The sequence below is a fragment of the Protopterus annectens genome, chromosome 1.part2 (genome assembly GCF_019279795.1).
Source record: "Protopterus annectens isolate FY-2018-M chromosome 1.part2, PAN1.0, whole genome shotgun sequence".
NCBI lineage: Eukaryota > Metazoa > Chordata > Ceratodontiformes > Protopteridae > Protopterus > Protopterus annectens.
The window spans coordinates 74,986,972-75,059,060 of record NC_056727.1 but is presented as its reverse complement, the minus strand read 5'-3'; positions in this window follow the sequence as shown (position 1 = coordinate 75,059,060).

The following is a 72,089-nucleotide window of genomic DNA, read 5'->3' as shown; positions in this document are numbered from 1 at the left end:
TTCCTGTGCATGTCAAGGGTGCGGCCGCACACCCTCATACATATTCATATGGCATTGCTGCACCATCTGTAGTGAGGATGCTCAGCGCAAGGCTAAAACCATCCTTGTGCCAAGCTTCTTGAATCCCGGGGTCTATCTCAGAGATGAAAGCACTGAATAAATACTTTTTGTGGTGGATTCCAGGCTTTGGCTTCTGTTTTTGAGTTTCATATCTAGCGATATATATTACAATGATACATAGATGAAATGATGGGAGTTCAGAAAGAAGTATTAGAGATGACATTCAGGCATAGGATCTTGTCCCATGCTGGGGTTAGTAAGTTAATTACATAAAAAGAGAATGCTGTTGGTATTGCTTGTCAGTAGTGTTGGTAAGCAAATAACTTGTAAGGAAATACTACAAGCACACAGGGAATTCCACAGGTGAGTAATTTCAAGACAAGAGTAAGATTGTTTACATGGAAGTTTAAATAGCAGATAGTGGGATGAGTGTAGGATGCAGTCCTTTAGGTAAGACATTTCTAGATAGTTTTTACATGGAAATAAATTGCAGAGAACGAGATGAGGGTTGAAATGCAGTCCTACAGGTAATAATATAAGGGTAGAAATACAGTTTAGTAGTGATTGTAAAGTTGGTAACACAGGAGAAAGGTCAAATGGTGGTATTAAGCAGATTTCAGGAGTTGAAATGGAGTGTCAAATGGGAAGGCTAAAGGGTTCAAGTAGGGAAGGAGCAGGAACAAGTCCAGTTAGAGGACAGGTAGGAGTGTAGGAGGGTTTCGAAGTTGGGGAGGTGTGGAGTAGTTCAAAGGGGGGAGGGGAGGGGAGTGAGTTCCAAAGTTTGGCTAGAGAGTATGAAAGCAGAAAGTGGCCTGCGGGTCGGGAAGGTTTGTGGACTTGTAGGAGGTTTTGGCTTTCAGATCGCAATGGACAGTTTCAAATATAGGGGATTAAGGTGGTGGAGAGAGCAGGGCAGCTGAATGGCCTGAAGATAAATTTGTGGGCTGTGGTTATTTTTAGGAAAAGGTAGTTAGGCAGTTCTAGCCATTGTAGGGCTTGGAGGGAGAGACAGTGATGGGAAGAAGGTTTGGAGTGTGTTGTGAATTTACTTATTTCATTGTAGCAGGATTTTAGATTGGACTGTAATCCAAGTTGAATGTTGGTGAGCAAAGGAGCACCATATAAGAGAGAGGGGGGGGTAGGAGGAGGCTAGGGATTTTCTGGTGGAGGGGTGAGGAAGTGATTGTGTTGGTACAGGAGACCTAGTTTTTGATGTTTTTTTTAATAGCGGTTTGAATATTGATGTCGAATTTTGTGTGCTCATCAATGATGACACCAAGCAACTTTGTATGGGATGGAATTTCAATGGGGGTGTTATCCTGACTTAGTATAGTGAAGGAGCCTTTGTCAATGGTGGTGGCTCTAGAGGGGGTGAAGATCATCAGTTTAGTTTTGATTGCATTTAGGGCAAGGTAGTGGTTGTGCATCCAGGTTTCTGTTTTAGTAAAAGATGACTGTGTTTTTAACTGTAGGTCGGAGGGGGAGTCAGTAGTGCAGATGATTGTAGAATCTTCTGCATACTGAATTAGACTGGTGTTTGGGATGGAGTGGCGGTAGTTGTTTATGAATATGTTAAAGAGTAGGGGGCCTAGAACAGATCCCTGGGTGATGACGGTGGGGGTGGGTAGGAAGGCAGAGATAGAAGATTTCCATTTTACAGCTTGATGTCTGTTGGAGAGGTAGCTGGAGAACCAGGCTAAGGAAGAGGGAGATAGGTTGAGAGAGGATAACTGAGATAGGAGAATAAGGTGGGAGACAGTGTCAAAAGCTTTGGATAGGTCAAGAAATAGGGTAGATACTAATTTTCCTGAGTCACGGGCATGGTTGATGCATTCCAGGAAGGATAGAAGGGCAGTGATTCTGCTATGGCCAGGATGGAAACCATGTTGAGTGGGGGTAAGGAGGTTATTGTGTGTTAGATAAGACATCAATTGTGTATGTATACATTTCTCCAGTATTTTTGATAGTGGGGAGAGGATAGTGATAGGTTCATAGGTTCATAGGTAGGTACTAGGCTATCAGCCCTGGGGCCTATACAAGCCCAGCCAAAAAGGTACCCTGGCTTTTGCCACCCAAAAAAATTATTTTCCTGTGCCATTGTCGAGAAGAGCCACAGAGGTGATCCCAGGGGTGAATTTTCTATTTCCCATCCGATCATCAAGATTTTTCTTGAAGAGTGCTAATGAGGAGCTTTGTTTGATATAGATAGGTAGTTTATTGATGGGTCTGAAATTGGTGGTGTCATAGTTTTTACCACCTTTGGGGAGGGGAATGATGAATGCATGTTTCCTTATAGAAGGGACATAGGTTTCTTGGATACACCTGTTGATTAGTATGGAGACTGGCAGGGCTACACTGTTGGCAGATAGTTTGAGGTAGAGAGGGGGTAGATTGTCTGGGGCAGTACAGCAGGGTTTTAGCTGGAGGAGTATTTTTTTATTGTGCTTGTGGGGATGGGGTTGAGTTTGAAGATGGGTAGATGTTGTGTGCTGGCAGAAAGGAGGGGTGGGGGGAGTTAGGAGGGGGATGAGGTAAGGAGGTAGCTAATATGGCTAGGCAGTCCATGAAGAAGGTGTTAAAAGAGGTGGCCCTTTCTAGGTCAGTGAGGCTGGGGTTAGGGCAAAGGTTAACTTTGTTACCAGGGTTGAGGAGAGAGGAGATGGTGTTCCAGAACTTTTTTGGGTTGGTAGAGTGCTCAGACTGGAGGTTGGTATAGTATGATTTGCGATATCTAGTTATTATTTTTTTTCACGGTATTATAGGTTCATAGGTTCATAGGTTCATACTAGGCTATCTGCCCTAGGGCATTTATAAGCCTAGCCAGAGTGTGTTTGGCTATCGCCACCCATTTTAAATGAATTTTGCTATGCCCTTTTTCGAGGTTAGTATAATGTGCCTCTGTCTAACAGTGACACAGAAGTGATACCCGGGGTAAACCTACTATCTCCCATCCACTCATCAAGATTCCTCATGAAGAGAGTCAATGAGGGACTCTGCCTAACCTTTACTGGAATTTTATTCCAGAGTGAAGGGAGCCTCTGGGTTATGAATCTGTCCCTCCAGCATGTCCTGTTTATTTCAGTGCTGAGGTTCAAGTCTCTCGAGCGTGTAGCTCAATGGGATTTGGATTTTCTGAGGTGCAGCATGTCCATTAATTCTGGGTTGGACATGGCTTTATACGTCAGGCACAGATCGCCTCTGAGCAGGCGGTATGCCACTGAGTAGAGCTGGAGTTTCTTTAACCGGGCAGCATATGGCATCTGTTTGAGCCCTTTGATCCTCTTGGTGAGGTACTTTTGGGATCTTTCCAGTTGCTGCAGGTGTCTGGTAAGGTACATCCCAAAAGGGGCATTGTACTCAATTATGGGCCTGATGAGGGATGAGTAAAGAGGCACGATGACTTCCCCTGATCTAGATGTGAATCCCTTCATGATTAAGTGGGCTATATAAAGTGATTTTCTAACCACTTTGGCCACGTGGTTGTCAAATGAGAGATTGCTATCAACTTGGGTCCCCAGGTCCCTAATTACTTCTTCCGTACTTAATGGATTACCACCTATGTGGTAATTTGTGGGCACTTTTTGCCAAAGGGGATGACTATACACTTTTTGGCGTTTAGCTTGAGGCCATGGCTCTGGCACCAGTTGTCTGTTTCTATGAGGCCCTTTTGTAGGATGCTTGTGTCGGCTGGAGAATCATTTATGGCGCCCAGTTTACAGTCATCTGCGAACTTGGTCAGCCACAGTCTTTCCGTGTTAGCCTGTACCTCCAAGAAATATATACTGAACAAGAGAGGTCCAGGACTGAGCCTTGTGGGACACCACTTGTAACTGTTTTGGTGTCTGACATGGCTCCAGTAATTCTAACCATGTGGGTTCTGTCCTTGAGCCAGTTTGCAACCCATCTAGTGACATCGGGGTTTATATTTAAGCTGGTGAGCTTATCTATAATGCCCGAGTGGGGTATTGTATCGAAGGCTTTTGCAAGGTCCAGGTAGGCTGTATGGACCACCTTCCCCTCGTCAATGGCCTTGGTGACTGTTTCAAAGAAATCAACCAGGTTTAAGAGGCAGGATCTGCCCTTAACAAAGCCGAACTGGGTAGGATCCAGTGTCTGTAGGTCCCCAATATCTTTATTTATGAGGTCCATGATGATCCTTTCCATAGCTTTGCAGACGAAGCTAGTCAAGCTTATATATTATATATCTTATATAAGTATATAAGATAGTTTCCAGGATCCGTTGAGGCACCACCTTTGTGGAGAGGGACCACTGTTGCTGTACGCCACTCTTTGGGTACATATCCTGTAGTAAGGCTGAGATTGAACAGTAGTTTTATGTTTGGGTTTAGTTCTTCTTGGAGTTCATGTAGGATGCAGCCCGGGACACTGTCTGGTCCCACTGATGCTGTGTTTTTTGTTTTGGAGAGGGCGGCTCTTACCTGAGCATCTGAGATGTCAGGGGGGCAGCACTCTGCTGGGATAGATATTTGCCCTTTTGGTGGGGAAGGGGGGGGGTTTGCACTGAACCTGTCAGCTAGGATGTTGGCAATGTCTGTGGGTTCGGTGTACTTTTTGTCATTTTGGACTAATTCTGAGCATATCTGGGAATTCCCAACCAGGTTACTAACAAAACTAAAGAAAGCCTTGTGATTATCCTTGGTGTCTTGTGCAATTTTTCTCTCGAAGCTGACCTTAGACAATTTTATGAGTGCCCATAGTTTTTTGCTAATACTGATCAGTGATGCCTTCTCTTTTTGCGATTTTGCTCTATCATGTAGTAACTTCCTCCTTCTATTGTATAGTTTGTTTATGGCTGGGGTCCACCAGACAGGACGCCTAACTTTGGAGGATTGGGTCATGGTTTTATTTGGGATTGCATGATCCATGCATTCCTGAAGGCATTCATAGAATGCGTTTATAAAGGATTCTGCGGTCTGCACCATATTTTCCACAGTCCCGGGAGCTTTGAAGGATTCCACCTCGGTTTTGAGGAGTGTGAAATTTGCTTTAGAGAAGTTTTTCACTGTGGTTTTTTGGGCAGGGTCTGGGATCGGGATGTGAATATCTAGTGAGATTAGTTTATGGTCTGATCTTACCAGTGAGGGATACACTTCTGGTCTGGAGCATAGAGTCCCCATGTTGGTGATGATCAGGTCCAGTATGTTTTTCCCTCTTGTGGGAGTGGCAACAAATTGTTCCATAGCATTTGAGTTTATAAATTCTAGGAACCTTTGGGCTAGGGTGTTGGAGCTAGACTAATGCTCCCAGTCTACATTAGGGTAGTTGAAGTCACCCAGTATAATCGTGTTTGGAGAGACCTTCATATTTTCCAGTGTTCTCAGGAAGGCCCAGTGGGGTTCCTGGGTTTGGCCGGGTGGTCTGTAGCAGGCTATAAACTGGAAGGCAGTTTTACCCACTGTTAGTTGCACATGGATAATCTCTGATGCTTCGTGCTGTGCCACCAACCTGGAGGTGTGGGTATCTTTGACGAATATTGATACTCCCCCTCCTTTTGTGGTTCGGTCCAAGTTTTGAGGCTGAAAAACATGGTATGAGTTATAACCTGGTAGTGCTGGGGTGCTCTCGGGAACCTTGAACCAGGTTTCTGTTACTGCACAGATATCGATGTTCTCCATGCTAAGGAGAGTTTTGAATGTGTGCATCTTGAGGTTTAGACTTCTGGCGTTGAGTAGCATTACTCTTAGTTTCTTATCCCTTGTGATACCTATGGAGGTGGTTTGTCTTTTGAGCCTTGCCTAAAAAAGGCACTATGGGGGTGGCAAGAGCCTTTGCCAATATCCGAAAGCCCAGAGGTGACAGGTGCCAGCCGTCCCTAGCTAAGCATCGTGGCTTGTCGAGCATGTCATCCCAGGCAGACAGGCATTGGATCCCCTTTGAATGACACCAATACTTAAGCCAATTGATGAAATTGATCATCTTGTCTTCATATTGTGGCATCATTCTTGGTGAGGGTAAGATGCTACTCAAGGTCAGGGTCATACCGGCCTGGGCTACATGCTCAGAGAGCTCCTCTATGTCTCTTTTCATGTAGTCCATGGAGGTACGTTTCAGGTCATTCACACCAGCATGGACAATGACTGAGTCATATTTGTACTTGCCTTGGAGTGACCTGAGTGCTTGTGTTATGTGGCGGATCCTAGCGCCTGACAGGCAGCTCACTGTGACCTTCTCCTTGTTCAGCCTGGTGAGCGGGACGTCAGTGTGCCTGACGATAGAGTCACCTATTACAAGTGTATCAGGTGTGTTGTTTAGCCTTAAGGGCTGTGACTGTTCGGCACATTAGCTTTGTGAGCTATGTGTTGCATGTGTTTTGTTTTGGGGTAGCTGTTGCTTGGGTGTCTGCTTTGGAGGTCTCTGCTGCTTAGGCAGATTTTTATATAGAGCCTCCGAGTATGTTTTTGTGTGTTTATGTGTTTGGCTTGCTGTCGTGGTAGGTCTATGTGAGACTGGAATTGTAGTGAGTGTGGTTTCCTTCTCCTCCTGACTGGTTATGCCAGTACTGAGTTGAGAGAGCTTAGCCTCCAGTTTGGCTATATGGTTGCATCTCTCACATGTGTTGGAATTTGTTGGGAGGAGGAGAGGGTTGTCTGTGTATATGAGGCAGTTGTAACATTGCCTCAAGATTCCCAGATTCACCAGCTGGACCAGAGAGGAGATTGACAACTGACCTTTGGACATGCTAAAATAGTATTGGGAATTCCTTTATAATTGAAAAAAAGGGCCAATGGGTTACAAAGTACGCAAGGGGAGTTTGTGCAGGTGTAGTGCTTTTAATTTTTTAGTGCTGACTTATATAATTGCTTTAGTGAGCAAGTGCCAGGCTTTAGAGTGGGAATAGGGTGTTTATTATGAGAACTAGATCAGTTCTAAGGGAAAAAGTGAAGAGCAGACTTTGTGGAGCCGAGAATGGTTTAAACCCAATTAAGCGGCGATGCCCGATGCTAGCTATCATAAAATCGAGCAAAGCCGCGCTAAAGCGGGTTTTATACAGGGGGACTTGAAAGAGCTAGAAATTGGCCCAAAACAGCCAATAGACTACCAGATTATTGTGCTGGGAACACTCCTCCAGGGATAGATAGGCTGCTCCAAGCTCCCCACTGCCACTGGTGAACAAAGAAGCCTCCCTTTATCCAAGAAAGGAAAAGGGCAACACAGGAACTTTCCAAAAGTCCAGAATACAGCAAAGCCTGTATTTGGACTACTCTAGGTCAGGAGTTGCTTGAATTCGAATAGGGTATTGGGCAGTTTAGTTTTATAGTATTGTTTCCATTTTTGTCTCGTTGGAGCATAGTTTGTTTGGTTTCTTTTGATAGCCAGGGACAGATGATGGATTTCACCCTTTTGGTTCTGAGTGGGGCAAGGCTGTTTTGTAGATTCAGAAAGGTTTCATTAAAATGGCAGATAGTGTTGCCAAGGGATAGGGTTTTTAGGGGGAACCAGTCAATTTGGTTTAGACAGTCAGTGAATATTTGCGTATTGAAATTAGAAAGGTTATGGGTTTGAATGTAGTGATGCTGCTTATGGAGTGGAGATGGGTGGCAGATAGCGAAGGCTGGCAGGTGGTCACTGATAGGGTCGGGGAGGATACCTGAAGAAGAAATGTGGCTAGGGTGGCATACTAACATGCAGTCGAGGATGGTTCCTGAATCACCATTTTTGTTAGGCCTAGTAGGAGACTGAATGATCTGGCTGAAATTGAAGAGGTTGATTGCTTGAGAAGGGGGTTAAGAAATTATATTGACCCAGTTAATATTTACGTTGCTGAGGATAAAGGTTTCATTTTTGATATTTGATGAGAACTGGGAGAGGATGTCTTCTAGTATTGGAATGTTGTTGCTTGCGGGAATATATATATGGCTGCTATGCATATTGATGTATGATTGTTGATTTTTAGGTGGGCTATGGTTAATTCTGACATGGAAAACTTTGGAATGGAGTTGGTAAAAGGTGTTACTGTGTAGGAGGTGGAATAGATGATGACTATGCCACCTCATTTTTTACTGGGTCTATCATTGCAGATTATTTGGTAGCTAGGAGGCAATATTTCATTGTCTTTTATGCAAGGCTTGAGCCAGGTTTCTGAGATGGCTACATTATTAGGGTGATTATGTGAGAGCAGGAATGGAGGGTGGGAATTTTGTTACATAAGCTTTGTGCATTAATTGTGATGAAGAAAATAGAATTTGGGGTGCTGACATGAGGGGAGGCATGGTTGGATGGGGAGTTGTTGGGGCCAGGGTTGGGATGTATATCACCAGACAGAAAGAGGGAGACTAAGAATAGAAGGTGTTTTATGTGATCTACAGTAGAATGGGGTTTAAGGTATGGGTAGAGGGTGTATTTGTTGGGGGTGAGTGGTGAAGATGGTTGGGTGAGGGTAAGATTGGAAGATTTCGGGCCTTTAGAGTAGGGTGATGTAGGTGGGATAGAGTTCTGGAGGTATAGAGGAGAAGGGGGGAAGGGGCAACTGTTGGATGATGGATGTGTAGTGTAAAGGTAGGTGATGTAAGGGGTGTGGGAGCTGTGTAAGGTAGGAGAAGGTGGCTAGTAATGCTAGTAATACTAGGCAGTGCAGGTGTTGGATGGAGTAGGTCATATTGTAGCTGCTTGTGTGTGTGAGGTGGTTGTGATTGATGGGTGGGGCACATGATTATTGGATTATGGGTGTTGTGGGAGGAGTTAGGGATAGATAAATGTACAAGTAGTGGGGGGTTGGGATTTGAGGGCAGGGTAGGGGAGCGGAATGAGCCCAAAGGGCGATCAGAGCGGGCAGAAAACCCTCAGCAGAAGTGAGTGGAAAAAGTATCAGTGAGTGCAGGAAAGGCCAGAACACAGTTGCGTGGGTGACAGTAGATAGGATTGAAATGTATAGAGTGGACAGGGAGGGAAGGGGTAGTGGCACGAAGGTTTAATTTATTCCACAAAGTGGAGGAGTTGACAGATGTTTACAAGGGAAACAGGTTAGCTATCAGTAGAATTCCTTGAACAGGCTTAGTTGCTAGGTATGAGGGGGAGCAATGGATCTTTGCTGTCCCCTAGTGGGGAAGTTGTAATGATGCAGCAGACTGGCCACGAGAGGGGGGATAGCCCCTGTGAGTGTGCACGCTATTGGAGGGCCCTAATGCAAGGCTAGAAAATAAATTTCGAATAGAGGAGCACAAAAAAACCCACAGGAGCTTACAAGCACTTAGGGGAAGACACTTTTCTCCTGGGGCCAACTTGGTCCAAATGTAATGTTCAGTGATACTGTGGTTCTTGCTTGGATTCCTGGGCAGGAGAGAATACAGACCATGTGGCCTGGAAAAAAAAAAGCACAAGATGGGGTTGCATTATTACCTGTGAGTGAGTGTGGAAAAGTAAGGGTATGGAGGGTTTAGAGGGAAAGCATGGGTGAGTGTAGGTTAGTGAGAGAGATGAATGGGGTGGAAGGTATGAGAGGAGGTGTGACACAAATGACTGGAATACTGTGTGTGGTGGATGAGGATAAGGGTATGTAATAGAAAATAGCAGAAGTGCAGAGCAGACAGCTGTAATAACAACACTGTCAGTACGCAATATGGTTTAAAATTCAGTTAAGTTCAAACTTAGCAAATAGCAAGGAGAATATATATATAAAAAAATCAATATCCCCATGCAGCAATATGGATAAAACAAACATCAAAACAGTTGCCCACAGGGACCAAACCAAGACCGCAACAGTACATAATCCACTCACCCACAGTCCCTTGTGCCTGTGGAATGTCACCTTGTAGACAGACACAGGTGAGCAGGTGTTATACTGTACAATGGTTCAAAGCATGCCTTGGACAGGCCATATTGTTCCTGGCCTCTTCTTTGCCTATCTAATTGCAACCACCCACATATGGCCATACTGCTAACTGTACACACATAGCAGGGATAGTGACAGGTATCCCAGTCCTGAAGCACTAGATACAAAAACAGTACCAAACAATATCATTCTGCAGGCCACACATGCTGTCTAACACAAGGCTACTTTGCGTACTCCACAAGTACACTGCCTGTAGTCATGTATACAACAGATGTAAGCCATGGAGCATGTGATAAGTACTGTGTGCTATAGTGTGTATTAGTAGATAGGTAGGGGTTCTAATCTCACATCAGTCAAGGTGTGTGTGTGTGTGTGTGTGTGTGTGTGTGTGTGTGTGTGTGTGTGTGTGTGTGTGTGTGTGTGTGTGTGTGTATGTGGTGTGTGTGTGTGTATGTGTGTGTGTAAATATATTCCCATGCAGCACCATGGTCAAGCCCATATTGGCTATTTCTGTGCAAAGGTTATGCGTTTTATGGCCCTGTGACTAACTGCTGACATCTACATTGCCCTCCTCTACAAGGCTTGCTGATGTCATCCACCTTAAGAGCACTGGCTGACAATCTAATATCAGATAAACTCTGTGGTGCATGTGATAAGTACTGTGAGCTATAGTGTGTAATAGTAGATAGGTAGGGGTTCTAACCTCACAGCAGCCAACTGTTTGTGTGTAAATATATCCCTGTGCAGTGCTACACACATGCCCTTATGGGCCATCCCTGGGCAATGGTTATGCACTTTTTAGCCCTGTGATTAGCTGCTATCCCTAAATTGCCCTCCTAAACATAATAATAACTGATTAGTACCACCAATGACTAGGTTGATGGTACTAAATAATCATAACTAATGTCTGCCACCTATCTGACCCGGACACAGGATACTTGTAGATGTGTCAACTCCATCACCACACCTTCTATATTTCTAAGTTCAGATAACCCAGGTGACATTTAGCAAGGGTAGTAGACCTTATGACAAAGCATGAATGCATGAATATGCTGACTTTCCTCAGTGTCCTTGATAGACTGTTCTACACATATGCATCTAGGGAGCCATGCACATATACTGCCATACCTTGCTGATGTTATATTTCTGATGTGCTGCCATGCCATCCTGTGTGGCTGTATTGCTGCCATGTGTCCATAGAGTATCCCCCTCAGACTCCTGGAACAGAAACATACACAGGTCTGTAACACAACTGTTATTCTGTAACACTACTGCCAGTCCAACATCATGCAACAAAGATACACAAAGTGTGATGTGTAGCCATGACACATGCCAGCTTACAGTACCTGTTGTGGTTCACAACAAGTGGCATGAAAAAACAATACTGTGCTACACAAGTACATGTCAAGTGATATAGACACCCTGTGCATCAGACACATAGTAGCATTTCTGTGCATCGATGGCACAGATAGCAGGGATGTGGCACAGGTATCATCACATGCACAGGGTGTGGTGTAGGGTGCCTGAGACCTAACTTGTGCCAAACAGTTGACAGCATGTGTGTGAGTCAGGAGAGATGCGGGTAAAATAGGCCATGGAGAGGTATCATGTGTGTCTGTGGGTGATCTGCATGTGACAATGGTGTTCGAGTGTGTGCGTGTACACAGTCCTGCCCAGTGCTAGCCCTATGTTGGACAGCTGTGGACTGTACATGGTAGAGCAGACAGTTCACCATCTCTGGCCATGAACATGGGAACTGGCTCTGCTAGGAGTAGCAATGACACCACCATGCCCAAGGTCAAGTGTGGAGCTAGTAACTGATGGTTACTGCAGAATGCTTGTGCTGTGTCCACCATGGGACCACCCAGGACCATGTCCTCATGGCCTGCCACATTGTAGAGTGGACAGCACAGTTCCTTCTGTAGCACTGGAGGTACTGTCACTATGGGAGTGTGACTGTGCATGGCCACGTAGACTCTCAGCAGATGGTGTTGCTGATCTATGTCCATGTGTCCAATGCTCAACCCCAACCAGATGTTTCAGAACAATGTGCTGTCCAAGACAGGCACTGTCTCAGCCCACCTTCTGTCTACTGCATCAGTGACCCAATCCAGGCTGTCCCCACTGTGGTAGAGGCAGTCATGGATGTCAGACTGTACAGCATCCATAACCCTAAGCATCATTCTGGTGTTGTGTTCAGAATGTGCCTGTGCCTCCATGATGGCCTGAAACATGTGTCGAGTGACCCATGATATGACACCTGCAACAGGTGTGGATGGACAGCAGTCCTTCTATGAGCACTCCTGTCAATCTGCCTGTGTGGAACCTAGCCAGGTCTCTGGCTATGGCCAGTGTCACACGGTCCTGTTCAATGTCGCCACCCTCTGACTGTCCAATATCTGTGGCCTCTTTGGACTGGGTATGTGTGGGCATACTGACTGCAGTGACAATGGGGGCAAAAGAGGGATATCAACCTCTGGGACAGATTCAGCTGACAACCCCACTTGTGCCTCACTATTGCCACCATCATCATCAGAGTCCAATGAGACACTGACATCAGGTTGTGAGGAGGACAGTCTCCAACCCCCCTGGTCATCTGTGAAAACCAAGACAAAAGCAGTACATTACTATCTGCACTTTTATGTATGGTAATTCACACAGACTCATACAAATGAGGATCCACAACTGTATAACCAGTCATGAACAACAGACAACCTCACACCAACATAGACAGATAAGTCAAGCCCATTATAACATGCACTTCAGCCACATTCAGGTAATGTTGACAGAACAATCTGTCTGTAAGGTATGCAATATGACACTATAAGTGATAGCACTAAAGGTTAGGAGGGTGGCCTAATGGTTACTGTGTTTCTCTTGCAAGCACAAGGTGCAGGGTTTGAGTCTCGCAAGGGATAATTGGCTAAGCTTAAAATGGCTCGGAAGGGCAGTTAGCTTAGTACTAATCTATGAACCTATAATAATAATAATAATATAATGTAAAACCCAGTACACCTATCTCGAGAATGATATGCCAGTACTAGTGTTTGTTAGAGAGAGTGAATTATAAGTCTAACAAACTAATCAAGGGAATGAACAAATGTGGTTGTTGCCCTTATTGTAGATTCATCTCAGTTGTTTCAAGGGTAAGCCTGGCAGGGACAGAATATAAAATCAACGGCAGTTTTAATTGTAACTCGAAAGGAGTGGTCTATGTGACAACATGCAGGCGCTGTCCTGCCTTTTACATCAGAAAAACCGATAGGGCTTTCAAGAAAAGAATTTATGAACATGTTCATGCCATCAGCACTAACGACATGAATAATGCACTGGCAAAACATGTCATTTCACACCCTGACCACTCCTTTTTGTTCTCAGTTATTCAGCAAATACAGCCGTCCCTTAGAGGAGGCCCTTGGCAATTACAACTAGAGGAGCAGGAGGTATTTTGGCAAATCCGGACTTCATCATACATCTTTCCGGGACTTAATGAGGTAGTCTCCATAAAGTGCATTTTGAAACTAAAGGCCCTGATGAGATAGGACAGGGTTAGGTTAAATTGATGACAAGGGTTAGTTTGACGTTGTGTTGTATGAGTTTTTTGAAATGACTCTTGAAAATATGCTTTCACAAAAAACACAGTTTCATTTAGGTTTAAATAAGTTCTTGGAAAGAAAAAATTCCCCTTGGTTTCCCCCAAAAAAGTTGTTCATAATAAGAGCTCTTTGGAAGGCGTTTTATAAAAAAGCCTTCCTAAAAAGCTCTTCTAAAAAGGCTTTTTAATGGAAGCCTTTTTATACACACAAAAAAAGCATGCTGTTTTAACATGGCCAACATATTTATAGATCTTCAGTTTTTTACAGTCTTTTACATGTTTTTATATGTGGTCTTTTATGCATATGTTTTTACATGGTCTTCATATATCTTTTTTCACGTGTGGTCATATAAAGGCACGAGTTTTTTAGTATAAAAAGATCATAACAAGAGACAATGTTTTTTATTGCTACTATATATCTTTTAAAATTGTTCATTGTATAGGAATGTTTCAGACAACATAGTGGATCATTACGTAATTCATCATTGCATTAACAACTATGTTAATTGATGCACTAATTGAATGGGACGGATATATAAGAACATGTGGTTTTTCAAAATAAAATTGTGATCTGATGAAGGTGGGGAGATTGCTCTCTACCGAAAGCGCTTATCCTTAATAAACATTATCGTGGTATTTTACTGGTGTGGAAGAAATTGTGTTCCAGGTTTCCAGTTCCAGTTTGCTCGTTTTTGCCACTTTAAACTTTTTCATTAGTTCGTTTACTTTTTGTAACTAGTGTCACTGCCTCAGATATGTAGCATCTCCCTTTTGTGTATGAACAGGCATCTTAGAGTAATTGCCTCATGTTTACAAGGCTGTGTAGCCACTCATAACTATAAGTGCAGATATCATGGCCATTCATGTGCACACCTGTTACTTACTAGTCTATGAACCGTAGTTAACTGTCCCAGGATGGACCATACAAATATTCTACTTTGGCTAAACACAACATTTGTACATATGGCAAAATGGCAGCCCTTAACTTTCATAGGGTACATATGATCCATAAAAAAAAAGTATCACTCTCACAAGGTACAGGACGATGGACTTGGGCCACACCTGATAGACCTATGAAAAGGTGAGGGAGAGGTACTGTCAGCACCACCAAAGTTTGCAGCACTACAAGGTAATATATGCATATATCCACATGTATAGTAGTTGCTGTGATACTGGCTATATTGCTGACATTCTGAGTATATGTGCACAAATGAGCTCAAGCCCTAACTCCACCCCCAATGCAGATAGACCTAACACCCATGTGCAGCTATGTGCAGCTTGCCGCAATGACTGATACAGTAGTACACTGGTGAACACAGTATGCTTACCTGGATACTCCTTTGTTGTGGACACTGTGGCACCCACCTGCATGATGTATTCTCTAATGGATGCCTGGGAACTGTCATGTGTTCCTAGATTCACCAGGAATTCCTCTGTGGCCGAGAGTGGTTGTTTTGTTGCAGGCCCTCCACCAGTGGTGTCATGATCCCTGACAACAGCAGCTGCCCTTCGTTGTGCAGCATTCATGTCTCTGCCCTGGTGTCAGATCTGCTCATAGGGCCTGCCCTGTTGGCCAATATGATTGACATCCCTCACAAGGTCTGCCCACAATGCTGCCTGCTGCTCCCGATTATGTCTCCGTCTGGACAACAAGATGTGATGGTGACATCTCAGGCCATCCACTATTATGTCAATCTCCACATCTGTGAAGGAGCATGTCTCCTGCAGTGCATGGTTCCTGAAAGACAACAAAAGGGGAGCACACTACAGGAACAGATATGTGGACGTCTACTATGTATAGGTCTAACACACCCATAATGGCCTACACTATCCACTGCTCCCAAACATATCACACCCCACAGTCTGACAACACTCTACATGTGTGGATGCCACCAAGATAGAACCAACACTGCAGTATGTCCCTGTGTGGTGTGACAGATTCTGCTGTATGTTTCAACACCCAGTACTGCAGTCTACTGTGGCATGTCCCCGATGGGCAAACTCCCACTGATGTGTCATATGGCCACTGCCAGACAATTAACAGTGTGCTATTACAAGAACTATATGGTGACAGTCCAGCAACATCTCTGTGCCACAATGACAGAAAACAGTACAAAACTGCTGTAGTATATGTCCCCTGAAGGCATCATAATTCTTAACTATACAGATGTATGCAGAATGTCAGGATGTTTGCCTCATAGTTTTGGTCAGTTTCACAAAAAACTTGTGGATCTCTGACAAATATTTAAACACCGTCGCTGTGTTTGGGCCTTGTCCCCCCCCCCCCATAAATGATTGATTTGTCCTGCTTTCATGCTGTAAGTATTGACAGGTATATTAGGCATAGCCATCAACCAAACAGGGAAATATGGCAATAGAAATGTGGACTTACCCATAGTACATCAGGGACATTCAGGGACACTTTTAAAATGTTAGAACTATGTATATGAGACAGTGACTGAATGAGAGAGGTGAATTACAGTACATTGTTTGATGTTACAGGAGTGTACACCCTTACTCATTGTCACAATGTATTATGTGTATTAACTTTCCTACGGCAGACAACCAGTGTAGGAGGGATTGAAAGGGACAGAGCTGTGATATGCTTAAAAATCAGGGATAGTTGATGCCTGTAGGTGTAGGACAGCAGAGTATCACTGACATTTCATTACTATAGATCTAAGACAGGCTTATTGTTGTAATCTCTATTCCCCATACTGAGGGGATACCTATACTGATACTGAGGTGTGGAGAGTACAGCATCAAAGAGGGTAGGTACCATAACTGTCAACTGTAGAAATTTATGGAGGATGTCTGAAGTTTCACCTCATACATGTGGTCAGTGTCCCATAACATTGTGGTCATCTGGCAGTTCTCTGGCACACATTATGGGTCGAGGTTGGTAAGGTAAGAGAGACTCACTTCAGTGTCAGACTTCAAAACCATCAGAATATGCATGCTAATGCAATAGCTGTTAGTCTATCAACCGACTATCTTTGTAGGGCCTTAGCCCCTCCATTTCATATGGCTGTGTCTGAATCCCTTGTTCTAGGGGGTTGGGAGGTATGGTAGGTCTGTAGCAGCTACCTTTACATACAGCTGTGTATCCTACAGGATAAGCAATAGCACACATAGTGGGGAGTGTGGACACTTTTGAGGACAGCAAACTGTATGTGTAACTGTGGCAGCTGTATCAGTCCTGTCATAATGACAGAGCCAGTGTAAGGGTACCCTGTACAGTCCTATAGAGGCCTGTGATTATGGTACATCTGTTATACAATGGTGCCAATAACAGAGTAGAAGGCACCATATAGTTAGGCTATACGGATATGTGCAGTGTGTCTTGACCTGCAGGCCTCTGACTTGCAAAACTGTGTAGCAGCTTATTAACTAGCAGAAGTCTGTGTGGAATTGGATTGCATGACTCAGTCATTACTTGCTGTCTTCAAAATAATGTAATTGAACTGCAACACAAAACTCGATTGGAACCCAGGACTGTGTGTGGCAAAATGTACTGCATGCAAGGCATTTAACAGACTGCACTACTAAGTCACTTCAAACACATGTATATTTGCAAGATATATGTGCACATATATAGGCTGTGACAAATATTTCTACATCCATCAATATGTGCATGGCTTTATATGGCTGTATGTCTGCACCAGGGTCCCAGTTGTACATGTACTTTGCCATTGCTGCCTTAACAGGTGTCTTTTCAGAAGTTGCTGATAAAAGAGCACATATGGATACAATATTTTGAGAATGGACCGCTTAAAACGTAAGGGTGGGGGCGTAGCGCTTCTATTTAAAAATGTATTAAATATCTCTTCACAACCTGCCATCCTGTTAAATGATGATAAAGCTGAGATTCTTACTTCTAAACTTCAACTAAACACTAAAAAATCGTTGTATATTATCTGTATCTACCTTCCTCCAGGCAATAATAACACTAAAATTGAAACTATCCTAAGTTGTATATCTTCCTCTTACCCACAAGAAACTATCATTCTAGGTGACTTTAATTGTGATTGGTCTTCTGTCAACACAAATAACCCCTCATCCCACATAAATCTTCATGGCTTTACTCAGACAATTAATAATCCCACAAGAATCAATAAACCCAATAACAAAGAAAGTATTTTAGACTGGATCCTAGTTAACAAACTGCAACAAACTTACAAAGTAGGAACTTTGCCTGATGATGCAAGTGATCATTACTTAACTTATATCATAAGACAAAAAAATGACACAAATTTTACTCCTACCTACAGAGTCTCACGCAGCAACAAATACTTTAACCCATTACTATTCCAAAATGAACTAAAAGCTTGTAACTGGAATCTTCTAAAAACCCTAACTCTTGAAGATGCTACTAATTACTTCAACAGCAAATTCCTAGCTATCCTCGACCAACATGCTCCAATACGATCCATCAGAGTTAAATCTAAACCTGCTCCCTGGCTGTCCAAAGAGACAAGACAACAAATACTACTTAGAAATAAATCTTGGGCTAAATGGAGAACTACAAAGACTATTTCTGACCATCAAACCTTTAGACAGTTAAGAAATAGCACAAAAAAAGCTGTATTTTCGGATAAAAAGAATTATTACTGTAAACTACAACAAACTCACTACAACAACCCCAAGAGGTTCTGGTCAACCCTAAATTCTCTCCTACACCCAGGCCACTCTGGTACACCCTTACCATCAGGGGCTGAAATGAATACCTCAGACCAAACTGCCAATGCCTTTAACTCCTTTTTCACAGACACCATTAAGTCATTAGCAAACAAACCTACTATAGACAAATCTCACACCCCCACCAGTTTACCTGCAAATCTCCCCATATTTCAATTACAACCTGTCTCTACTTCCTACATCTTGAAACTCATCCAAAAACTCAAACCCTGTACCCCATCCGCAGATCAGTTACCATCAGAATACCTTCAAAAAGCAGCTGAAGCAATAGCTTATCCTATATCCCTCCTTATAAATAGAACCATAACAGAAGGAACTATCCCTGCTATCTGGAAAGTTTCCCACATAATCCCTTTACACAAAGGAGGCAGCTCAAAAGAGTATTCTAACTTCAGACCTATAGCTCTCTTATCTCCCCTAGCAAAAATAATGGAGAAATGTATTCATCATCAGCTAATGCACCATTTAACTCAATTCAATTTACTAGCTAAATGCCAGCATGGCTTTAGGCCATTTCATAGTACTACCACAGCTCTCTTATCATTTACCAAGTGTATCAATAAAAACCGCAATAATAGTATCCTAACATCTGCTCTCTTCTTAGACCTGTCAAAAGCCTTTGACATGGTAAACCACCATCTGCTCCTAAAAACCCTTGAATCTCTCTCTCTAGATACCAAAGCAGTTCAATGGTTTACCTCCTACCTTAGTTACAGGCAACAGGCTGTTCTCTGGGATAACACACTTTCATCTCTTCTGCCAGTCACGCTTGGAGTACCACAAGGTTCCATCCTAGGTCCACTCCTTTTCTCCTTATTCATAAATGACTTACATGTAGCTATACCTCAAGCCACATGCATTCAATATGCAGACGACTCAACTCTCATCTGCTCTGCCAATACCTCCTCTGACCTACAAACCCTAACACAGAACATATTTACCACAGTTGAGGCATGGTTCTTGAAACGCTGCCTACTTTTAAATGCCAATAAAACCAAACTCCTCCTTTTCACACCCAATAGGAAGTCCCCCCTCACTGACTTCTCCATTACCTCTAATAATGGCACACACATAGTCCCTGACTCCACCACTAAACTGTTAGGCATCACTATAGACAATAAACTCACTTTTGAAAACCACATTAATAACACTATCAAAACCGTAAATAGAAAACTTGGCTCCTTATTTAGAATTAAAACTTTCTATCTCCACAGGCTAAAGTTACACTTGCTCAATCTCATCTTATTTCCACTCTCCTTTATGCCTCTCCCATATACACTAACTTAAAGAAAAAAAACCTTACTAAACTAACAAATGCATACAATAGCATCGCTAGATTTGCTACTGGAAATCCATTTAGAACTCATCACTGTCTTAATCTATTACAACTAAACTGGCTAGAATTGAACAATACCCTACTTGTCTCCCAACTTACCTTTATACACAGGTTATTTTACCAACCAGAAAATACCCCCATACTTTCTGATCTTATATCTCCCTACTCTAATCTAAACTCACTGCGCTCCTCTAATAAACCTCTTGTGAAGCTAACTAAGTCTAATAACTCTGCAGGTGATTCACTTTTTTCTAACACCATAGGTAAACACTGGAACTCACTACCTACCACTCTAAGTACTATGACATCACCTTTCCTCTTTAAACAAAAACTCAAACAACACCTAAAGACTCTCTGGCTATGCCCATGCATCAATCCTGACTAATCTATGACTCTACTCCCCCTCCTACTCTCTCCCATCTGTACAACTAGCTCTAACTTCCTTTGTCAATTAGTCTCTGTTTTCAATTTAATTAACAATTCCAGATGGTTGTATTTTTTCTTTGCTTATATTTTTTTTACTCTCTTTGAATTCCTACTAAGTTTAACTCCCCTACTCCTATACTGTAAATAGAAGTAATATGTCCTCACTAGCACAAACTTTCTCATATATTTTTTTGTTAGCACCTTAAATCTGTATGTACTTTTTTTGTTTTTTTTCCTTCTAACCATTGCTAATTTTTTGCCTTCTTTTATTGAATCACTTATTGTAATAACCCTAATGTGGAGCTTTTCTCCCCGGGCCTCTACTGAAAATGGAAATATATCCAGTTGGACTAGCCCGGTAAACAAATGTAAAATAAAATAAATAAATAAATAAATAAAATAAATATGCCTGCTTTCACAGGCCTTACTAACATCCATTATTATGTCTTTGGCTGTCTACTGGTGCATTAGTGCACCAAAGTCCAAAGTACATTCACATTATTCCCAGTAGTTTTTATTTCAGTTACATGCCTAATAACTGTAAGTGGCAATCAGTGTGTTTTGCTGGAAACAGCTGTTTTAATTCAGATCTCTGTGATGTGGTGGTTTACTGTAGTGGGCCGTAGATGAGATAGGCCTAGGTTTGAAACTTGGCAGAGATGTTTCTTTTGTACATATGTCTAACAATGTCATAAACACATTTAATCATTAATGCTCATTTAAGCTTAGCTGAGCGAAGCAGCATGGCGTGCCGCACCATATCGCTCCACTTAGCCCCTCGCAAATCCGAGCTAAAAAAATGCAAAGAAAAGAAAAAGGGGGGGATAGGAAAGTGGTGAAATGGAGGCAAGCAGTGGGAAAAATACAGTGAAAGGCAGTTAGGGAGTTGTAGAAATGGTGTAGGAAAGAAACATACCTATCCATATCTTGTACAGCAGCAGTTGTTCATTTTGGCAGATTTTGTAAATCAATTTGGACTCTCAAACACAAGAGAGAGGTGAGGACAACATAACTGTGTTGTCATGCCACTTAGACCAGATTAGTGGTGTCCAGTGGATACATGTTTGACATGGAGAGCTATGATGGGACGATATTTTTTTGAGGGGACAGGTGCCCTTTTTTATGATGAGAGTGGAATGTAGGCAAAGGGACATTGGTACGTGGGAAGGTGCATTGGGTAGGAGAGGATGCATTTGTAGACAGACAAGACAGACAAGGCAGCAAATAAGGGTTGGGTGTGACACATGAGTGGGGTAAACACCTTGGATGGGGAGGGTGTTGTGGAGTCCAAGTCATATTTGCCTCCAGACAGCAGCAATGTAACTCATGTCCCCACCCATGGGACAGTTGACACTGCTCCTTCATTGCCCTGAGGGTGGCTATGCTGGAGGCTGGGCTCCAGGGTGAGCCTGCCCTACTAGGTCAGCCAGCATACTCTCAATCTGGTGCAGGCAGTGTTCATAGCTCCAGTGAACAATCCTGTGCACCATGAATGGCAGTTCATCCTGGGTGATTGCAGCCAATCTGACACCACTTCCAGGGGTAGGCTGGACCCCATCCCCTGAGGTGGATCCACCTGATGCCGCAGGTGGTGCAGGGGCAGTAGAGGAGGCACCACCGGCCTGAGTCCCAGATGTGCTAGGACCCGGTGCCATGGCCAGTTGAGCCAACATAGGTAGATTACCAGGAACTCGCCCACCCTGACATGCTGTGGTAATGGAGGTATAGCAATACATATAAGTTAGTTATTAACAAAACACTGTTGATAATAACAGCATGGCAGTTCATTGGAAATAACACAATTACATACCAATGCATATTATTTGAAACACAACAGAAACTAACAGAACAGTCTGTATAATAGCATGCCAGTAACAGTTACAGCATAAGGCCAACAAAATAGGTAATTTAACAAAATGTGTTAATATGCATCCATTACAATAAATAACTATAATAAATCGCATGTCCCAAAAACAGTAAATGTAACAACATATGTTAATAGTAAACTATAAGCAATGAATAACAGTAATAAATAAATGAAGATAAGATATGGGAAGAGAGAGAAAATCAGTCCATTAGTAACACTGCTGCTTACTTCCTTGACAACAGTACTACTATCTACTCTACAGGTCTGTATTTTCTTTATGTATACAGTGAGTACATGTCTCCTGTAGCTGATGTAGCAAGTGCATCCCTCTCAAGCTATATGCATGGGACACTGTGGGTCAAATGGTAACAACTGCAAGTACACACCTACACAGAACATTTACACATCAGGTGGACCTATATAACTATCAAGGTGTTCTGTGGGATGAATTGGTGATACTTTGCAATCTAAGTACTCATTGACATGGTATTCTTGTAACAGATAGGTTATGCAGTATTAATTGCATAACATGAAATTGTGACACTTGAGAGACCTGCATGTGTACAGTACAAACACTGAACAGCAGTCATGCCTTGGTTGGCAGGCATGGGTTTAGAACCCAATAGCAGAGGCTGCAGGGGATATCTGCATGGAATGTATTAATCGACTGCAGCAACTTTTAACAGACCCTCTAGGCATGCAGAAATAACAGTATTACACATATTATTTCTGACTGCACATTGCTGATTTTTCACTTTCTTACTAATGATTTTAATTAACAGTCTGGGAAATCTAAACGCACAGTTATCGACCCATAATAATGGGTTACCTAATCCATTTACCTGTAGTTCCTGTAGAGAGAGAATATATGGGTATTACTTAACTACTACTGTAATATGTAGTGCTACCAAGCACTGGATTTGTACCCTGGTCTGTGTGAGGCAAAATGTACTATATACAGAGCATTTAACAAACTGAGCTACTGAGTCATTGGTGATTACTGACTGTCTGATATTTGTCTAGAGCTTACCTGGAACCAAAATATGACCTGGCAGTACTGCTACAGTGTTCTATTAGACTGTAGTGATAGCAGAGCACACATGCATGAAATACAAGCATAATGCATATAGTAGGTATGCTATATATAAGTATAAACAATGCTGATGCACACAATTTATTATTAGTGGGTTGAAATATCTGTGAAGTCAACATGCAATATCAATTCATGGAGTGGGCTACCTCACCCATATACCTTGATTACCTGATGTTTGTGGATGACAGAGCATTATGTGAACAATATTGGCCTAGAGACAGCCTTGAGAGGTACTATATGCATTAAACAAAACAATTGACAGCCATTAGATTTGCATTATACAGCTATTCCAATGTTATACTTGATTGCAGCACCTTACCTTACAGTCTGCATGCATACAGCTCTACTACAATGGTTACAACACAATCCTAATGTACACCATTTCCCTTTGTGGTATTGGTATTGTTTCATGTTTTATTGCAGAACAGTTGTCATTATTTATTTCTTGCAATACAGCTCTAATTCCATATGTATTGCACTACCAACTTTATTGTATTTACTTTAATGCAGTTACTAGTATTGTTTCCTGTTTTTTTTTTGCACAAAAAATGGCATTATTCATTTCTTGCAAAACAGCTCTAAGTCCACATGTATTGCACTACAGCCTTTATTCTATATACTTTCCTACAGTTAATGTTTTACCCTTTTTTACTTATTTCACTACAGTTAGCATAATACATCCGTACTCACCACACTCACAGCGCAACCTGGCCAGGCACCTGGTGTGCGACTCGACATTGCGAGCCTTCTCTTCTGCAGCTGTTGGGAGAGAAGCTCACCATTATTTATACCACTTTTGCAGACATTTAGATTAGATAGTGGTGAAATTATTTACATAGTTGTGGGACATTCCCTGACCGAGCTTCTTGGACCCAGGTGTCCAAGAATATCCCCTTTTTTTCATTTCAGGTTGTCATGGTGGTGATGACACCATTCACCTGTGTGGAGGATACCAGTAACACTGGTGAGTTCTCTGGCCAGCCAGTCCCAGGCCTCCGCCTTATACTCTGAGCCCTGGAAACCTCCCTGCAGTATCCCAGTCATCATGGTTTTTAACTAGGAGTCCAACCATGACCCTGGATTCCAGAATGCCACAGCGCTGCACCTGAAAGTGCGAACCTTCACCAACACCAGCCATAGCGTCCACCAGAGGAAGAACTCCAACAGATTCTGCTATATTCCTGCCTGTTAGGCTTAATATAGGCTGCTTTCCCACTTTTACACTTCATTGGACAACATTCAAAAAAGTGCTGCTTTGTGTAGCACCAGGCAAGCAAACACAGCTGAGCTAAAAAGCATGAAAATTTGCAGAACCATAGTCCTAGCAGAGCTTAGTAGTGGGCAAACCATCCAAGCAGAACTGAGCAGTGCATAAACATTGGCAGCTTTTATAATGTTTATGTCACATTTAATAGGTCTTAGCAGGTCTTTGCAGAGCTTAGCAGAGCCATATATTACATTAGTTTGCAAAATTTGTATATTAAAATAAAATACTAATTTCCCTTCCATGTATTCAAATCCTGGACCTAGTGCACATGACGCTGCCACTCTACCCATTTAGCCATGGGGATATTAAGAAACCTGCTATACCTTCACATAAACCACTGAATTACATATAAGCAGTACTGAGCACTGTGCCATTCAAACATGCTTAGATACACTTAAACATCCCATTTAAATAAATAATTAATGACATACAGTTTCTATTTTTAGGTGCCTGGCAGGTGTCTGCTGTCTTATCTGTGGGCACTGCTTAGCATTGCTGTGCTCCATGCCATGCTGCACAAACATGCTTAAAATAAATAAATAATAACACACTACCACAGTGCAGGGAGTCTCTTACTTCTCTGTGGTCACGACTATCACTACACCGCTCCCTGTGCTGATTCAATAATCGTGTTCCTCAGATCTCCCTCAGCAACATGCCATCATTAATATGCATGGTGCACTGCTGAGGGGGAACTGTCTAAACAGACATGGTAACATTCCATGTAGGCTCTACACTGTGCCTACATAGATTTTATTAAATCCTGGGGAATGTCATTTTTGTATTTCTCTTACTTTATTGCTTCCTTCTTCCATTCCTTTCTCAACACCATTTTTAATAATCCACTTTACTTATTTTATATGCTTGTCTCTGTTTCCAAAAGGTATTTTCATAAATTTCTCTACAAACAACCCATCATTTTGTTTAATTTTCATAAACTATTCCATTTATCATATGTTACTTCCATAGTATATTGCCTTTTTCTTTAATTTATTTCTTTCTTTTTTCTCCAATCCACTGGCAACTGTTTTATTCATTTACATTGTTTAATGATTTTTTCATTATTACTTAACACAACTCATATTCCTCTATGATCTGAAAAATATATCCCTTCTATCCTATGTTCCATTTTCTTCAACTCAACTGAATGCATAACATAATCTATCTCTGTTTTAAAAAGCTCCTGTTTATATATCCACTGTCTTTTTCCTAGCTTCTAGTTAGTTCACAGTCATTACTATTGACATGTTTACTGTCAGATTTTTTTTTTTTGGTTCTTAAAACATTTTTTCATTCTTTCTTTCTGACATGCATATATAAGTATGTAGTACTTTTACCCTCACAAAATGTCCATTTTTTCTCGTCACATATCATCACCCTTCCTGGTATCACAATTGTTACATTTTCTCCTATTAACACCCCTAACCCAGATAATGTTCCATCCCACTGACTAAATAACCAGAGGCGGATTTAGGCATGGGCGCAGAGGCGCGTGCCGGCCCCTTTTTCAACTTTCTTTTTTTTTTTTTGGAAATCACGCCAGCCACTTTTCCATCTTTTTCTTTCTTTTTTTTTTTTTTTGTTCAGGTGCATCTTTCCCAAAGAATCCTGTCACCGATGTGCCAAATACATTGATTGGAGATGTGATTGGAGGTTACAGTCAGATGATTATTTTTTTTTAATCAACATTTATAACGGTCCTCCTCCAACTGTATCTCCCTTTGTAATTTAGGTGCGTTGTTGAGACCTGTTAGTGTTGTTGTGTAAGCTGTTGTCGGAAGACAAACAATCTTGTTCAATTTTGAAAATACTTGCTGGACAAATTGTCATTTGAAACAACTTTATAATTACTGCTACTGGAGTGATCTGCTTTGAGGTAATGTAAAATTCTTTTGACACCAATTTTCAAGGTGCCAAAGAAGCTTGGTACGAATAGCACTCCATATGTGCTAGAAGAATGGAATCAGACCCATTCTCACAAATTGAGACTATTTAATTTCCAAAGTTATTTTAATACCCAGCATGTAAAGTTGGCATGCCCCCATATGTTACAAGCGTGCTAGACTGTCCCACATCCCTTGAACTCAAAAGTTAAGTCCGGTGGTTATGTTCTCACCATGTTGTTACTGCTACAAGGGAATATAAGTTAACCTTTGAGATGGCTGACATTGACACTACCCTCATTCCCCAACAGTTTCTAGAACAGAGTTTGCAGTCTGCCCCTGAGTCTTTCCTGGGAGGGGGCAGGGGGAGGGAAAAGGATACTGAATGAGGACCAAGAGAAGGCGAGCTGTCACCAGGGACTGAGTGACTCCATACTGGCATTAAGCAAGTAAGGGAGTCTTAAAGGAAATTGAACATTGACATTTGTCATTATTAAGGCTCTTAACTTAAGAGACAGGTGTGTTGAGGAATACCACATGCATTCTGATATCAATTAAATGCTAACACAGTTGTAACAGTTGTGCACTTGACACGTACACTTTCCCTCACAAGGAGAGTGTGTGAGTGAGTGTCCACTTGTGCGTGTACATTATTTTATCTTGCAGTAACATCACCTAATCTATCCAGTCATTGTCAAACATTATATGGCTCATTCAAATCCTGCCTCTTAAACATTGTTCCTTCTCTGCATATATAATGTTTGCAATTACAGTTGCTGTGGTGCCTGTGATGTATAATGTTTGCAACTACAACGGTGTCAATGTTTGTTTTTCATTTATATAAATGTAAGGTTGCAAAAAGTTTGAAATTCTCTCGATGTTAGAAAAACTCTCTTTAAGGACATATATGGAAACTAATAGAGTTGCTAGTGTCACTGTTTTCAGTGGCACTTTTTGCATATTGGAGTTAAAGGTGTGAGTTGCATTTGCAGCTGATAATGTCCCGCGTGACTAGTAAACACCAGTGACAGACACGCCGCCCTTTCCTTTAAGTAAACTTGACAAGTATTGGTGCCCTAGTTTGTAAAGATGCTCAGGTAATATAGATATAAAGGTTGAGTGGTACTCATAAATTGAATGCAACTTTGCTGGAAATATTTTGGATTTAGTGTTTCAATCCAAAACTCGCTTTTAAACATAACGTTTGGGGGATGTGTGACCAAGGATTGAGAATGGTAAACCTAACTCCAATGGAGTATTTTTAAATTTTGCACCAGTTGAAACTTTTTGTTCATTGTGGAGAAGGAGGACTTACTTTATTTTTGCTTCATTTTTTTGAATTGTTGGAAGTTTTTGTCTGTCACTTTGGGCTGCATAAATATTTGTGACATAAAAGTACCAGGAAGCAGAATGTCTGGGTCTAACATTAAAGTAGCAGTTTGAGTCTTATACTAATTCCATGGCCACCAGGAATACTGCCTGATTCTTGATTTTTATTCAGCTTGTCGTAGTCTTTTCCTGTTATGCTTTGCAGTCCCTTAAAGGCGACTTGCCTTATTTGTTAAAGTCTGTTGACTGCGTGGAAAGTATAGGGAGGAAGGAGAAGTCGGTTACACCATTGAACATAGTTTGTGGTCGATCACACCCTTTCTCCAGAATAAATCTTAATTTGTTGTACTATATTTTCTTTGCTACTGCATGGATTACTGATCTGCAGTGTTGTCTAGTAGTAAATGCTGGAAAAGACATGATTGTTCACACGAGTTCTGTGCACGATTAGATTGTGCATCTATTAGTAGGAGATGTAGTACATATACAGATGTATAGTAAAGTTAAGTAATTTGCTTTTAATACATGTCCATGTAACTAAGGCTGTATTAGCTTTTGCATTTATTGAAGTGCTTGTGCTTGATTGAGAAATCCACTGGCTCATCCATTGTTTCCTTATATGTTGTTTAACTGCATTGGTAGGAGGAGCTTTTGCATTCATTTTAGTGACTAGTCTTGAAGATGTTTGTTTAAGACTGACATCTCTATGGCCCTGTCTTTCTTGTGACAAGGAGCTATTAAAACAGTTAACAGTCTGTTATACTTTTTAACACATTCAGTTTTTGTTGTAGCTAACTGTTGTACATTTCTGTTATCAATGCATATTTATAGCTTGCCATTAATTGCCTATTACAGTCCCTGTAAACTCTGATTTTTTTTATTTGCTGTTCTAGCATCTTGAGTTTGGTAATGACCAGAAGGATAAATTAATTTCCCTTAGGAGAATTATTTTCCACTGGGGGCTGATTTTTTCTAACTGTATGCAGCTATGTACTGCCTCACTTATTTGTGCGATTAATATGATAAATTGCATACATAGATTAATTTTCTTATATTAGTGTAATATCAAAACATCAGTAGAAAACCAAATGTCCCGCAAATTAGTCCAGTAAAGGAAGTTCAAAAGATATAATTAAGGTGCAAGATGCGGTTTTCAGTCCTAAGACTGTAGACATTTTAAAGAGGATTGGCAGTCTACCTATTGATATAAGTTACCTTATCCCACTGTTATGTTTTTTTTTTTGTATTTTTTTGGTAGTTTGACTGGGCTGTGGTAGTCCCTTTTCGGTGGAGGCGTAGGGTGAAAAGGTTCATTTACAGCAGGCAGTTTTATGCATCACAGAAAAATGTAAATCTTAAGATTACAGTATGGACATAGAGTAACTGAAATATCTTTTTCCTAGAGAGTATCCTGCAGTCAATCATCGCTTCTGTCAGCACCAGTGCATTGCTACTTTTTGTGTATATTTCCCCTAGAATATTCAGATGGATTAGCATATATTTGTTCAGGTACGGTCAGACTTTGAAGGCCATACATTTCACGGTGGTTATTTCCACCTTCAGAGGGTTTTTTCCAAGTTTATAACAGTGCATATGCCCAGTATGACATGGAAGGAGAATGATGTGACTTGGTATGTGCAGCCAATTATCTTTTCCAGGCATGCATTGAAAATACTTGTACTGTCTGTACATGTGGTGTGTGCTGCACAGGAATTATCTATTTCTAATACCATATCCACAGTAAAATCATGTGCAACTGAATTTAAATTGATGTTTTTCCACACGTGATGTCAGAGCTACTTAAGATAATCTTTTCACAACCACCAAACTTAGTGGGTCACTTTCCTGCTTTCACCTAGTAGTCAGTTAACCAGACTGTACCCCCCCCCCTTTTTGCAAATGCCTGGATCTGCCACTGATAACCTCTTTTTCACATAAAACATATTTTTCTTTTTTTTTGTGTGTGCAATACATTTTACACCCAGTAAACATAATACATTCATCTTTTTCTTCTTGAACCATTTAACAACCATTAACCTTCTCACTTCATTTTTTATACTATTCACAATTAGTCTCCCAAATGTGTAAATCAATTCTTTCTCTTTGTTGCATCTATTTTACCTTGGATTCTTATTTCTCTTTCTCCTTCTCAACCACCCTCCAGTAGTTTTAATTTAATTCTTCTTTAGCTGTTCCCAGTTTCTCAGAGCATCTTCCTTATCTTCACTTGCTAACCTATAATAACTATCGTCTGTTTGTATCTGAATCTCTTATACCATTATTTCTTCTCCTTTTTCATCACATTGAGTCATATTTGTGTCACTTTCTTCCTCACTTACATCAGCTATTTCACTGTCTTCTTAATTGTTCTGTGTATTGCCTCCTCTCTCAATTTATTTTTCCACATATCCTTTCTTTTTTCATTACTGGACATTCAAAGTGAAAAGGTTCAGACACATTACATTGACTGGAAAACGTTGACAGCTCCTAGCAGTATATCACTACTTCCCACATTGCCCTTATCTTCTTTCTGTGCATTCATGAATACAATGTTTTTCATCCCCACAACAGAAGTAGGCCTTTAACTGGACCTAATGCCTATCAGTTGCTCTTTTCCTATTCACTATTATATTATGTTATTTGAAATAAGCTGTAATTTTCCATCAAGCATCCTCAGTGCAATCCACACTTCCCATCCTAGTGCAATCCACACTTCCCATCCTAGTGCAATCCAAACTTCCCATCCCTCTTTCCACACATTTATGTTAATTTACATTTTCTTTATGTCATGGACTTTATCGCATTTTGTCAGAAAAATGTTTTAAGCTCAAATTCCTCATTTCTGAAGTGCAGAGCAAATCTTTTTTTTAACTGCAAGCCTAAGTTCAGAAAAATAAAATCTTTCCAAGTGATCTCGTATTTCTTTTGTCTACTTCACCCATAAACTTTTCTGTTCTTGAGAAAAAAATGTTTCAAAAGTTATTTCACAGAACTCAACTCACCCCAAATTTATCAACATCTTATGTTTTTTAAAGTAAATTCTGATGGCAATATAATATTGTCTGTAATGTCATACCTGTCAGTGGTAGCTCTGGTTTTACTTCTTATTCTTACCACCATTACTTTTTCTAAAGCTGTTGCCCTTCTGTTCCTGTCAAACAGCTCTCTTCACTTAGTACATTTTTCTTTGCTTTATTTCTGTCACCCAAGTACCCAGCTGCAGGGACATATTCTTAGAACTGATTATTTCATAGGTTTTTAGCTGTTTACTAGGCTAATGACCACAAGGGCCTTTTTAAACCTAGCCATGCATCCCAAATCTCTGACAAGTTCTGATACCCTTGATACGTGTAAGCATTGGCCTGAGAGATGAATCATTTACAGGTTACCTGTTTGCATTAGAGACACAGGTGCTAAGCCAGAGATGAATTTCCGGTTTCCCATCCAGTTGTCCAAGTTGCACTTGAACTGGATTATGGAGGAACTCTGCTTCACATGGATGGGGAGCCTGTTCCATAGATGGGGTAATCTCTGGGATACATATCTATCTCTCCAGCAGGTCCTAGTTATATCAAAGGCAAAGTTTAAGTCTTCAGAATGGGTAATTCTGGTACTGTTTGTTTTGTGGATATGCAGGAGGTCCATTAGAGTCGGGTCTGAGAATATCCTGTATGCCAGGCATAGATCTCCCCTCAAAAGCCCGTAGGAGACAGAATATAGGGACAGGTCCTTGAGGCGGTCTGCATAGGACATATTACCTATGCCCTGTATTCTTTTAGTGAGGAACCTCTGTGGACATTTCAATCATTGGATGTGCCTGGTTAGGTACATACCAAAGTGGTATCATCAGACACACATGCTTATCTGCTTTTTCCTCTGTAATCTGCTTCTGTACCACATTACTGTCTTCATTGTCTGACTGATACTGTGATACTCTATCCATCAAAGCATGCCAGGTAATCTCCTCTCCTACCTTCATTAAATTTTTCAACAATTCTGTATCCGGACCTTTGCTCTCTAACTCCAGAATTTGGATTTCATTTCTCTCTGATTCTCTCTCTCTCTCTCTCTTTCTCCAGTAGTTCCCCAGCAATGAAGTTTACTCCTTCCTTCATATTGGAATTTTCAAAGCTCCAGTGGCAACCTTCTGGTGCCACATAACACTCAAAAAGAGAAGAATTTTATTACAATAGTCATCAACAATAAGTAAAAAACTACAACATCAGAAATACTGGACAGAACAAAAAACAGCACAATCAATTAAGTAATGTTATTGACCAGTCAAGGAGACAAAATTAGAAAGAACTACATATCTCTATCATTTTTCCTGTAACCATTTTTTTTAACTTTTCTGGGCTGACAACTTGACACCGTAAAAAAACTCCACTGCTAATCATGAGCGGACAGATGATCCACTGTGGTGACCCCTAACTGGGAAAGCCAAAAGAAGAAGAAAAATATTTAAATTTCTCTCTTTTAAGGCCTGTATCCCATCATTATGTTTATCACTGTCCAGAATTCTTGGACAAAGAAGTTGAGATGTATTTTGATAAGTTATGTGAAAAATGTATGGCTTTCTGGTAAATTGTTGTGAATTACAATCACTACATAACGACAATCATATGAGTCTCACAATTTCTCCTTCAGGTAATATTTGCTAATGTAAAGCTTGCTTGTCTATCAACTTTTCAAATGGTAAGATATATATTTAAAATATGTTCCTTTTGTCTCTTGTTCTTTAGCTAAGAGTTCGGGAGGACATGGGGTGCAAAGTGCAGTATTATCAAAATGTAGGATTTTGTTATAAGATCTGTAATTACCAAATGTTTGTACAGCTCTGTTATTTTTTCCCTATCTGGCACTATATGGTTCTCACAGCAGTGATCTGAAATGCACTTCTTAGTCATTTACTTGTTCATTCATTTGATCTCAAGCAAAGAAATGAATGCATGCAGTTCTATATGGGGCTCATATCTCTCAACCTGGAAACATCAAAAATCTGGACAAAGGCTCATGAAAAATAGGTACAAATCCGTATGTTGATTAACATAACATTTGCATACATACTTATGTAACCCCACCCATTCCAATGGAATTGTGGGATACCAACTTTCATACACAAACTGAAGAAGAGACAACCAAAATATGGCCTCAGACACAGTTAATAAAAGTAAATAAATACATTAAACATACAGTTATGGACTGCTTATCACATCAGCAAGTAACTAAGTCCTTTGCCACTAACAGCTTCTAAAGTTTACATTACAGTGTGCAGATCATGTATAATGTTATGTGCTCCTTGCAGTACAGACAATACCATCTTACAAAATTAATTTGTTAACACTGGTGTTACTATGTGACAAAACTGAAAATCTTGATGGCTCCAGCAGAATTCAGCAAAAAGGCCTTAATTATTATTCTTTCTCCAACAGCAGCTATTAATGTACTTTTCTGCCCTATATACTTCCTAACTGTCCAGATTTTTGCCTCAAATTTTTGGTCTTTTCCTCATAAAATTTGTGGTTTCTGTTAGATCTCGGAGTATTGAAAGCCACTACAAAATAATGACACTCATTTTTGTTTCAGACTTCATATCCTTCAGAAAAATCCATGGCAACACAAATCCTGTTATTCTAGCAAATGTCTCTGATTATAAGAGTAATATTTAAAATCTATCACAATTGTTAGCCCATTGTCCCTCCATCATTTCTGGCTATGTCCAAATTACTTGCACTAAGAGGTTATGTAGTATACTGCCCTAACTTGATGAACACTGTATCTACAAGAAAAAGGGAATTATATGTAATCAATACCAACGACATCCGCAAGATGCAAGGTCATCTTTTTAGTATTGTGTAATACATCATTTTTTTTATATGGATATGATAATTACAAGTGAAAGTAATTAAACTACCACATTACTAGAAAATTAAGTAGGAGTAAATAAGACAAATATTCACCATTATCACCAGATTATTCCCATTTATTGCAGCTATTCTATCTATCCTTCTTTAACTATATTGAAAAAAACACTAACTGAAACTGTTCATATAGTTGCTGGTTGAACAGAATGAAAGTAGCAGAAGTAAATAAATGACAGTTTATGTCTGCAGTAAGTGTGGTGTCACAGGGTGGTATAACTGCTGAAAAGATAGGATGCTTTCTATCCAAATCCAACTTTGCCACCACAGTGTAAAGTACTACACATATAGCAAACAACAAGTAGACAAATTGCTGCAACACAAAACGAAACAACCAAGCCAATGAAAAAATGTTTATTTCTCTAGTGCCTCAGCCACAGTAAGCCTTCAAGGAGTACCCCATCATACACAATCGGTACTAGTTGTCACCCTAAACATGCCATTGAAGCTTTACCATATGGTGATTTTTTGAGAATTTCCCGTTTATGTAATGATAATGAAATATTTTTGAATGAAATACAACGGACTAGAAGTATGTTTTTGAAAAGGTATTATGATGCTAAATTACTTGATACTGATATTCAACAGGTAGTTAGATTGAGATATAATGTTAGAAATACACATAAAGATAGGGGAAATACTTATATTGGTAATAGTATTAATAATTATGATAAGAATTTTTTCTTAGTTTCTATTGATAATGTTTGTAGTAACAGTATCAAAAATTGCATATTACATTTTTGGGGATTTTTAAAGAACTTTGGTGAATTGGACAATCTAATGACAAATAAGTTAATGTTTTCTTACAAAAGAGGTAGAAACATCAAAGATATGGTTGTACATACTAAATTTGTTAGACCTGGGTTGAAATTATATTATCAAATAGCTAATGTAGGTATGTCATCATGTGGGAAGTGTAATGGTTGTCCTTTTATAAAAAAAAATGTTTCCATATATTAATAATATTAGTTTTACTCCTAATGGGATATATAATTGTAGAACACATAGGGTTGTTTATGCAATTAAATGTGGATGTAATAAGTTTTATATTGGGCAAACTAAGAGAATGTTTAAGGTTAGGTTACTTGAACATTTAAGAGATATTAGAATTAAAAAGTTAGAGAGCCCTTTAGCCCAACATTTTTGTGAACATCATGGTGGCCAAAGTGATAGTCTTCAAGCCACTATTTTGCAACAGGTAGCTGTTGATGAGCTTGATGTAACCGTTGTTAAAAAGCTACTTTTAAAGAAAGAAACAATTTTTATTTTCAAGTATAATACTTTGTTACCTAAAGGTCTTAATACAGACTGCTGCTGGAGAAGTGTTATTTGACTTAATTTTATTAATTAATTGGTTGATTGTTTTATTGTTTTATGGTTTAATTAACTGTTACTATTTAAACTGCTTTTTGTGTATGATAGGGTACTCCTTGAAGGCTTACTGTGGTTTAAAGTACTACACAGCCTTGTCACAGTCTGCCATGTCTCTCTAACATAAAGATATGTTCTTATACATATGTGCACACACACACACACACACACACACACACACACACACACACACACACACACACACACACACACACACAAAAAATATCTCAGTGGTGGCACCGTATTCCAAACCAAGCCTTGTATTCAAATTAAGTTTAATAGCTGCAGTACAAAAGACTGGTCCCACACTTTAATGCAATAATCTCTCAGTACATAATAACATTGTCTGATTGCAGCCCATACATAAAGGAAAATGCAGTACAAACCATTAAATCTCACTGGCTAACCATTAAGTAAAAGCATAAGCCTTGCATTCAGCCATTAAGTAACACCATAAGCCTTGCATTCAAATTGAGCCTCAACCCTAAAGACCTTAATAACATTGTCTGAACTACTTAGCCCTTCAAATTGAGCCCCAAGCCCTTAATAACATCTGTACACACAAAAAAAGTGAGGAAAGTGCAGTACAAATGCAACCGTTAAATATCTCACTGGCCGGCAGCATAAATCACATAGAGCGAGAAAAAAGATGGCTTGTCAGCGTATTCCTAACGAAACCTTGCATTCAAATTGAGCTTAATAGCTGCAGTACAAACGACTGGTCCAACACTTCAATGCAATAATTTTTCAGTACATAATAACATAGTATAACTGATTGCAGACTGCACATAAAAGAAAAGTGCAGTACAAATACAACCGTTAAATCTCACTGGCTAACCGTTAAGTAACAGCATAAGTGTTGGCATTCAAATTGAGCCCTGAGCCCTTAATAACATTGTCTGAACCACTTAGCCCTTCATATTGAACCCCAAACCCTTACTAACATCCTACACAAAGAAAAGTGAGGAAAGTGCAGTACAAATGCAACCTTTAAGTATCTCACCGCCCGGCAGCATAAATCACATACAGTGAGAAAAAAGATCGGTTGGCAGCATATTCGTAATCATAAGCATAATAAATCACACACAGCTAGTCCTAAGAATTAGGTAACAGTCTTCTTTTATTATTTTTGACTTACCTAGCTGGAGGAAAGAAGTGCTGTGCACAAACAAAATCCGTTTAGTTGCAGTCAGACCAGTAAAGTTAAACTAAGCAGTGTAGTAGTAATGTTCCTGACAGGCTGTCTGCCTCATGCTGATGTCATTGCACATGCCCTGCATGTAATGACATCAGGAGCAGTATTAAAAAAAAAAAAACTTCAAAAAAACCTCAGGAAATTTGGAAATTAAAGGGGCCACTCGGGAATTCATGGCACCCCAATATTTTGCCCTCAAAACCAGTATTTACCAAAGGAATTCGGTATAGTTGAGAGGTATGATGGGGCTATAACTGATGGTCATGTGTGTGTGTGTGTGTGTGTGTGTGTGTGTGTGTGTGTGTGTGTGTGTGTGTGTGTGTGTGTGTGAGTGTGTGTGTGTGTGTGTGTGTGTGTGTGTGTGTGCGTGGATGTGTGTGTGTGTGTGTGTGTGTGTGTGTGTGTGTGTGTGTGTGTGTGCGTGTGTGTGTGTGTGTGTGTATTTGTGTGTGTGTGTGTGTGTGTGTGTGTGTGTGTGTGTGTGTGTGTGTGTGTGTGTGTGTGTGTGTGTGTAGTTATGGTATAAAAGAAAGAATTGATTGTAGTAAAAAGGAGCATCATTGTGTAAACCATGTTCTTTGGATATGATCTGTGGTTTCTTTGTTTTGTGAACTATTAGTGTAATTATTATTTGGTTGTGAATAAACTGGGCAGCATGAACTCTACCATTTTAATGTTAAATTATTAATACATATTAACTTGTTTTTTACAGGCTTACTGGTGTGAAATGTACTGTGTTGGGCTATAACAGTTTGTCTTGTACCAAGACCATATAAGTAAGACCATTGTTAACTTGCATCCTGTATTGCAGAGTTTGATTACCTCATTTGTCTACTGCATGAGTCTGACTAAGTCACTTCACCATATAGTGCTCCTGTTCCTGTGCTGTCCCTCAAGTGAGACACTTGTGAAAAGTTGCTTTTTCCAAGCTGTAAATAAATGTCTTTCACATTTGTATTTTGAATTCCTGCACCCGTCACATAGACACAAATGAGTGCTTTATGAAATTCTATCTGACTATGAGTGCCAGCATGTCTCTTGTAGTATAATGGTTGCCAGACATATTTTAAATACTTGTGAGTTTCAAAGGAAGAGAAGCTTACTGTTGTGCATGCTAAGTCTGCAGTAATATGAGTATTTTGTTCATCTAATAAATTTCATTGTTTTACTATATTTTTAATTAAGTTTTAAGCTAAATCCAAATCGCTATGATGATTGTAAAAGTAAAGAACAACATAGTATACACATTGACTGGTTGGAACAGTGTTTATGGTAATTGGAGAGAGACAGCTCAGTAATGGGATATTGGTATCTCTGTGGTGGGGGGCCCAGTCTATTATCCTAGCTAGGTCCCATGTGACCATGATCTGGCTCTTCTCAGCTGATTAGGGCTTGTTGAGGCTGAGTCAGAAAGTAAGATGTAAGTATGTTAGCCTAATGCTCTGATTTTACACATTAGTTTTCCTTTTTGAGCTTTTTGGATATTATGTAAGTATTTAAATGATTGTGCTTGGGGAAATGTTGAAGGCATTGTATACTTATAGTTATTGAATTGTACTATGCATTCTTTTTATGTATGTTATGATCTTTGTATTTGTTTCATATTTTTATTTTCTGGTTGTTGCAATGTTCCTCCATGTGGGTATGATTCATCTTTCTCTTTGAAGGTGGGATTTCATTTTCAGATTTTTTTTTTTATTAATTCATTGCTTTATAGAACAGCATAGTCACCAAGAGAGAAGTTCCTATATTTATCAAAACAGGTGACTTCCCTTTAACATGAGATGACTATACTCATCATTGTTTTTAATGCGTAATTACTGAAGTCCTTGTACTAGTGTTTACATAAAAGAAATGCAGCAATATGACATCTCCAAGGTGATATGATTTGCTAATAATTCCAAGTAAAATACCAGTGTGAGGTCTGCAGGGCTGGAGATACTAAGAAGTGTTTGCAAAAGATAACAATTGTGAAATTTTCCATGTTTACATTAATGCTGCAAACATGTAGGGAGATACTTTTATGTCTGGGGTGCCATATGCAAGTTGTGGGTTACAGAATAAGAATATATTCATGCCAGCGTAAGTATCATAAAAAACTGTGTGATCTACAGATGAATGCATGTTACCATCTGATATATGCCATATTGCATGCACAGTTTTGTACAATAATAATGCTGTTTTTAAATACTGTGAAAATATGCTATGGATAACTGAAAAGATTGTGCAATGTCATAAAACTGCAGTGCTGCCACTTCTATTATCTCTTGTCAGTAAGAGCTCAGACAAATGTCTTTATCATGCTACCTCCTGTTTGTACTGACCACTTGCAGACATGCAGTGTTTTGTTTTACCATAGTGCTAATTATTTCTGGCAAAAGAAATAACATATCCTTTCAGAAATCTGTATCATAAAATCAGCATCACCAGCTAAACCTTTGGTACTGACACCATTGTGTGGTCTGCTTGTTTCCCCTCTATTACCAGCATCAATTAATGAAAATGTTGGTGCACTATATATGGATCAATATTAAAACAGGATGAAATTAAGATGGTTCCGATCAATGCCAGAAGTCTAAATAACAAGCTGTCTGACCTTGAGGCACTCCTGCATTTGGAAAGCACCCACATATGTATAATCACTGAAACCCAGTTTAATTGTCAAGAAAACAGTCCTTCCATGCCTGCGTACCACCACTTAAAACTCAATGACAGCTGTGGTAGTTTAATCATATTTGTCAGAGTCCACAGCACCTCTAGACAGATTCCTAGAAGCCCACAAACTAAACATGCTGAACTCCAAATCACACTACCCAAAAATCAGATAACTTTATCACCTGTTACAGAGTCCCTTCCATGACCCTGGAAGTCACCATCAGGTTCCTAAACATCAGTCATGCATGAACTCTCCATAAATAGGTACTCCATCATTCTGGAAGACTTTAATTACCTGTCAATTAACTGGGGTACCTATACCACAAAAATAGGATATGATCAAATGTTTTTTGCAATGAACCAAATCATTAACAGCCTGACTAGAAGACAAAATATTCTTGACCTGTTATTTAGAAATGTAGGGTCATCATGCGCCACTCCCCTAGTAGCTTCTCCAGTTCATTCAAACAATAAACTAGTAACCTTTCCCCCCTCAAACTCTCTGAACACTCTGAAACCAATATATTAAAATTCAAAGGCTTCAAGCTTACAAATCTTCTCAAATTTTATGAAGAAGTCTCAAAATTCTCTTACAGCTACATCAACCTGGATATTACCTCAGCAGTAAGATTCACCTAGGAGTTTTATACCCACATAAGTGAATGTATGGAATTGGCAGTCCCATCCATATCCAAATGTAATTCAAGATTTAAAAGTAAGCCATCTTGGTAGTCCACTGATGTACATAAAATCTACAATAAAAGCAAAAAAAAAATCATTACATTACACAGTAGATCTAAGGGCTTCTGGATGCAAGAAAAATATTGGGAGTTTCTAATGTAGCCCATGAACAAAGGTTGGAATCTGAAGCCAAAGACAACTACAAATCCTTTAGTTATGGTAATAAAATAAGAAACAATACTCAGAAATCTACAGACCGTATACTAATTAAAATATCCTTGTGAGTGTTAGTGCAGCTTTCATTCGAGAGATGACCATAGAAAGCCCTGTAATCCCAGCAGCTCTCAAATCTCCCATCATCACTAAAGAACATGCACTGAAAATGCTGTCCAAGACAAAGAACAACTTCCTAAATGGGACCAGATAATATACCTGTCTGTTTAGTAGCAGGAAAGCTATTTAACCTGAGCCTGGCTATAGACTCTGTCCTAGAAGTATGCCGTATAGCACAGATGGCCCTACTACTGACCATTGGAACTATAGGCCCGTCAGCCTGACACGTTTCATTTGTAAGGCTATTAAAATCATTAAGACATACTTGATTAACATTGCCATTAAAAATCTCATCAGGCTAGATTAGAAAATTTTGATTTTGTAAAAGGTGTATCCTGTTGAATGAACTTGGTTAAATTCTTTGAGAAGGTATCACAAGCTTTGACACTGGTCACACTGTAAACACAGCCTAACATGATTTGGCCAAGGCATTTCACACCATCCCTCCTGTGTTTACATAATTAATAAGCTAAATATGTTACAAGTAGGTCACTGTGTGGTAGGATTGATAGCAAATTGGATAAAAGACTGATGCTAAACTGTAGAGGTGATGGAGGCAGCTTCAGGAAACAAGAAGGTGACCAGTAGTGTCCTACAGAGTGCAGTGCTTGTACCAGTTTTGTTCAGTATTTACTTCTACTACCTTAAAAAAGAACAATGGCTAACCAAGTTTATGGATTACCACACACAGGGTGTCATTGACTGCAAACTGGGATGCATTGTCAAATCCTCATATGATACTGAAGGTTCCAAGAACTTTTAAATTAAATGCTAAAATGTAACATTGTGACATTTGGCATAGAAACCATCCCCCAGCATATTACACTGACAATGAAAATGTAGAGGGCTGAGATCCTGGGTTGGTAGCAGTAGTTGTCAGGAAATCCATCTACTTAGCATAAATAATCCCCAGGGGAATATTATCCAGATCAAAGGAGAGTATTCTCCCCTTGTATTCACACTGATCAAACCAATTCTACAATTAAGTGCCTCCCTTGGCATGTACCTCACCAGATATATCAATCAGTTGGAAAGATGCCAGAGGTTCCTAACAAAGGGGATTATAGGCTTAGAAGCCATAAAATCCCCAAAAAGACTACAATTGCTGTCCCTCTTTTATGTGTCACATATGCTTCTCAGAGGAGATATATGACTTGCCCTCTGAGCAATCAGGAACCCAGTTATCCATGATTTGTTGTACCTTCAAAAATCAAACAGTACAAATACCAGAATAAGAGATCTACACCTTCTTCATCAGATCAATAAAATAATGCAGAGAGACAGATTTGTTATTTATATTCTTCCTCAATAAATCAAACAGTCCCACAAATACCAGAACAAGAGATCTAAACCTATTTCATCAGATCAATAAAACAAGATATTGGGACAGATTTGTTATGTATATTCTTACTCCATAAACTAAACAGTCCAACAAATACCAGAACAAGGGATTCAACAGATCAATAAAACAAAGTAGAGAGACAGATTTATTATGTATATTCTTCCTCACCTCTGGAATAGACCCTCCTTGCAGATAAAGTAGTATGATACACTATTTTTCTTCAGATGAGACCTGGTTATTGGATCAGTTTTCATGAACTCACCTCAGACTTGACTGACAGAGCCCTCATTAACAAGGGTTGCACAGTCTAAAGTGAGAACTGGCAAGGCATAATGGTCACATGACTTATTGGCCTTAGAGAGATAGATAGCTAGATAGCTAGATAGATAGATAGATAGATAGATAGATAGATAGATAGATAGATACACAGCTAGATAGATATTTTAATGTATAAATGTGTAAATGGACTATCATAAAACAATTTGTTAAATTGATGACACAACCCTTTCCTGCCACACCACTTTGATTAATATAACTTAAAATGAAGTATTTACATTTATGGATATAAGTACAATGGCTATTTTCAGTAAAACATACTTTTTGGATACTTTTTAAATGTTGTTTTCACTAAATCACAAATTAGTGACTTGTATTTCATAGGAAGACTACTTCTTCTGACCCATATAAGGTTAACAATATTGTATCTATTGATTTATAGTTTATCAATCATTCCTCGTACATGTGCACCTGTTGACTTATATATAGCTAGCCTTAGACATAGATGACATTTGAGGCTACTTGGCCAAGAGCACTTCCCTAACTTCTATATATATATATTTTATTGCTCTGAAACAGACATGGCTGCAGTGCCATATAACCATCATAATTTTCAGGCTTTCTGGTTTGTTTCCTCTTCCCCCATGATCCAGATAATAAATCACAGATCCTCTGATGCTCAATTTAATAATTTCCTCCACAGATGTAACAGTACAATCTGGGCCTGTCGAGATGTCTTTAAAGCATACACAAAAAATAAAGTTAAATGTGTTAAATTCTTTTCCCTAGTCATGATTTTTATTCATGACATAAATGGAAGAAAGTTTGTTTTATAAAAAAAGTCTCTAAAATGCACTCAGAGCATCTATGATCATCTGTCTTCCGGGGCTGCTAGGCCCCCAGATTAATTTAGTTATTTACTCTACAGTTGTTACCTTGCAGTCATGGCCAGTTAACATGCATTGAAATGATGCAGAAAAAGCTGAACAGTAAGACAAAATGTGAGAAAAGAAAGTAGGTAGGGGGTAACATAGATTTTGTGTGGTGGCCAGGGTTGGGGAAATTGAGGGGCACTGAAGAATGAGCTTGGGGGAGCAGGGAGCACAAGTTGGGATACCATGAACCTCTCCTATAGTCATCTCACCTAAGACCAGCCTTGGATTTATAGGTTATGCAGAACTGTTGATTTAGAGGTTACCTAAAAATAATTATGGTGGTGTGAGTACAGCTGCATTTGTCGCTTTACCTGAATATTGTCTCCATCATGCAAAAGTCGTTAAAGGCAATTAAAGATATGACAACTCAAGCCTGTAAAGATGCCTTAAACATTGCTAGATATATAACAAATATATCCTAGCCATTCTTTCCTTGAAACAATTTGCTGTACCTGATCTGCTTTCAGGCATTTTCAGCTTTCAGATGAGAGACACTTCTTCCTGTTATCTCCCCCATGAAGCCCTTTATAAACCTTACAATACACTTTGTCAATTCCTTTTAGCAGGATCCTGAGCACTGTCTGTTGGCTGATTTTCTTGTAACAAAAGATAGACATCTTGTGTATGTTTTTATATAGCTTTCATGAGATTCACCTGACAGGATGATGAGACCAGCATCAAGAAGCTGAATTCAAAATCATTCATTCTTCATTCATTCCTTCATTCACACATTTCTGTAAATTTGCTTGTTTTTTGTTTGTTTCTCATTTGTTGACAAGGTAAGTGAACTGGACTAAGGACCTTTTTCAGCCAATGTGAACATACACGTTAAGCAAGCAATTACTTACAGCATACTATGGTAGAATAATGTAAAAAATTGAACACATTGTACACCAATAAAGATACAAAGAATACAAAAGATAACCAAGGATAACCAGAAAAAAGCATAATAACATCTACAGATCCAGCATAATATTTCAGGTGCACTTATTTGTTTATTGACATCTGTTTAACTTGAAAGTCCAGTAGGAAACGTTTATCGATTTTCAGTGCAGGCCTGAAGAGAAAAGCTGCATACATAATCATAGAGGTAATTATCTGCCAAAGGATGAGTAAAGCCAGTCTATAACCAAATGGGATTGGTCCGTTCAATCGCAAAGAGGGAAATGAATTAGGCTTAACTGATCCACAAGGGCAGCTAGCCAAGTACTTACCTAGGAACCAAAACAAATGTCAGAGTGAAACATTCAAATAGTCATTAAGGAGGAGGAAAGGAATGGAGGGGAGACTGAAAATGAATTAGTTGTTAAAGATGGTAAGTGGAGAAGATTAAGAGTAAGGGAAATAAAAGTAATATTAATAAAATGAGAGAAAGGACTGATGTGATGTATACCGGCATTAGAACAGAAGGAGTTCAGATTTTAGCCAGGAAAGCAGCACTTGCAAGGCCAGGAGTCTGAGAGAAATTATTTTAGTTGCAGCTTAAATACATGGATTTATTACCCTAATTAGTGCAGGCGATGTTTTCCAAACTTATGCTACACAGTGTGAGTAGAAACTTTTCTCATTGTTTTTGTAATCTTAATAGATGTCAAGTAGATTTTTGGCAGAGGACTGAAGGTGATGATGTGGGAGATAATGGTAGAGAACTGCATTTATGTGTGGGCAGGAAGTTGGGTTATATATAATTTTATGTGTTAAGGGAAGCTGGATATAATTTAGCTGGTGGGATAATTTTAGCCAGTTTAGATTTTTTAGACCTGAACAGTGATGTGTTCTGTGACCTGTATTACCTAACTTGTAACATTGTTCTAGTTTAGATTTTAGGATGATCTGAAGTTTAGTCAAGATGGGAGAACCATATAATAAAGAGGAGAGTAGGTTTGTAGTTGCAAGAGTGACTCTGCTTTGTGCAGTAAATAATGTTGGGCTATATATGGCATTCCTTGTTTTATGTGATTTTTTTTTTAAATATACTGCCCTGTATATGGAGGTCATATTTGAGGTTGACATCCATTGCAACCGCCATTAGTTTTATATGGCGCTTTATTTCGAGTGGAGTCTTGTTTACGGATGTCAGTTTAAGGTTATGTTATTCGTGGAAAAGTCATTTTGGAAAAAATAACTAGTTTGGTTTCCTTTGGATTAAGAAAGAGTTGGTGGTTATATAGCCAGTTTTAATCAAGTTAAAGTTATCTTGTGTAATCTTTCCCTAACTTTTCTAGGTAGCCTGAGAGGCAGATACATGCGGAATCATCTGCAGACTGTTCAAGGCATGTTTGTTGTATAGAAGTATGAAGATAATTTATAAAAATATTAACTAGAAGAGGACCAATGACAGAGTCTTGAGGGATACCTGCATTAATGGGTAGATAAGGAAAAAGGGTAGAATTCAATTTGACTGCCTAGTAGCATTCTGACAACTAATTACTAAACCAGTGAAGAGTACGTTGTAAGATATCCATTATGGACAGTTGTAATAGGAGTATTTTGATAAGTCTACAAATAAAGAAGATAGAAGTTTACCTATATCCCTGGCATTTTTATAGTATCTGTAAAAGTTAGGAGTTCAGTTGTTGCCCTATGGGCAGGTCTAAATCTATGTTGAGTATTGGTCAGTAATTTAACAGACACTGGAGTTGTTGTTTATGGACACATTTTTCTAATATTTTTAGAGGGGAATTAAGATAACGATGGGTCTGAAATTAGATATTTTGGTTAAAATGCCACCTTTTTGGAGAGGAGAGATATGGCATTGTTTTTAGATTGTAGGAATATAAAATTCCCGCATTGACCTGTTTATAAGGATGTGAGGAAACTGGATATGCAATGGCATTAGCAGCACTTTGGAGATATTCTGCAGGAGGGTTATCAGCAGAGAGTGACCATGATTTCCATTTGGATAATATTTTTTTTAAGAATGAGGTAGTGACCAGTTTTAGCATGAGGGTGGGAATATTAGTGGATGGGGACAGACATGAGTCAGGGGAGTTAGGAAAGGATTCATTGGTGAGGGCAGCTATCCTGTCAATGAAGTACAAGTTAATCTTGGTGGCTGTTTCTAAGGGGGCAATTACTGGGGCAATGGCTAGGGACATTGTAAGTTCCTTGGTATATAAAAGTTGTTTGATAGATGACCAGAATTTTTGCGGGTTATATTTACAGTTATCTTGTAAATCAAAATAGTATTGTTTCTTATCATGATTGACTTGCTTTTTGATAAGGTTATGAAGCTCTTTAAAGCACTGTAAGTTTGTGGTGTTTTAAGTTTCTGCTAGTCTTTCCATGTCTTATCTATATTTTGCATAGGACTTCTACTCTGATTAGTAATTCAAGGGGCAAATTTAGATTTTAATCTCTTTCTACGTAGTCTCTTTAACAGCCACATAATCCGAGACACTCATTGGAAAAAGGCCATGATACCACTAGAGAAGGAAAAACAAGTTACCACCAAAGAAGTAAAAAATAACAAGACTCTTTAACAACCACACGTCATACACAATGTCTCCAGTTTGCAGTGGAAATAATTCACCCCCTTTGCCTCACCCCTGCTATGGCTTTGTTTCCACTTACCTCCCAATAATCACATTTTTGTATTTGTAACTGCAAAGTTATTCCCCTGGATTCAGCAATCCTCCGTGTAAGACTAAATAAGTCTTACACAGAAGCTGCAATTGAACGGTATGACATCAGCATGCAATGCATATTCATGAGGGCATGCTGACTCATACTCTAGTTTAACATGACCCAGAAGAGTTAGAGTCCTGATAGTAAACACCCACGAGCGAGTCCGCCGAAATATCAAGAAACACAATACCACACATCCCCACAGACTAAACCCTAGTGAAAGTGTTTAAAAAGTAAAAATAACCATTCCAAATTTTTTTTTTATAATTTCCAATATGTTTGCCCGCATTTGCGCTCATTTGTGCGGGTATGCCCTTCGCTCAACCACAGTTAGCAGATATGACATTGAAAAGCGTATAAGATCTACATATACAAATTATGCAAAGTAGCAATAGCGTAGGGGTAGAGACGTCGCCCAAAAATACCAGAATAAGAGATCTACACCTTCTTTATCAGATCAATAAAATAATGCAGAGAGACAGATTTTTTATTTATATTCTTGCTCAATAAATCAAACAGTCCCACAAATACCAGAACAAGAGATCTAAACCTATTTCATCAGATCAATAAAACAAGATATTGGGATAGATTTGTTATGTATATTCTTACTCCATAAACTAAACAGTCCAACAAATACCAGAACAAGGGATTCAACAGATCAATAAAACAAGGTAGAGAGACAGATTTATTATGTATATTCTTCCTCACCTCTGGAATAGACCCTCCTTGCAGATAAAGTAGTATGATACACTATTTTTCTTCAGATGAGACCTGGTTATTGGATCAGTTTTCATGAACTCACCTCAGACTTGACTGACAGAGCCCTCATTAACAAGGGTTGCACAGTCTAAAGTGAGAACTGGCAAGGCATAATGGTCACATGACTCAGTGGCCTTAGATAGATAGATAGCTAGATAGATAGATAGATAGATAGATAGATAGATAGATAGATAGATAGATAGATAGATAGATACACAGATAGATAGATATTTTAATGTATAAATGTGTAAATGGACTATCATAAAACAATTTGTTAAATTGATGACACGACCCTTTCCTGCCACACCACTTTGATTAATATAACTTAAAATGAAGTATTTACATTTATGGATATAAGTACAATGGCTATTTTCAGTAAAACATACTTTTTGGATACTTTTTAAATGTTGTTTTCACTAAATCACAAATTAGTGACTTGTATTTCATAGGAAGACTACTTCTTCTAACCCATATAAGGTTAACAATATTGTATCTATTGATTTATAGTTTATCAATCATTCCTCGTACATGTGCACCTGTTGACTTATATATAGCTAGCCTTAGACATAGATGGCATTTGAGGCTACTTGGCCAAGAGCACTTCCCTAACTTCTATATATATATAGTTTATTGCTCTGAAACAGACATGGCTGCAGTGCCATATAACCATCATAATTTTCAGGCTTTCTGGTTTGTTTCCTCTTCCCCCATGATCCAGATAATAAATCACAGATCCTCTGATGCTCAATTTAATAATTTCCTCCACAGATGTAACAGTACAATCTGGGCCTGTCGAGATGTCTTTAAAGCATACACAAAAAATAAAGTTAAATGTGTTAAATTCTTTTCCCTAGTCATGATTTTTATTCATGACATAAATGGAAGAAAGTTTGTTTTATAAAAAAAGTCTCTAAAATGCACTCAGAGCATCTATGATCATCTGTCTTCCGGGGCTGCTAGGCCCCCAGATTAATTTAGTTATTTACTCTACAGTTGTTACCTTGCAGTCATGGCCAGTTAACATGCATTGAAATGATGCAGAAAAAGCTGAACAGTAAGACAAAATGTGAGAAAAGAAAGTAGGTAGGGGGTAACATAGATTTTGTGTGGTGGCCAGGGTTGGGGAAATTGAGGGGCACTGAAGAATGAGCTTGGGGGAGCAGGGAGCACAAGTTGGGATACCATGAACCTCTCCTATAGTCATCTCACCTAAGACCAGCCTTGGATTTATAGGTTATGCAGAACTGTTGATTTAGAGGTTACCTAAAAATAATTATGGTGGTGTGAGTACAGCTGCATTTGTCGCTTTACCTGAATATTGTCTCCATCATGCAAAAGTCGTTAAAGGCAATTAAAGATATGACAACTCAAGCCTGTAAAGATGCCTTAAACATTGCTAGATATATAACAAATATATCCTAGCCATTCTTTCCTTGAAACAATTTGCTGTACCTGATCTGCTTTCAGGCATTTTCAGCTTTCAGATGAGAGACACTTCTTCCTGTTATCTCCCCCATGAAGCCCTTTATAAACCTTACAATACACTTTGTCAATTCCTTTTAGCAGGAACCTGAGCACTGTCTGTTGGCTGATTTTCTTGTAACAAAAGATAGACATCTTGTGTATGTTTTATATAGCTTTCATGAGATTCACCTGACAGGATGATGAGACCAGCATCAAGAAGCTGAATTCAAAATCATTCATTCTTCATTCATTCCTTCATTCACACATTTCTGTAAATTTGCTTGTTTTTTGTTTGTTTCTCATTTGTTGACAAGGTAAGTGAACTGGACTAAGGACCTTTTTCAGCCAATGTGAACATACACGTTAAGCAAGCAATTACTTACAGCATACTATGGTAGAATAATGTAAAAAATTGAACACATTGTACACCAATAAAGCTACAAAGAATACAAAAGATAACCAAGGATAACCAGAAAAAAGCATAATAACATCTACAGATCCAGCATAATATTTCAGGTGCACTTATTTGTTTATTGACATCTGTTTACCTTGAAAGTCCAGTAGGAAACTTTTATCTATTTTCAGTGCAGGCCTGAAGAGAAAAGCTGCATACATAATCATAGAGGTAATTATCTGCCAAAGGATGAGTAAAGCCAGTCTATAACCAAATGGTCCGTTCAATCGCAAAGAGGGAAATGAATTAGGCTTAACTGATCCACAAGGGCAGCTAGCCAAGTACTTACCTAGGAACCTACAAAACAAATGTCAGAGTGAAACATTCAAATAGTCATTAAGGAGGAGGAAAGGAAAGGAGGGGAGACTGAAAATGAATTAGTTGTTAAAGATGGTAAGTGGAGAAGATTAAGAGTAAGGGAAATAAAAGTAATATTAATAAAATGAGAGAAAGGACTGATGTGATGTATACCGGCATTAGAACAGAAGGAGTTCAGATTTTAGCCAGGAAAGCAGCACTTGCAAGGCCAGGAGTCTGAGAGAAATTATTTTAGTTGCAGCTTAAATACATGGATTTATTACCCTAATTAGTGCAGGCGATGTTTTCCAGACTTATGCTACACAGTGTGAGTAGAAACTTTTCTCATTGGTTTTGTAATCTTAATAGATGTCAAGTAGATTTTTGGCAGAGGACTGAAGGTGATGATTTGGGAGATAATGGTAGAGAACTGCATTTATGTGTGGGCAGGAAGTTGGGTTATATATAATTTTATGTGTTAAGGGAAGCTGGATATAATTTAGCTGGTGGGATAATTTTAGCCAGTTTAGATTTTTTAGACCTGAACAGTGATGTGTTCTGTGACCTGTATTACCTAACTTGTAACATTGTTCTAGTTTAGATTTTAGGGTGATCTGAAGTTTAGTCAAGATGGGAGAACCATATAATAAAGAGGAGAGTAGGTTTGTAGTTGCAAGAGTGACTCTGCTTTGTGCAGTAAATAATGTTGGGCTATATATGGCATTCCTAGTTTTTTGTGATTTTTTTTTTAAATATACTGCCCTGTATATGGAGGTCATATTTGAGGTTGACATCCACTGCAACCACCATTAGTTTTATATGGCGCTTTATTTCGAGTGGAGTCTTGTTTACGGATGTCAGTTTAAGGTTATGTTATTTATGGAAAAGTCATTTTGGAAAAAATAACTAGTTTGGTTTCCTTTGGATTAAGAAAGAGTTGGTGGTTATATAGCCAGTTTTAATCAAGTTGAAGTTATCTTGTGTAATCTTTCCCTAACTTTTCTAGGTAGCCTGAGAGGCAGATAAATGCGGAATCATCTGCAGACTGTTCAAGGCATGTTTGTTGTATAGAAGTATGAAGATCATTTATAAAAATATTAACTAGAAGAGGACCAATGACAGAGTCTTGAGGGATACCTGCATTAATGGGTAGATAAGGAAAAAGGGTAGAATTCAATTTGACTGCCTAGTAGCATTCTGACAACTAATTACTAAACCAGTGAAGAGTACGTTGTAAGATATCCATTATGGACAGTTGTAATAGGAGTATTTTGATAAATCTACAAATAAAGAAGATAGAAGTTTACCTATATCCCTGGCATTTTTATAGTATCTGTAAAAGTTAGGAGTTCAGTTGTTGCCCTATGGGCAGGTCTAAATCTATGTTGAGTATTGGTCAGTAATTTAACAGACACTGGAGTTGTTGTTTATGGACACATTTTTCTAATATTTTTAGAGGGGAATTAAGATAACGATGGGTCTGAAATTAGATATTTTGGTTAAAATGCCACCTTTTTGGAGAGGAGAGATATGGCATTGTTTTTAGATTGTAGGAATATAAAATTCCCGCATTGACCTGTTTATAAGGATGTGAGGAAACTGGATATGCAATGGCATTAGCAGCACTTTGGAGATATTCTGCAGGAAGGTTATCAGCAGAGAGTGACCATGATTTCCATTTGGATAATATTTTTTTTAAGAATGAGGTAGTGACCGGTTTTAGCATGAGGGTGGGAATATTAGTGGATGGGGACAGATATGAGTCAGGAGAGTTAGGAAAGGATTCATTGGTGAGGGCAGCTATCCTGTCAATAAAGTACAAGTTAATCTTGGTGGCTGTTTCTAAGGGGGCAATTACTGGGGCAATGGCTAGGGACATTGTAAGTTCCTTGGTATATAAAAGTTGCTTGATAGATGACCAGAATTTTTGCGGGTTATATTTACAGTTATTTTGTAAATCAAAATAGTATTGTTTCTTATCATGATTGACTTGCTTTTTGATAAGGTTATGAAGCTCTTTAAAGCACTGTAAGTTTGTGGTGTTTTAAGTTTCTGCTAGTCTTTCCATGTCTTGTCTATATTTTGCATAGGACTTCTACTCTGATTAGTAATTCAAGGGGCAAATTTAGATTTTAATCTCTTTCTACGTAGTCTCTTTAACAGCCACATAATCCGAGACACTCATTGGAAAAAGGCCATGATACCACTAGAGAAGGAAAAACAAGTTACCACCAAAGAAGTAAAAAATAACAAGACTCTTTAACAACCACACGTCATACACAATGTCTCCAGTTTGCAGTGGAAATAATTCACCCCCTTTGCCTCACCCCTGCTATGGCTTTGTTTCCACTTACCTCCCAATAATCACATTTTTGTATTTGTAACTGCAAAGTTATTCCCCTGGATTCAGCAATCCTCTGTGTAAGACTAAATAAGTCTTACACGGAAGCTGCAGTTGAATGGTATGACGTCAGCATGCAATGCATATTCATGAGGGCATGCTGACTCATACTCTAGTCTAACATGCCCCAGACGAGTTAGAGTCCTGATAGTAAACACCCACGAGCGAGTCCGCCGAAATGTCAAGAAACACAATACCACACATCCCCACAGACTAAACCCTAGTGAAAGTGTTTAAAAAGTAAAAATAACCGTTCCAATTTTTTTTTTATAATTTCCAATATGTTTGCCCGCATTTGCGCTCATTTGTGTGGGTATGCCCTTCGCTCAACTACAGTTAGCAGATATGACATTGAAAAGCGTATAAGATCTACATATGCAAATTACGCAAAGTAGCAATAGCGTAGGGGTAGAGACGTCGCCCAAAAAATAGGTAGTCACGGTTCGAGACCCACAACATCCCCCTCCATTTTTCTTTAAATAAGTATGAAACAATTCCCGATATATATATATACATTTAATTTAAGTAAAATGTAATGAAATGGCCCATGTATTTCTGAACAAAACCTATATTATGTATATATAAAAAGGATCATAATTGCCCATAGCTTAGCAGTGCTGTACCTAGCTTAATATGAGTGCCAGTAGCTAAGCAGCGCTGTACCTAGCTTGACATGAGTGTCCGTAGCCAAGCAGTGCTTTAACCAGCTTAAAATGAGTGCCCGTAGCTAAGCAGCGCTTTTCCCAGCTTAAAATGAGTGCCCGTAGCCAAACAGTGCTGAACCCAGCTTAATATGACTGCACATAACTAAATAACGCTTTACACAGCATAAGCCATTTGCACGGAGCTGCGCAGTGCGCCAACCAGCTTACCGTCGGGCAACGTTGGGCAACCTGTAGCAAAGTCGCCTTTACACAGACACACCTCCTAGCCTGTCTAGACAGTAGTAAAATAAAAAAGCAATGACAAGGGTCGAACCCAGGATACTGTGCACCATAGTCAAAGCACTGAACCACTAAGCCATGACACTTGTACCTAGAAATCCAGTATTACCATACATATAGGAATGAATGAAAATATAACCATGACAAAGTAGGTTTGCTCTTAGCTGAGAAATTTCCAAAACGGCAAATCACAAATAAGTGCGGGGAAAACCGGCATATATAAGCTCCAAAGGCGGGAATACACGCCATAACTTTTTATGGTGCCCATTTGCAGTCAGGATGGCAGGTGTCGGAGAGGGAAATTGGTTTAGAGCGCAAAGGTGGGGCATTGAGGAGTCCAAATATATGGTTTGGCTCCTAGTCCATCATCATGAAGGCCGACTCATGCAGGGCCAGGTTCAATGGGGTGCGTATAAGGCAGAGGCATGGAAACAGTTGGCACATGATCTCACCAGTGCCACAGGCATTCCGAAGACTGGTGAACAGGTCCATCATCACCATGTGGACCTGAAGCGATGAAAGGAAGACCAACTGAACCGATGGATCCAGGAGGCCCGTCAAATGCCCAATGCCTCACTACTGAGTAAGTATACATGTAATTATGTATGTAAGAAATGCTATCCTAGCCTATAGTATGGATAAGTATGTTCCAATATCCCTTCATTTATATTACAGCTGCAGGTGTTCGTTCCGTGAATTGGCTAGCCTATGCTGATAGGCTGGTAAGGCTGCGTTACCAGGCAGGTTAGTAATTATTCAGCTGGTATTATTATAGAATATAAGTGAGACAGCCTGTAAATGAGTTCAGTGTTGTAACCCAGTAATAAAGGTCAAATAAGCCTAGAATAAAGCTTCTGCTAGTATTCTAAGATCAGATAAGTGATGCAGCCTGAAAAGGAGTATTGTAATCCATTAATAAAGAGTAAACATGTCTCAAATAGAGTTCCCACCTGTATTGTAATATCAGATAACTGCTTCAGCCTGAAAATGAGTGTTCTAATCTATCAATAAAGGACAGACAAGTATTGAATACATCCTTGTATATACTGTCATATGAAATAAGTGAGTCAGCTGGAAAGGATTGTTGTAACCCAGTAATAAATGTTAATAAAGCCTACAATTAAGTACCATCCTGAAATGTAAATATAAAATAAGTGAGAGAGTGTGAGAAAGTCCTTGAAGTCTGTAATAAAGGTATACTGCATGCACTACATAATGAAATGAATGAGACAGCCACAACCAAAGAGTGAAATGTTTTAATAAAGTACAATACCTGGACTGTGTCAGTCCTACATTTCGGATATGTTGTTGTACCCTTGCATTATGGAGATAGTATGGTTGTATGAAATGCTGAACATCCACAGTTGTCTAGGCCCATATAAACTGGCTGATGGGAATGCCAGTATGTCAGAAGAATATTTATAGTCCTCAACTGTGTCATGTATAGTATTTACCTGTTAATCCAGTACATGAGCAGCTTGTGCTTGTGATCCCACAAGTGTCAGTGTTTTGCTAGAACTGTACGTAACTGTTCAAATGTAGCATGATGAATACAAATGGAATGTATATTAATGTACAAGTAACATCTCCATCACCAACATTTGTAAGGTTACATACAGGAAACTGCACTAATACATGTAGGGGATATATATCTGCATCTAGTAGGAATGTATGGTATACATATAGGTATTTTAAGTTGTTAATGTAATAGTTTATCACCCTACCTTATGTTCACAAATGATGCTATTCCACACCAAACTGGGTATGTGTATTCACAATTAATTCCTATGGACATTTGTCCTGTTGGTTTATACATATCTGCATGCACGTTGATGCATCTGCCCTGTTCACATATCCAAACTTGATGCCTGTTACTACCAATCAACCCTGCATGTTGTGGGAATGTCCACTTTTGTCCTAAATATGCATGTGTTATGCTTGCTGTTCAACGTTTGGAATCCATGTGTGTTTGGTGAATGGGAATACTAATGCATGTTGTTACAACTAATTTGGAATGGTGTTGTTTGTTACTAACCCAAAATGCCATTAAATACTGCTAAACATAGGACAACTGGGAAGGTGGGTGCCAGCGGACCCACCTCTCCCACCTCAGCTGGCGAGTGCACCTGGCATTTGTGCCCAGGCTGGGACCTCCTCCTTCGGTAGCCCTGTGCCACCTTTGGGTGGAAGCGCTGCAGGGGATGGGGCTCGCCCCTCCTCTGCAAGCCTGGCCAGAGGAGAGCCTCCACTCACCCTCCAAAGGGTCTGGTCTGTGGTGCGTAGTGAGATCAGGCGTTCCATGACTGATCCCCTATGCCAGCTAGAGGAGAGAGTGGCGCAACTCACGGGTGTGCCTGTCCATTCTGTCCAGCCCCCAGCACAGCCCTGGCCTGGGCTAAGAAAGCACAGTGGTAACTGCCCATGAGTGGGGATCTCAGTTCCACTGTAGCCATCTGTGGGCTCATGGGCTTGCGATATCCAAACATCCATCCCTGTCAATGGTGTTTACCCCCCACATGTCATACCCCTGTATGTGTCTTGTTTGTCTTGTCTATTAACCTCGCCAGCCTACCTCCCCAAATATACCTACTTCCTGTACCTCACATTCCACTCTCACCTGAAAAAAAAAAAAAAGGGCACTCTGTTCCCACAAAAAAAATACGCCCCATACATAGTTGCCCATTTCGCACACATGTCTGCTGGACATGTAAACTGATAATTACAATTGGCTCTACAACATACTTTGTTGTCCTCACTCCTCTCTCAGGGGTGGAAGGTTTCAAATCTCATTTTAAATTTCTAACATATGCACAGCTGTTGCTGGTAAAGAATTGGGCAGCTATGAGCTTATTTTCCTACTGTCCTACCCTCTTTGTGCCCCCTTTTTCACTACTTTCCTATTTCCCCATTTTCTTTTCTTTAAAAGAAAATTGCACTGGTGTTAGTGGGAGTAAGCACTTTTAAGCAGTTGTAAACGTGTGTGCGCTTAGCTAAGCATAGATAAGTGTAGCTAAGTGTCGCGTAAACCCGCGCAAACCCACTTACAACTGCTTAAAAGTGCCTTAGTCACTCTGTATGACAAGGCCTGTAGTCTGCTCATCAGAAAAATAAAATATCCTTGTCAGTCTCAAACCCCACACCTTGGACTCACCAGTCTGCATGACATACCACTAAGCCACAGTAGATATACAATAACTTGGTGCTGCAAGAAATATAACATGCATTAAAAGGAGTGAATGTAAAGGGAAACAACGAAAGCCAGAGCAATACATTTGAAGACAGACAGAAATATAACATGCATTAAAAGGAGTGAATGTAAAGGGGAAATATGAAAGCAAGAGCAATACATTTCAATAAAGAAATGTAACATACATTACAAGGAGTGAATGTAAAGGGAAACTACGAAAGCCAGAGCAATACATTTGAAGACAGACAGAAATATAACAAGCATTACAAGGAGTGAATGTGAAGGGAATATAGGAAAGCCAGAGCAATGCATTGGAATAACCACTGTTGTATGCTAGTTAATTTCCTAATTCCAAAACAAAGTACATACTCCCATGTATCCAGTGTTAGCATTAGGAGGTGTGAGTTAACTGACACACTGAGAAGAGTATACTGGAAGAAGCAACAGTCAGGTTTCAGTACAACATGCATTTAACTGTCTACAACTCAGCTTCAGATATGAGACATATACCAACCTTCTGACTCACACAACAGTGTCCACAGCAAATAAGCATGGTCCCCACCTTGCAAAACTGAAAGGCCTACGCCTACCTAACCTATCATTTTATAGCAGTGTCCTGAAATCACAGTGAGAACTGCAATTAGCACACAGCAGGCTGCATGCAATTACTAAATGGTGGGCACCAATTGGTGCAGAGGCCATCACATGCACATGTGCAGATACCTACAAAAGCAGCCTGTACTTGCTGTCCACACATGCAATTATATCATTGCATCATATGGAGAGAGAGAGCAAGCAAGCAAGCGAGAGAGACAGACAAAAAAACAAACAAACAAACAGAGGTGTTTGTAGACACCAAAAAAAAATATTTAAAAAGAAAAAGAAAAATCAACAGGTACAACAGACAGAGGTAAGAAATACAAAGGTAAGGTATGTAACAAATATGTATTTGGTGGGATGCGAATGATGTGTATGAAGGGTACTGTACATACTGTGAACCCTCCATATGTGTGCGCAGTCCATATGTATACGTAAATGCAGATGTGCATAGGGCAAGGTACATACTGCAACTGTTAGTGAAAGCTAGACATATATATGTAGCTGAAGGTTGCTATGTCCACATATCTATGTAGGTTGTAGTGTGTGGCATTGAAAACAGCAAGCAGTGCAGGTATATGTCATGTGGTGGTTAAATGCTGTGGGACTGAGACAGTGAGGCCTGCTACAGCTATATGGCCTGAGGACAGCAAAATGCATTCTACACAACACTTTGCAATATTTTTACAAAATTGTATCGTCTCACAACTGTTTAATGATTCATATTCCCAACATGAAAGGTGGCCAGTATATGTGCCTATATGTGCATGCATATGTACATATATATATATATATATATATATATATATATATATATATATATATATATATATATATATAGAGAGAGAGAGAGAGTGAGAGAGGGAGACACGGGGTCAGACGTACTGCAACAGGTGCCTGGTGACCAACGCATTGACTGAACACCAGTGTTGATACTGCAGTACCATATCCCATTCCAAAACACTTTACACACTAACTACCAGATAGGTGGTTGCCTGCCCAACACTGAAGGTGTCACAAGGGAACATGGGACATGGTGTACAGTAGCCTCCCCTCTGATAATCACAGTTCCACACTAGTCTTGTAATCCCTCTACGTGGTACGTGTCATCACAAAAGGTGTGCCATCTAGGGAAATATAGGTCAGTGTACCCCCTACTCCTCACAATGCCCCATGTGGTATGTACCTCATATGACAACCACAGCAAGTGGAAAGGCCAAAGACATACCTAACAAAGAGTGACACTGCCCCAAACACATGCCCTATGCAGACTGACTCACAAAACCACAGCTAGAGTGCATTGCATACATCATACACAGAGGTTACCACTGCCAGACATACAGAGGTATGTCACACCCATAGCAGTCGGCCAACCACCATGACAACACCTCACAATCCCTCTGGGCTACATGACCTAGGGCCCTAATCCATGTCAACGCACTGAACAGCACATGCTGGAGGTACAGGTTCCTATACACAAATATGCCATTCTCTGGACTAAACTACCCAGCATTAATAAACTTGTCTCATCATTAGTAGATGTCATACATACCCCTGATGAATGTTATGGAGATAGGTAATATGCCCTGTGAGTCACCTCTGTGTATCCATTTGACAGGAGCAAGTATAATCACATTACATGTGTGTCAAATGGCAGGGTAGCATATGGCTAGGCTGCTGTAGGACCCGGCCCAATAGTGCAGTACCTACCTATGACACAATGCGCACCCACATGTACTCAGTGCAATACCACCTATGTGAGGTGGAATGAGTGTGATACTGACTGTGTGCAAGGTCTGTAAAGGTGTGATAGCTTAGCGTGAGGTTGTGTCTGTCATGTTAGTTCATGTCCTAGGTGTGAGGGCAGAGAAAGATGTGTCAGTTATTGGGGTGCAGACATAGTAGGATGGCATATGTTGTGTCTTAGTACCTTGTGTACGACTGTGATGTCCCATTGTAGGCTGTAGCAGTACATTTATGCTCAGTAAGTGGTACTGCTGGTGAATCTAGGTCACATATGAACTGTTGTACTACTTGAAGCTGTAGGCCTAAACACCACAGTATAGTGTATGTTCACATTCCCTGGTATCACTGTCTTGTGTGCTTCCTGTAGTCTTCACAGATTACATTCCTCAGGCATATGTATCTGTAAGTAAGGGCACACAGTACTATAAGGTACACAGGTAATGCTCATCTGTGTTGGCATACATTTGTGTGTTGTATGTTTGACTAATGTGTGTGTAATGATGCCTGTACCATGGCCGCGATCACATGTGTGTTACAGGGTATTTGTGTGTACCTAGCAACATGTATACTCTGTTACAGCAGTATGCCAGCTATATTAACAACTGTGCACATATATGTTAGGTAGGGGTATGGCATCAAAGACTTGGGTGGTTTACTGTTAATACTGTAACTGTACATTATATTAATTGCATTGTATGACAATATTCGTCATGCATTAGCTTGATATATATACCCCCAGTGTGAGATTGTGCATTGTATCCAATACAGTGTGTCAAGTACTGGTGTATACTGGTTTGTTGTATGTAGTGCGGCAGCCACTGTCAGGCAGTTGTGGGCTGAGCACTGATAAGTGGTATTGAAGGTGTGTATCCTCTGATAGACAGACAGATGCTATATCTAGCAGTTAAGTGATATCTGTACTTCATAATGTTAAGTGTGTCACATGACTTGCTCACACATATTGTTTAATTGTCTTCCAGGGCTATGGCTCATTGCCGCAATCCTGTGTATACAGCTGCAGAGGAGGAGGTCATACAGGCCAGCCTGTATCAAAACTATGCACGGCTTTTTTCCAGGGCCAGCCAGCACCAGCATGAGCGCACTGCACTGTGGCAAGATCTTGTTCACCGGGTAAATGACAAAGGCATGCATAACCGGACATATGAGCAGGTACGCCATCACTGCAGTGATTTAATCAGACATGTCCGGAAGCATGCATCTGATATCCATAGGCAACAACTTGCCACAGGTGGTGGTGCGCCCATACATCCCCCCCCTCGCCAGAGTGGAGGAGCTGCTCCTAAGCATGGTGACTCTTGGCCTACAGCAGCAGCAACATCATGCATGTGTCATCATGGAGGCCGGAGCTACCCAGCAGGATGACATCGAGCGTGCAGGTAATATGCCCTAGCTGTAGACTACTGTTACCTGTATTGTTAGAATATGCTTATGTGAGATGTGTACTGTGTGTTTTGCAGTTGTGCTGCCTCTCATGTGCAATACTGATATTTGGAATAGTATCTCCACACTTGTGACTGTTGACTGTTGTTCCACTGTAGATTAGCGCACTCACTCACGGCAGCAATGCCACAGTTGTGGCCACTGATAAACTGTGCCATATTCTTGTAGGTCCCACTGGAGTGACAGCAGGGCAGACAGTACATACTGGTGAGTGTGTTAACACTTTCATAATGGTAATGAAATGTGCATGTCATAGGTGAGGTGTAGGCCATGTACATGTAACACACCTACACATAATGCATGCTGTCCATGTTTGCTGTGAGACATTAATCATCACATTAAAGTCATTAGCTGCCTCAAGCACATACACTGCACAGTGCAGCAGACACAAGTGTGGCAGCACTGTACTGCACCTTAGATATGCATAGTTGCTACAGCTGTACACAACAGAACACGTTTATCATATGCAGTACATGAAAACATGCTATACTCATAGCAGTCATTGCTTTGCACCTCAATGTTGTGCGTGTGCAAACATATGCACCTATACACAATATGCATAGCATGTTGTGTTTGTGCTTACATATGCCAGTATACACAATATGCACAGCAGTTGCCATCCAAACAAAGTGTCACATATCTGTCCTGGAATGCTAGTGGGTGTATAAGTCACTTGACACACATTGGGTTGTGTCCATGTACAAATTGTGTTCCAGGGTGTAGCCAATCACTGAACAATGACACAGTTGCAACAAAGCCATGTATACTGCCATTACATTGGGGTGTCTACACTAACACTGTATGGTCTTGTGCAACACATATTCTGCATGCTGACACGTGTGTGGTGACAGTTTATCTTGTGATACTGACACCCACCTTCACCCACTATAGAGTATGTGTTGGATTGCTGGTGTGTGTGTATGTGCTGTAGTGAGGAGTGTATTACTGTGCATTTGTTCATGTGTTCATGTGTGTATGTGTGCATGTGTGCATGTGTGCATGTGTTCATGTGTAGACCGTAAAGTGTGTTTCCTGTCTTCTTCTCACAGGTGCTGAGTTAGAGCTGGCCAAATGTAGCAGGAAACCTGAAGCCACTACCACGAATAGTGCTGATGATGAGACACGTATATTGACACAGGGAGGTTTGACAGGGTCTGTCATTGGTCCACCAATCAACAGTACACAGCGTTCAACCCCATCTATGCACACACTCATACTGCCAATACATCCCTCACCACCAATGGCCATAGGCAAGGGACAGCATGCAGTTGGCACTGACCAGGAGAGTGTGGTACCCTTGGCACTTGCATCCCCTCACAGCAGCCATAGCTATATTCCTGGAATGGTACCACATAGGCAGAGGTCCAGGGGTTCTTGGGGGAGCACCGCTGGTCGTATTCCCCCTGGCAGGCATGCCCTCACTGGTCTCGTGACATCCAGTATGTTCTGGGCTGTAATGCAGGCTCAGGCACATATGGAACGGTACACCAGGCAGGGACTTAGGGTGCAGAGGGCACATTACACTTCTATCAATGACAGCATCCGTGACCTTGCCAGTGCCATTCGGACTTACACCAAGGTCATTGGTAGACGTTGGGGGGAGACAATAGATGCCCTCCATAATATGTCATCCATGAGCCAGGACCATGTGGGACGGTTGCGACATTGACGCGGACGCATGCCAGCAACAGCAACAGCTGACAGTGGTCGCAGATGGCCCCCAGGTCATAGCCGCTCCCATAGTGGCAGTACCAGCCCCAGCAATGCTTGTGCAACACATATTCTGCATGCTGACACGTGTGTGGTGACTGTTTATCTTGTGATACTGACTGTCCCAGTAGACCATGTGCACGTGGCTCTGGCCATTCCCAGCAGGGACATGGGTCCAGTCGTCCCACCTCTGCCTCTGAGGACAGTACCCAGTCAGGGTTGGTACCCGATACTGTCCGTAGCACCCCTGCCAGGCACAGGTACTGTGTCCTTGGCCAGAGACAGTAATCTGTACGGCCTAGCAGGTACAGTCTGTGGCTGTGCCACAAACTACTGTATATGGCACTCACATGGTGGAGCTGTGTGCATGCAGACACACACACATTAACCAAACAACTAGGGCTCACACATACACACACACATTTCATCAACATTGGCCCATGCTGTACTGTTGTCCCTCACACACACACACACACACACACACACACACACACACACACACACACACACACACACACACACACACACACACAGACATGTTGATTGGATGGGTCAATGTCAGGCTCTGGCAAACAACAAAACGCCCTGTACATATGATGATACCTGTGTTGCCTCCTGTCATCTGTAACATTGATGGAGGAACAGGCTAACATGGTGCTGATGCACAGGGTGACACTATAGCAGTGTAGCAATATTAGCAAGTTGTCAACAGGAAAGTGTAATGACATCCTTGTAGGTATATCTCAGCAGACGTTATTCATCAAAGCTCTGATTGTCAATGTAGCATTGTTTACACCACTGTTAGGTCTGACTATGTATTGTCTAACCATGTGCCACTTGACTGATGTGTAATGTGTTGCCAGCATGTGTTAGTGAGTGGACAGTATGTGTGTGATGTGTGCAGTACAGATTAGCAAGTGTACATCTGTGAACATGGTGGGTGCGCACTGTCTGTATGTACATGCATAGTAGACACATGGGACATGTGGCATACACTGTTGTACACACAGTGAACATGTCACAGTATCTTTCAATGGACAGTATGCATTCTACTACAGTTATGAACTAACATGGGTAGATATGTGTGTATGACATGGGTAGACACCATGCTGTGGGTGATACTGTTAGTATCTGTCAATGATTTGTGGTCTGGTAGTATCATAACCTCAACAGCATGACTATAAGCAATCATTGGATGTTGTCCTGACAAATGACACACAGTCATAGGGAACTCAGTAACAGTTGTATCCTTCCGGTGCTACACTATAACACTAACCAGTGGTAATTACTGCCACCCATTCCTGTGTCCACACCTGTTTGGCATATAGCCCCCTTCTGTACATGCAAACACACTAGGGATGTGTCCATCCACATCTGGGAATGCATGCAGTGGCCTACTATCCATTCCCTCTGAAAAGCTGCGGCACAACCTGTCAATGGCAACAAATGTAGTCATGTAGTATGCAGGCTTCACACCTATGTACTGATTAAGGGAACATGTACACATATATATTTGCAACACATATACCTGATGTGTGCAATGCACTTACTGTTGTAATCATAATATGCCATAACATAGTAAAAGCAAGACCCACACTGTATTGACCAAGAGTGACACACACACAGTCAGCACTTGCAGGATTCAAGCTTCTACCTAACTAGGTTATGATACTAGAGAGAGAAGCATTAGCACAGAGCGCTATTTGCTTTACTGGGTGGTTTCCCTTCTCCATCTGTATTTCGAGGGTGCTGACATCATCAGTCTTTCCAAAGAGGAATGTACATCTGTAGTGTGTTTTCCCAGTCTTCAAAAAGGCCACTCCTTTCATAGAGAATTGCACACACATACACCCCCCCCCCCACACACACACAAACAGTCAGCATTTGCAGGATTCAAACCCCTATCTAACTAGGTTATGATACTAGAGTGAGATGCATTAGCACAGCACGCTATTTGCTTTACTGGGTGCTTTTCCTTCTCCGTCTGTATTTCTAGGGTGCTGACATCATCAGACTGGACATGGTAATGTGTATACACTTTGTTTTATGCCATTCCAGGAATGGTCCATGTGGGTCATCAGGTGTCAACAGCTGGAGCAGGAACTCATAATCCTTATCTTGTATGATCTATCTGTGGACACATCAACATTCCTTCATATGTCAACACATATTTATGCACAGCTTGTTGGTTTTGTGGCTACTACATGTGTCTTGGATGTTGATAAAGGGCTATTCAAAGTGTATGTGAGACATGTGTAGCTGTGTTCAGTGATGTATGTCCTGTGTGACTAAACAGTCTAGCATGTTTGGGAACCATGATCTGCACATGAACATACCACGGTTAGTAGGGTTGTGTGTATGTCAGCTTCCAATAGCTTGGTTTATGACTTCAACCATGATGGACTCCATGGCTTGCAGATCATACTTCATAGGCATACTGGAGTGTACATCCCATGGTGTGTTGTGCACCAACACTTGTGTGGAGTGCCATATGTTGCTGTAACACATTCAGCGGTTCCACATCCTGTGTAGGGGGGGAGGTTCAGCTGACTGTTCAGGTGCAGGATCTGTTTGTTCTGTAGTTTATGCATGACACATATTGGTAATCAATGTATTCCACTTGATTCCATGCTTTTAGCATTGGGGGTAGCTGTTCATCATTCTACATGTGATATCTCCTGGTATAATGATATGGACTATCGTCGGTGGGAGGTGGTTATGTATATCTGGGCCTGTCTGTCAGGATGTCTGCATTGTCAGTCAGGTACAGTTGGCCCTGACTCATGACATACATGTGTGTACATTGCTATATATGACATAGCTGTCGGAGGTGTCATGATTCAGTCTGGACTCCTTCTCAGCTACTCTTTACAGAACACCAACAAACCTGAGCACTAATCCCTGATATACTCCTTTACACACCTAACACCCTACTGATCCTTTGTCATCTGGCTACAGAGTATGTCATGATGATATCCCGGCATGTCCAGGGGTCGGCTTTGTGTGCACTCTCCAGTCCAGCTGGTGAATATTGTGATGTAGACACAATGTCACGTCTGCCTCATGTATACAGACAAGACTCTTCTCCTCACAACAAACCCAGATATATGTGTAAGATGCACCTATAGAGACATACAGGGTGCTGAACTCTCTCAACCCATGACTGGCATAGTCTATCAGGTGGTGAAGATAACCACACACACCACATATCAGTGTCACATATCCTCTGGCGACAGCACTCAAACTACATTATCACACATACACATACTCGGATGCTGTAAATGAACTCTACCTAAGCAGCAGAGACTTCCACATCAGGCACACACACAACTGCTACCCCACTACAATTCCCACAGCTCACATAGTTCACAATGTGAGGGTGCCACACAGTCACTTGCCTTCGGGCTACACAACACACATAATACAGTTGTGATAGGTGACACTTATTGTCAGACACACTGATGTACCACTCACCAGCCCATACAAGGGAATAGTCCCTTTGTGCTGTCTGTCATGTGTCAGGATCTGCCACATAACACATGCAGTCAGGTCACTACAAAGCAAGTACAGGACTGGCACCATCATTGTCCATGCTGGTGCGTAAAACTCAGATGTTACTCCCTGGACCACATGACATGGTACATGGAGGAACAGTGTCATGATGTAGCCCAGGCCAGTATGACCCTGACCTTGTCTAGCATCTTACACCCACCAAGTATGATGTCACAGTATACAGACAAACATATCACGTTTAACACTTGGCTAACAGATTGGTGTAATTCATAGGGGATACAGTTTCTGTCAGCCTGTGGTGACATGCTCAACATGCCACATAGCTTCACTATGGACAGCTTGCACCTGTCACCCTTGGACCTTTCAATGCTGGCTAAGGCTCTTGCTACCACCATAGTGCATTTGTTGAGCAGGGCTCAAAAGACAAACCCACCTACATAGACATTACAGGTTAAATAACACTAAGGGTTATGTTGCTCAACACCAGATGTGTTACCCTCATATTGCGGCCACTCAGGACTCCCCTCAGTATGGGGGATAGCAATTTATGTGCACTAACAGACACCTAGTTCAGGGTCACATATGCACACCAGCACTACCAGGTTATGTTTCATACCATGCTTTCTGACCACAGGACTTGGAACAGACAACACAACTAGGGGGTGTATCCATATACATCACAGATACACACACCTCTGGGTTAGTGGCACTGCACTAAGCATCACAGACCATACATATACAACTACCATTGTTCAAAACTGCCTTTCAGTTTGTTGCCTACTACAGACCACCCTCCCATACTCAGGAACCACACACGGCTTTCCTGGGAACAGCTGGGGATATGATGGTCTCCACGAACACCATTATACTGGGTGACATCAGATACATGAATATTGACTGGGGATACTACTCAAGCCGCAACAACCTCACTCTACAGTCGCTACAATTTGTACATTCATATGCTATGGCACAACCAGTCACCACAGCCACAAGGAGGAATACATATTGGACATGATCATCACCGACATGGGGACTCTATGTTACACACCAGCAATATACCCCTCATTGGTAAGGTCGGAACATACAGCTATCTCAGTGGACATACATATACACTCCACACACCCATCCTGGGTAATCTTGGTGAACTTCTGATGAGCCAAAGTCTCACTTCACCACAGCAAGGTGATATCCTTCAAAGACCTTGAGACAGTGTGAAATACAGCTCCGAATCCTTTACATACACATTCTATGGACTCCTAGTGGACTGCATGGATTGTGCTACCCCAAATAACAACAAGATTCACTCCTCCAATGGCAGGGGACCTGTCTGATAGACACCAGCCATTAATGAGCTGTACAATGTCAGGAGGAAGCTACTACATGATAGAGCACAATCCCAGATGGGGAAAGCATCTGTGATCTGTACTAACAGACAGCTATGATCACTCATGTACTTATCTAAGGTCTTCTTCTCACGGACAATTGCACCAGACAAGTAGGACTATCACAAGGCCTTCGTCTGTTATGTCAGGAACCTGGGTGGACACTCACTGATATGCTGTGAGTTACTGCATACTGTCTACACTTACCCTGAACCCACTGGCATAGCCAACATCCTGGCAAACAGGTTCAGTGCAGATGTCTCCCCCCATCCCCCCTAGGGAGCAACTATGCATCCCAACAGAGTGTAACCTCCCTGACATAACACAGTAACAGGTGAGTGCTGCCCTCCCCAAAGCATACATTACAGCATCAATGTGACCAGTTGGTGTCCCGGCCTGCATCTTACATGAGCTTCATGACAGACGTAACCCTCACATTACATCACTGTGCAATATTGGAGTTACTACAGGATATGTACCCACAGAATGGCGTACAGCGACAGTGTTCCCACTCCACATAGTTGGTGCCAGAATGGAACACAGACAATATTGCCCTATAAGCCTAACTATCCTGTTATGCAAAGCTATGGAGTGTATTGTCATGGGACTCTTACACATAGATATCAGGAAACTACAGACACTGTGTCCTACACATTTCAGTGTTGTTGTGGGCAGATCTTGCCTCTTGAACATGTTTGTATTCTTTTGACAGTTAACAGGTCCATTAACATAGGGACAGTTGTACACGCAGTCTACCTGAAGCTTGCTAAACCCTTCCACACAATAATCCACTGGGCCATTATGCATTGGCTCACCAGCATCGATATGGCACATATCTCACATGGTGGATTGCTACCTGGATCAGGGGTAGCACCCACATGGTCAGAATTGCAGGTGCCATGTCTGACTATACACCAGTTACACGTGGCATCCCACACGACTAAGTCCTGGGACCTCTCTTGTTCAGTATATATTTGTCTGATGTACAGGCTACCACAGGGGGAATATGGCTGACCTTGTTCACACTTGACTGCAAACTGGGTGCCATGATCACCTCTCCAGCTGCCACATACATGCATACTCCAACAGGATCTCTCGGAGATGGATGACTGGTGCCTGAGCCATGGCCTACAGCTAAATGCCATTAGTTGCATAGTCATCCCCTTTGGGAATAACACCATGCCCACACATTAACACATAGGTAGTACTCCATTACATATGGTAGGTGTTGTTAGGTGATTGGGGACATGACTTGTTCGTACTGTCACCTTTGACATTCACGTTGCCACAGTGGTTGGACAGACCTTCTATATAGGCAACCTTATCCCATATGGTTTCACATCTAGATCGAGTGATTTCATTGTGCCCCTATACTAATAACAACTGTGCTTGGTTACAATGCCACCTTTGGGGTGTACCTTACCCAACACCTGCAGCAACTGTACTGGCCACAGATACCCAAGCAACAGCCACCCCTCAACAATACCCATGAATCACATATCTCACAAAATCAGTGTGCCTCACAGTCACAGCCCTTAAGGCCAAACAACACACCAAATACAGTTGTTATAGGGGACTCTATTGTCCGGCAAACTGAAGTCCCACTCAACTGACTGAACAAGGAGAAGGTCACTGTAAGCTGCCTGTCAGGTGGCAGGATCCACCACATAATGCAAGCACTCAGGTCACTCCAAAGCAGGTACAAGTATGACATGGGATGTACCTCCCTGGACTACAAGACATGAGACATAGAGCAGCTCTCTGATCATGTAGCCCAGGCTGGTATGACCCTGACGTTGGGTAGCATCTTGCCCTTACCAAGAATGATGCCAGAGTATACAGACAAAATGATCTATTTAAACAATTGTCTAAAGTATTGGTGTCATTCAATGGGGATCCAGTGTCTGTCAGCCTGGGATGACATGCCTGACAAGCCACATTGCTTCGCTAGGGACGGCTTGCACCTGTCACCCTTAGGCTTTCGTATACTAGCCATGCCTCTTGCCACCCCATAGTGCATTTTTTAGGCGAGGTTCAAAGGACATGCACACCTCCATTGACAACCTAAGGATACAAAATCTAGAGATAATGCTACTCATTGCCAGATGTCTACACCTCAAGATGCATGCACTTGAGGCTCTCCTCAGTATGGAGAATATTGATGTCTGTGCAGTAACAGAAACCTGGTTCAAGGCTCCTGAGAGCACCCCAGCACTACCAGGTTATAACTCATACCATGCGTTTCACACACAAAACTCGGACCGAAGCACAACAGGAGGGGTAGTATCTATATTCATCAAAGACACCTACACCTCCAGGTTAGTGGCACTGCACGAAGCATCAGAAACCATCCATGTGCAACTAACAGTGGGCCAAACTGCATTTCAGTTTGTAGCCTGCTACAGAGCGCCCTCCCTATTACAGGAACCCCACTTGGCATTCCTGAGAACACTGGAGAATATCAAGGTCTCTCCTACAACTATGTTATTGGGTGACTTCAACTACCCAAACATTGACTGCAACAACTACTCATGCCCAAACACACTCGCCCAATGGCTCCTTGAAGTTATAAACTGTAATGCGATGGAACAACTGGTCACCACTCCCACAAGAGGGAACAACATATTGGACCTGGTCATCACCAACATGGGGACTCTATGTTCCACATCAGTGGTAAACCCCTCATTGGTAAGATCAGACCATTAACAAATTTCCATGGACATCCATATCCCGTCCCCACCCCCAGCCAAGGAAATCACTGTATAGAATTTCTCAAACGCCAACTTTGCACTTCTCAAGACTGAGGTGGAATCCTTCAAACCCCACAGGCCAGAGGATAACAGGCCAATCCGCAGAATCCTTTATAAATACATTGTATGAGCACCTGCAGGAATGCATGGATCGTGCTATCCCAAATAAAACAAAGCCTCACTCCTCCAAAAACAGGAGACCTGTTTGGTGGACCCTGGCCATAAATAATCTATACAACAGAAGGAGGAAGCTACTACATGACAGAGCAAAATCCCAAAAATGGAAGCCATCTCTGATCAGTATTAGCAAGAAACTTCAATACCTCATAAAATCATCAAAGTCCAGTTTCCAAAGGGAAATTGCCCTAGACACTAAAGAAAATCACAAGTCCTTCTTTAGTAATGTCCATAATATGGATGGAAACTCCCAGATATGCTCTGAATTGTTGCATAATGGTACAAAATATACTGAAACTACAGACAGCCAACATCCTGGCAGACAGATTCAGCACAAACCTCTCCCCCCCCTTCACCCACAAAGGACCAAATGCCTATCCCAACTGAATGTAACCTCCCTGACATCACAGATGCACAGGTAAAAGCTGCCCTCACCAAAGCAGAAAAGACAGCAGCTATGGGACTGGACGGTATCCCAGGCTGTGTCTTACACAAGCTCCAAGAAGAACTGAACCCTCACATTAAATCGCTGTTCAAACTTAGCCATACTACAGGATATGTACCCGAATAATGGCATACAGCTACAGTGGTTCCACTCCACAAAGGTGGTGCCACAACAGACCCTGGGAACTATCGCCCCATAAGCCTGACTAGTCTGGTCTGTACAGCTATGGAGCATATTATCATGGAACTCATAAACAAAGACATTGGGAGCCTCCAGACACTGGACCCTACCCAATTTGGCTTTGTTAAGGGAAGATCTTGCCTCTTAAACCTAGTTGATTTCTTTGAAACAGTTACCAAAGCTATGAATGAGGGCAAGGTAGTCCACACAGCCTACATGGACCTCGCAAAAACGTTCAACACAATACCCCACTCGGATATCATACATAAGCTTAACAGCTTAAATATCAACCCCTATATCACAAGATGGGTTGCAAACTGGCTCAGGGATAGAACCCACATTGTCAGAATCGCAGGTGCCATGTCCAAATACAAACCAGTTGCAAGTGGCATCCCACAGGGCTCAGTTCTGGGACCTCTCTGGTTTGGTATATACTTCTCTGAGGTTCAGGCTAACACAGGGGCATTATGGCTGACAAGGTTTGCAGATTACTGCAAACTGGGGGCCATAATTGACTCTCCAACTAACACAAGCATCCTCCAGAAGGGTCTCACAGAGATGGATGTTTGCTGCCAGAGCCACAAGCTCGAGCTACATGCTATAAAGTGCATAGTCATCCCCTTTGTGAAAAACAAGGTGCACACAAATTACCACATAAGTGGTAATCCATTAAGTACAGAAGTAGTAACTTGAGATTTGTGGACCAATGTAGATAGTAATCTTTCATTTGATAATCACATTGCTAAAGTGGTTACAAACACCTTCTATATATGCCACCTTATCATGAACGGGTTCGCATCTACATCAAGTGAGGTCATTGTGCCCCTCTACTCGTCAGTTATCAGCAACATACTTGAATACAATGGCCCTTTTGGGATGTACCTTACCCGACACCTGCAGCACCTGGAGAGACCCAAAAGTACCTCTCCAAGAGGGTCAAGGGCTACAAACAGATGTCATATGCAGCTCACCTAAGGAAACTCCAGCTCTACTCAGTTGCTTACCACCTACTCAGAGGCAATCTATGCCTGACATACAAAGCCATGTCAAAGCCCGAATTAATGGACATGCTCCACCTCAAAAATCCAAGTCCCTTAGAGATACACACTCCAGGGACTTAAACCTCAGCACAGGAATAAAAAGGACATGCTGGAGGGACAGATTCATTTCCGAGAGGCTCACCTCACTCTGGAATAGAATCCCAATTCATATTAGACATAGCCCCTCACTGACCCTCTTCAAGCCAAATCTGGACACATGGATGGGAAATCGTAAATTCACCCCTGGGATCACTTCTGTGTCCCTGCTCGACAGAGGCACAGTAGCCTAAACGTACATGGGCTATCTTGTGTGACCTACTATTCACTGGCACAGTGTAGTACTCTGACAGGGCTGCAAAAGCCAAACACACTCTGGCTAGGCTTGTACATACCCTAGGGCAGATAGCCTACTATCAACCTCTGAACCTATGCTTCTGCTCGGGATTCACAATATTTACTGGTGATACTGTTTGCAGGTCTTTATCATCTTTGCTTTCCAAGTTTCTATGAACAACTTAGGTATCTCTGGAACATGTTTGATCATGACAGGGTTCCACTATATTATATAAGTGTCTGTTGTCATGTAACTGTGTGCACAGGGTGGATTGCTGGATAGTGAGAGGTTCCTGGGTTAACACATGCAACTGCCAGATGTGTGGCCCACTGCTGTAGTCAGACATGGCCTAAGTGTGTGAGCATGGCCAGTTCAGGCTTTCCATGTTTTGTTGCCTGACATATGTCTCATTTATCCAAGTGTGTGAGCATGCCCAGTGTGATGTTTCAATATGTTGCAATCTGAGGTCCACTACATTTGTGGATGTGTGTGAACATGACCGATATTAACATTTATACTGTGTGTGTTGGAAGTCAAGTTCTGTTCTTACTGCAGGACTCACCTTTGTGTCATAACTCAACAGGGATTATGCTGTGCCTGCAGGGTTTCCATGAGATACTTTGCATAGACTTATCAACATTCCTTCATTCTGGCTGAACAGTGCAATGCTGTCATGGTTTAGTGGTTCAGTACTTTAACTATGGTGCACAGTACCCTGGGTTTGAGGCCCATCACTGCTTTATATTTCCATACTGAGCAGACCAGACTGCTTAAGGGCCAGTTAAGCAAATATGAGCATGTTGGCTTTTATTCTGCTATGCTCTACTTAGACCAGGCTTGTCCGACATTGCTGTATATTCACCAACTTTGCTGGACATTGCCCAATATTACTCAACACTGACCACAGTTGTACTAGTTGGTGTGTGTATTCTATTTGCATATACTACATGGTGGTAAATGCTGTTTAGCACTACCTTTAATTGCTTGACACATGGCAATCATGCCTCAGGTGGTGTTGCAGGGCTGCCTATGTTGGATGCACATACTACACTCCCTGTACATGTTTGAAGCAGGTAGTGTCAACTTAGACATCCCTTTTACTATATGTGCGGGTCAGAGAGAGGTATCATTTCCAGGGTTCCTACTGAGCCAGTGTATGTGCTATGCGTTGCCTCTTTGCCAAGGCCAAAGCATACTGGGCACGCCTCCTTCTGCCTACTGGGGCAGGCTCAGGTTGTTCCTCCTCCTCCGAGTCATGCTCTGCCTGTGATGACCTTGGCAATGGTGGGGGGCTGTTTGGGCCAGGCCTTTGCTGGTCCTGCTGCAGCTGTGTTCGCAGGATCATATTATGTAGCATAGCACATACCATGACAATTTGGGTACATGTAGTTGGAGTGTACTGCAAGGCTCCACCAGATGTGTCCAGGCACCGGAACCGTGACTTGAGCAGCCCAAACACACGCTCAACTACATTTCGTGTTTGTGCGTGTGCCTCATTATGGTGTTCCTGTTCAGGTGTGTGTGCATTTCTGATGGGTGTCATCAGCCACGGCTCCAGTGCATAGCCA